At 48.5% G+C, this 71,238-nt stretch overlaps 1 protein-coding gene and 1 long non-coding RNA gene across 2 annotated transcripts in view; both read left to right on the plus strand.

Moving 5' to 3' along the window:
- Positions 1–22,532: 22,532 nt before the first annotated feature.
- On the plus strand, positions 22,533–40,558 carry LOC147359158 (uncharacterized). Its single transcript, XM_086338142.1, has 4 exons — positions 22,533–22,550; positions 25,358–25,519; positions 39,719–40,155; positions 40,340–40,558. Exons 1-4 carry the CDS (start codon positions 22,533–22,535, stop codon positions 40,368–40,370), a joined length of 648 nt encoding a protein of 215 aa, XP_086194268.1. The 3' UTR covers positions 40,371–40,558.
- Positions 40,559–68,179: 27,621 nt separating this feature from the next.
- LOC147359159 (uncharacterized) overlaps positions 68,180–71,238 on the plus strand; it is a 4,057-nt gene continuing 998 nt past the window's right edge. The window contains exons 1-2 of the long non-coding RNA XR_015140175.1: positions 68,180–68,278; positions 71,187–71,238. The exon at positions 71,187–71,238 is cut by the window's right edge and continues 107 nt beyond it. This is a non-coding gene — a long non-coding RNA (uncharacterized LOC147359159). The remainder of the gene's footprint in view (positions 68,279–71,186) is intronic.

Consider the following 71,238-nt stretch of genomic DNA (forward strand, 5'->3'; position numbering starts at 1 on the left):
TAGATGAAGAGGTGCATGGTTGAGGTCTGGAAAGTCCCCAGTTCAGGAGCTTTGGGCCCCATGGAGTTGGAGTGATTACCCTGCAGGCCTGTGGATGTATTCACCAACCTGGAAGCTCTCCAAACCCCATAGTTTGAGATTTTTATGGAAACTTGAGGGCTTCCAGGGTAGCACGGTGGTAAAGAGTCTGCCTGCCAATGCAGAAGACACTGGTTTGTTCCCTGGGTCAGGAAGAAACCCTGGAGTAGGAAATGGCAACCCACTCCAGTATTCTTGCCTGGAGAATCCCATAGACAGAGGAGCCTGGCGGGCTACAGTCCATGGGGTCGCAGAGTCAGACACGACTGAGCGACTGAGCACGCACGCACCCATGAAGACTGCGTCATGTGGGCATGATCTATTATTAACTCACCTCCTGTTCCTCTCCCCTCCCCAAAGGAATGTGGGGGAGAGGGTGCTGGTACCGAAAGCTCCAAGCTTCTGATCTTGGCTTGATCACTCTGGTGACCAGCCCCCATCCTGAGCCATCTAGGAGCCCACCAAGAGCCACCTCGTTAGAACAAACAATGCTCCTGACACCCATGGAATTCCTAGAAGATCTGTGTCAGGAACTGGGGGCAGAGATCAATTACATATTTCTTGTTATGTCAGAGGTCACATCTGGTTCTGGAGCTGGGACTTTCCTCTCAGGCTCGATCCTCTTTCGAAACAGTCAGGAACCAGGGCCCAGATCTTTGCCTCCCTTAGGGACGTAATTCACACACTGAGAGACGTGCCAGATTCCGGGGCACCATGACCTTTCTGGTCTGAGGACTTCAGTGGTGACTGGTCAATCTTGGCTGATCACAGGCCACATCCAGGTTAATAAATATGTGACATAAGGAGCCACAATCCATTCTCCAGTGCCCACAGTCACTAATCTATTATGGCCCTCAAGTCTTCTCAAGACAGCACCCTGAAGAGTTTCTACCAACTGATCAGAGTTGCCATACTAAATGAAGGCCATGTCTCGCCTTGGGCAGCCTCTGAGAGGTGTCTTACTGCCATCTGGGTCATCAGAGACATCCGTACTTTTGTTTGCAGGAAGGCATTTGCCAAAGAATCCCAACAAGTACAAACTGAGTTGTAAATAAATGCGTGTTCAGTCACTAAGTCGTGTCTGACTCTTTGCAACTCTGCACTGGGGCCTGCCAGGATTCTCTGTCCATGGGATTTTCCAGGCAAGGATACTGGAGTGAGTTGCTATTTACTTTTCCAGGGGATCTTCCTGACCCAGGGATCAAACCCAAGTCTCCTGCATTGGCAGGCGGATTCTTTACCCCTGAGCCACCTGGGAAACCCCATAATTAAATGGCCCCAAGTTTATTCAATATAAGTCATCAATAAACCAACTACAAATAGCCATTTTCTTTTCAATCAAATGAAAAAGGCAAAAGGATGGCTTTGTATGGTATGGTGCAACTTTAAAGTGGGGGTTTGAAACTAAAGACAAAGCTACCATATATATGATCCAGTGACCCCATGCCTGGGCATATATCCGGAGAAAACTCTAATTGAAAAAGATACGTCATCCAATCTTCATAGCAGCACTATTTACAATAGACAAGACACGGAAGCAACCTAAATGTCCATCGACAGGGGAATGGATAAAAAGATGTGGTATGTATACACGACGGAATGTTAGCCATAAAAAAAGAATGAAATAATGCCATTTGCAGGGACATGGATGGACCTAGAGATTATCATACTAAGCAAAGTAATTCAGACAGAGGAAGAAAAGTATCATATGATATCCCTTATATATGGAATCTAAAAAAAAAGATACAGATGGACTTATTTACAAAACAGGAATAGATTCACAGATACAGAAAACAAACTTTTGATTATTAAAGAGGAAAGAGGGGGAAGGATAAATTAGGAGTTGGGGATTAAAATATTCACACTACTATATATAAAATTAACAGTAAGGACCTACTGTATAGCACAGGGAGCTCAATATCTTGTAATAACCTATTATGGAAAAGAATCTAAAAATGTACTGAATCTAAAAGTGCCATATACCTGAAATTAACACAACATTGTAAATCAGCTATATTTCAGTTAACATTTTAAAAAATTAAGATGGGGGTTTGCTATGGACACAAATGCCTGCGGATAAGTCTGTCCCCACTGGAGTCTGTTTCACTGCAAAGACTTCTCCCTGTCCCCTGACACGCAGTCTGGTTCTTTTTGAATCCAGCAGGGCCAGTGGGGTCTTTGACTCCTGCCCATCTCCCAGCTCTGCAGTTGCCTCACTTTAGTTGCAGAGCTAGGTGTTTGGTGGGAGTGAATCTGCTGTCAGGCTGGAGGAGGAGGGAGGGGAAGACGGTTGAAGGAGGGGAGGGGAGGGGCAGGAGGGGAGAGGGGGAGCAATGGAAGGAGGATGGGAGCCAGGCAACCACTTGGCTTCTTCCTCCAGTCCCGCCACTTAGTAACCAAGGGACCTGAGACAAATCAACGCAATGGTCTGAGCCTCTGTTTCCTCATCTGTGAATGGGGTAGGGGAAAGAGTAATTATGCGTTGCTTATATTTGATGGCATCGCTGATTCGATGGACATGAGTTTGAGCAAGCTCCAGGGTTGGTGATGGAAGCCTGGCGTGCTGCAGTCCATGGGGTCACAGAGTCGGACACGACTGAGCGACTGAACTGAACTATAGGTATCTCGTTGGGATATTGAGAACGACAGATTACATTGAATGGCTGATATGAAATGCTTCAAGTAAGGGAGAAGATTTTCTTCTGTTCACTCCTTTGTTGCATAGATCCTGGCCCACAGCACAGTGGGGTGTTCAGTAAAATGTTTGTTGAAGGAATAAATGCGAACACCAAAAGCTTTCTCTTGAGTTCCTTCAGCGTGGAGGTTTCGTGCTTCACTGCAGCTCTGTGTACTTGTGTGTTAAATATTCTTTTGTACGCATTTAACATCCCATTAAAGCACTTAAAAGTTAATGCAGAAAGAACAAAGTAGAGAGGAAAACATGTGTAGAGTACCTTGCCAAAAGAAAGTAGTAGTATTGTCATTCTTGATTTTGCTTCCATACAAGCAGTGAAACTGTCCTGAGTGATCTCACTTCATTCATCGAGACCTTACGTTTGCGCCAAGCATTGGTGAAAGTAGAGGAATTCATAGAAAGGACGTTATATCAGAAACCAAGACTTGACGGGATCTACTTTTTGAAGAGACTATGTGTAGGCTGATTTTTGTGTTTGAAGTCCCCACCTCTCACTTTGGCTTGCGTCATACCTGAGCCCAGTCGAGGGAAAGCACAAGTAAGTCATCGGTGTCGTGGCTTGTACTGTGACCCCTGCCTTGCTTCACCTTACGAGTTCCTACTTGTCCTTCAAGACCTCCCCTGGGTGTCATCTTTTCTGGGAAGTTTCTCCGAACTGCTGTACTGCATCCCGCCCCTCTTAGCTCATCTGTGGCCGTGGTTCTTAAAAGGGCTGATTTTACTCCTCCGGGGACATGTGGCCATGTTTAAAGATATTTTATTGTCATGAATATTCCAATGAATATTCAATGAAGGACTGATGCTGAAGCTGAAACTCCAATAATCTGGCCGCCTGATGCGAAGAACTGACTCATTGGAAAACAGCCTGATCCTGGCAAAGATTGAAGGCGGGAGGAGAAGTGGACAACAGAGGATGAGATGGTTGGATAGCATCACTGACTCAATGGACATGAGTTTGAGCAAGCTCTGGGGGTTGGTGATGGACAGGGAAGCCTGGTGTGCTGCAGTCCATGGGGTCACAGAGTCGGACACGACTGACCAACTGAACTGAACTGATTGTCATGGCTGGGTAGGGGTGGTGGGGAGAGGATATCACTGGCATCTCATGGATAGAGGCCAGGGATGCTGACATGCATCCTCCAACACACAGCACAGCCACCCTCAGGACAGAGTTCCCTGATCCAAAGTGTCCATGGCACCACTGTTGAGGAACGCTGTTTGATGGAGTGACATTTTCCTTTTGTCTCACTAAGAACCAAGCCCATCCTAGACAGGGCCCTTGTTGATTCAGCCTTTCGTCCCCAGCACCAGCACACACACTCATTTGCTGTCCTATTCACTGGTTCCCCTGCCCTGTGTAAGGTGCCATACTAGCTGGAGATGCTCTCAAGGAGCTTTGTAATCAAGTGGAGGGCTGCTGCTGCTGCTGCTAAGTCACTTCAGTCGTGTCCGACTCTGTGCGACACAATGGACGGCAGCCCAACAGGCTCCCCTGTCCCTGGGATTCTCCAGGCAAGAACACTGGAGTGGGTTGCCATTTCCTTCTCCAATGCATGAAAGTGAAAAGTGTAAGTGAAGTTGCTCAGTCATATCCGACTCTTAGCGACCCCATGGACTGCAGCCCACCAGGCTCCTCCATCCACGGGATTTTCCAGGCAAGAGTACTGGAGTGGGGTGCCATTGCCTTCTCCGCAAGTGGAGGGCAAGGTCACATAAATACCTAACCATTTGCAAGACAGATCACAAAGAGGGTCATAAGAGAGGAACAGGTAAAGTGCTTGGGGAGAACTGATTATTAGGTTGGACCAAATGAAGTTGCTGACATTCTACTTTTTTGATGGGAAAAGCAGCAGTTTTATACGATTCACTGACAAGTGTGGTTGACCCTAAATACTTTGGACAGAGTTGGGAGCCATGCGCAGACTTCACAGGAAGGAGAGACAAAGGAAGCACGAATTTCAGAGCTTGCCCCCTCCACTGCGTGGAAGCAGGACCCATTTAAAATATATTTATGTATTTATTTATTTGGCTGTGCTGGATCTTCGTTGTGAACTCTTAGTTGCAGCATATGGGCTCTAGTTTCCTGGCCAGGAATTGAACCTGAGTCCCCTGCACTGGGAGCTAGGAGCCTTAGCTGCTGGACGCCAGGGAAGTCCCAGGACCCTATTTATTTTTTTTTTAACTTCCTATTTGTATGCACTTTTACTTCTTTGTATTCCCCCTCCCCCAGGCCCCTACATCACACTTCCTGGAAAAACATCTTGCATTTAGAAGGCCTCAGTAATTTTTTTGTTGACTAGAGTTCAGGTAAACTGTTCGTACTTAAGTTTGCTTTATCCTTAGCCTTGCACTTTAGTCCCAGGGAACTCTGAAGAACAGTGTTATAGATAACTATGTAGTGCCCCCCTGGTGGCAACAGGTACAAGAAAAGACAGCCCCCTACACCATCTGAGCCGTGGGCTGTCAGAGGAGTCATGATGGAAACCGTCAGGAGCTGAAAGCCCAGAGGCACGGCTGGTGGCCATCTGGGCCATCATGTGACCCCCACACAGCCGGCCCCAAGCCTTGGCCACTTACTCACCTCGTGCCCTGGAGCAGGTGGTGGACGATAAACATTTCAAAGCTGGATTCAGAACTTGGCAGAGCTCCGCTTTCAACCACGTGCACGCCAGAGAACTCTGGAAAACTGAACTGTTTATAAGGGTCAAACTTGGGTGAGTCTGATAAAGTCTGGCTCCAGGTATTCATCTAGTCTCTTGAAAGACTTGCCCAGAAGATTAGTACTGAATGGTTGGATGTTACCAGCGGTGAACAGGCTCTGCTTGTGGATGGAACTGGGCGGCTCAGATCACACCCCACAGCTCCTGCTGCAAGTCTGGGCCGGAGCTAGGAGGCTTGCAGCCGAAAAGTTAAACCCAGGACAACCCCGGAGGCTATCCAACCATCTGGCAGGTGGACTTACTCAGGGCCACTGGTGACCCCTGCATGATACCAGACACCGGTAGTAAGACAGCCTGGGATCCTATGCTTCTCCTTCCCTTTCCATGGGGCTCCTGGAGAGAGAAGCGGCCCCTCCCCTTCCAGATGCAACAGTGACCCGGAGCTCATCTGTCAGCATGGATCTCAGCCGATGCTTGAATTCTTGTCCTAACCAGACCTTGTTGTCAGAGCCACTGCTAAATACTGATTCTGGCCTAAATAAAGCAAGCTCTGGGTGTAGAGGATTGTTTTAAGTAAAAGAAGGATTTTGGTGGGGGCAGGGATAAACTGAGAGATTGGAATTAGATAACTAGTAAGAACCTACCATATAGCACAGGGAACTCTACTTAGTACTCTGTAATGATCTATATGGGAAAAGAATCTGAAAAAGAGGATGTATGTATATGTAGAACTGATTCACTTTGCTGTACAGTAGAAATCACACAGCATTGTACATCATCTATACTTCAATAAAAAATTAATTTAAAAAAACAGAAGAATTCAGACCATGGATATAGCATTTCTTTAGGTGGTTTCACATAAGTGTATTTTTTGTTTTAACATTGGTCCATAGGGAAAAGATTTGTGAAAGTCTGACAAGCTGATGTTGACGGACACGGATTCTTTGGGGCTCATCTATGAGACTTAGGGAGGCAATTGGGACTTCTACCGTTTTCCCTCAGGGAAAAGGTTACTCAACTTTTGAAGCCCCACATAATTTGAGCATTTGTTATTGAAATTGCACTGTCCTTAGATTTAAAATGCCATCATTGTGGCAAATGCTCTGTGTGGTCAGCCCTTCCCAAAGGTACCCGCTCTCTAACTCCTCCGGTGGATTCTGCTCTTGGTAGAACCTGACAGCGTTTGCTTGTGATGAGATTCAATTCACTTAAGATTGAATTAAACTACTAATAAGAAAGACTTCAATTGACTTTCTGTTTTGGCGGGGGGAGAGAAATATTCTTCTTTGGTATAACGTCATAAATCTTAATGTCACCAAAATGGGGCTTCATTCCAGACGTTGCATGTATTTAAAAGCCACTGACATTTCAAGAACAGAGGCTATATTTGAATTCTCTTTCCCTGCCCTTCTAGACAGTCAGATAAATGTCTGTTGAATGACTAGGTGTTCCTCACATCACTTCTACCTTTCATCCTTTTAAAATATAATATGGATTATATATTATACTGTTATAATAATATGGATAAAATATATGGAGTCCAACTTAGATAACTTAGACTGCGAGGAGATCAAACCAGTCCATCCGAAAAGAAATCAGCCCTGAATATTCATTGGAAGGACTGATGCTGAAGCTCAAGCTTGAATACTTTGGCTACCTGATGTGAAGAACTGACTCGTTGGAAAAGACACTGATGCTGGGAAAGATTGAAGGCAGGAGGAGAAGGGGACGACAGAGGATGAGATGGGCTGGGATTTAATCCCAATTCCACAGCTAACTAGCTGTGTGAACTTGGGCAATAGACTTCACCTCTGTCCTACAGTTTCTCCAGGTATAACATGGAGATACTAATAGTATCTATATCTCTGGGTTCTTGTGAGAATCAAACATGATCATATAGTCGGTACTTTGATCAGTTCCTGGCACATAGTAAGCACTCACATATGACTGTTGCTGCTGCTGCTGCTAAGTCGCTTCAGTCGTGTCTGACTTTGTGCGACCCCATAGACGGTAGCCCACCAGGCTCCCCCATCCCTGGGATTCTCCAGGCAAGAACACTGGAGTGGGGTGCCATTTTCTTCTCCAATGCATGAAAGTGAGAAGTGAAAGTGAAGTCGCTCAGTCGTGTCCGACTCTTAGCAACCCCATGGACTGCAGCACACCAGGCTCCTCCATCCATGGGATTCTCCAGGCAAGAGTACTGGAGTGGGGTGCCATTGCCTTGCTATGACTCTACTCACTCCATTTAATAACATGGAATGTGTATTTATTTTAAAATAACAGCATTGATTTTATTCGTCTCAACTTTGTGGTCTCCTTGACCCTTTTGCTCATGATAGAGAAGATTGTAAGAGTTCTGGAATTAGAACACCTGCATTTGAACCCCAAATCTATTTGGTTTGATTAGTATTTGAAGGAATCATTTAAACTCTCCAAGCCTGAGTTTTCTAGTTTTTAAAATAGGAGAAATAGTATGAAATAGTATGTACCTCCTGGGGTTGCTGTGAGGATCAAATAAGACTATGTATGTGGAAGTGGGTCATAACTACACACACACACATAGACACACATATAGGTTGCAGTGCTCAGGCTTAGTTGCTCCGAGGCTTGTGGGATCCTAGTTTCTGGACCAGGGATAGAATCTACATCCCTGCCTTGCAAGACAGATTCTTAACCACTGGACATCCAGGGAAGCCCCAGGTCATAACTATTATATGAAATATTGCATAGGTGTCACTGCCCTTCCATATCAGATTTGACAACCATCCAGTTGGGAAGGGTTCAGAGGTCATTTGGTCCATTAGCTGTATGGTCAAGACAGTAGGTGGTCCTCTTGGAGCATCTTCTCAGTTCACCTGCAGAGGCCAGCTGCCAGCATCATTTGCACAGATGCCTCAACAACACCAATTGAACTGGTTCTTTTCTGCGTCCATCCATGACCATCTCCCCAGGTCAGACCAAGGGGTCACCACTGCTCACTGAGACCTCCTCAATGGTCTCTCAAATGGCCTCCCTTCTCCAGATTCTGCCCCACACCCTCACACACAATTAGTCCAATCTGCAGACAACTGTCAGAGTCATCCTTTAAAAACCAAATCAAAAGGCCTGATGTGACTCCCCTGCTTGAGAACATTGAATGGACTTCCATTTTCAAAATATGCTGCGAGAGGCTCTGGAATGACCCTTCATGTACAACACATACTCTAAAGATCTTAAAGACCTGGCAGGGTACTAAACTGTCAGAAAGGCCCAAATTCAAGTAAAACTGGAAATCCAGGGAGATAAATGAGGATGGGAGTCACTTTTTTTTGGAGGAGATGTTTCATAACTGGTAAACTCTATAACACACATTAGTATCTAGAAATGATACTCAAAATAATATCAATAAAATCAAGCCTAGGCCAGATTTGGCCTGCAGACTACAGGGAGGTCGGGGGAAGATGCGGTATGGTTGGTGTTCCCTAAAGGCCCTAAATTTGTGTTTTGGCTGTGACTCTTAGTCACTTTACCCAAACCCCTGGCCTTCTGCCTACTTCTTCTTCTTCTTCTCCCACCCCCACTTTTTTTAGGACTAACATGATTTATTTCATTATCAGTCTTACAAGTTGCTGAGGTTGCACAAAGCCAGGATAATAACTTCAATCCCAGGCACTTTTGTTGAGTGACAATCTGATTAGCAAGGGCCTGTTACTAAGCACGAGGGCAGTGGAGGGCCCCCACCCCAGGAACCACAGCCTCTGCAGCAATGTGAAACACCCCTTCCCAGAGGCACCAGGTGGGGCTTGACCCACAATTGGGGACCACTCAGTTGGCTCTTGGTGCCCACTGACCTCCCTTAGTAGAGCCACAGGAGCCTCCAGAGGCACCAAGGAAGCAGGATGCCAATGTTTACTTCTTCAGGAGGCTTCTACTCAGCAAGTAAGTGAGTTGCAGGGTTACTTGCCTTCTAAGTGTTTTTGGACTTTCAGGTTTTCTTTTCCCTACCATGGTGTCTGAGTCACTTCACTGTGTTTAGGTCAGGTGTCCAACATCTAACAGCCTGTAATTCCTCTTCCCTTTTCAGAAAGTGCAACAAACCAGGTAGAGCACATCCTTTGGCAGCCTGGGCTCACTTATCAAGGGCTGGATGCTAGGGAGATGCAGGACATCCAGTAGGCACGTGTGTGGCCTGAAAGACTCTGGACTCTTATAGTGGAAGTATCAGTGTCCCAGTCTCTGTATCTCAGCTTCGTAGAGGTGTGACATGTTCCTGGACAAAACGGAGGGACAAAGATCCAAGAAGGAAACACGGAAGTTCTTGGAGGCACGTGGTACATTTTAGACATTAAGAGCGTGGGCTTCAGGATAAGAAAGGTCTGAGATGGAATCCTGGCTCTGTCACTCTATAACTGTGTGAAAGTGAACGTGAAAGGAGGTAGTCACTTGGTCATGACCAACTCTTTGTGACCCCATGGACTGTAGCCCACCAGCCCATTCTCCAGGCAAGAATACCGGGGTGGGTAGCCATTCCTTTCTCCAGGGGTCTTCCTGACCCAGGGATCGAGCCTGGGTCTCTCACATTACAGGCAGATTCTTAACCATCTGAGGCACCAGGGAAGCCCGTTATAACTGTATGACCTTCACCAAGTTATTTAAGCTTCAACTCCTACATCTGTAAAATCAGGATAATACCAGGTTAAATAACATGAAATTGCTTTTGTGTGAGTCAGGTGATCAGATATTATTTAGTTTCAACCTAATATGGTACCTACCTCATAGAGTTGCCAGGGATGAAAGGAGATCGTTTGTGAAAAGGGCAGAGCATAATTTTTAAGGAATATTTGAGTAAAGGAGCAAAGGAAGTGGGTAAGCAAGCTAAGAATGATAAGTGGAAAGTCTCTGAAGGAGGAGCATGTTTGGGAGTATTCTTGGAAGAACAGAGCAACCAGTAGGGCTAGAGCCGTGAGGGACAGGGAAGGGCTCAGGGGTGGTCCAGGGAGATGGCCCCGGGTTGGCTCACACAGGGCCCTGAGAGCCGTCATGAGGGGTGTGTGTGTGTGTGTGTGTGAGTGTATGTGTTTGCATGTGTGAATCTTAATGATGGAATCGAGAGCTAATATTTATTGTGAATTAGGTTCTGGACATTTATATGGTACAAATTCAGTGCTCAGTAAACAGAAGTCAAAGAAGCTGAAGGTGTAGATGGCATGTAGGTGAATGAGACAAGGAAACGGAGCAGTAAATTCTAGGCTGGCAGCACAAATGCGGGTTTTCTGGATGAAAGAGCAGCATATTTGCTCCCAGGCACTAAGCGAGGGCCCTCTGGCCCATGGATACAGAGATCTTTGCTCTGTATCCAGGATGAAGAGGTGCATCCTGGTGCCCGGCTCATCATGCACTGAAGACAGGCCAGGAAGCTGACCCTAGATGACATAAAGGCAGTAAGTCAGGAGAGTAATTCAGCATTGCAGAGATGCATGCGTGCATGCTCAGTCGTGTCCGAGTATTTGCAACCCTATGGACTATAGCTTAGCAGACTCCTCTGTCCATGGGATTCTCCAGGCAAGAACAGTGGAGTGGGTTGCCATTTCCTCCTCCAGGGGACCATCCTAACCCAGGGATCAAACCCAAGTCTCCTGCATTGGCAGGCAGATTCTTTACCACTCTGCCACCATAGTTAGCAATTAAGCAGGTCTCTGGATTCAGCTCTACCAGTTCCTAGTTTTGTGACACTGGCAGGTTAAATAACCACTCTGAGCCTTAGTTTCCTCTTCTATAAAATGGGAGTAATGATATTACCCACCTCACAGAGTTGCATGAAGATTAAGTGAAATAATCCAAGCAAAGCACAGAGTAAGCCCTCAGTTAATTATTGTTATTTCCAGGCCAACTGAATGGGATACTGGTAAAGCATTTCCAAAGATGTTTCAAGCTCAGTAGCCACTGCATATTGTCAGGGACCTGTGTGAGGACATTAATTCTGTGTCAGAAGCACATCTAAGGCTCAGGAAATCCCAGATAGGAAATGGAAAGCCTTGAGGACATGTGTCAAATCAGGTTTGGGGATGTGGGGAGAGAAAAGAGATGTGAGATGTGTATAGAGATACAGACTGTTTTGCAAAACAGCATTCATTTTTTTGGACTCTGAGTTAATGAAGCACTGGTATCTCCTGGCTTGAGACAGAACATAAGGGGTGGGGGTGCGTGTATATGGAAACATCCTGTGTGCCATGTCCTGTGCGTGCACTCATCCAAACCCCAAGGCAGATCTGCAGCTGGGTGTTAAGTATCTACCTATCCTCTCAGGAAACTCAGGCTTAAAGAGGCAGAGCTGAGACTTGAAATCAGTCTGACCGAAGCGAAGCTGACATTTCCGCTTTTAAGATGCAACCATGGAAGACGGTATGTGTCTTCAGGACCTCCTCACTGGGAAGAGAATCCGAATAATACTTATGACCTAATATTTATGTGAATAACAAAGAGATCTCAAATGTGATCTCTAGGAGTTAAGATTCTTTTATTTACAAGATGAAATGGTTGGATGGCATCACCGACTCAATGGACATGAGTTTGAGTAAACTCCGGGAATTGGTGATGGACAGGGAGGCCTGGCGTGCTGCAGTCCATGGGGTCGAAAAGAGCTGGACACGACTGAGTGACTGAACTGAACTGAAAAATCATTTAGAGCCAGCTTAGGTAAATAAATAAATAATATTGTTTTTGGTGGGGGAGGATCCCAGGAAAAGTTGACCAGTGAAATTTCAGAAGGAGCAGAAATTAGGAATCCAAGAGCCTGGATCTCTTGGTTCAAACTTCTGAATTTCTAAGAAAGAGAATTTGACTTGCTCAGTTCAGGCCAGGTTCCTGTGCCTACCCCCACCCTGCTCTACTGGATTGAGAGGCAGGATCTACAATATGAACATGGCTACTGAGTGCCCACCTCATGCATCAGGACTGCCTCAAAAGAAAGGGAATCAGCGAAGGGGGGGGAGGTGAGGAGTTGAGCGGGCACCCCCTTACCCAGAGGGGTCCAGCAAGATTGACAAATAGGATCAGGCAATGGAAAAATAGATCTTAAAATTTTTTTATCAAAAATAATTTAGCTATTTTTGAGTTTTAATAAATTGTATTATATGGACTTAGTAAATGCAATTCAGATGTAGCACAGGTCATTCAGGTGGCATCATCTAAAGTCAAGTTGTGGATCTAGGTGGTAATTTAGAGAGTCCAGGTAGTAGCTGTACGGCGTGGGGTTCACTACTCTGGTGATCCTACCTGTGGTGGGGATGATGGAGTAGGGGAACCCATGTCTGGGGATACCACCTGAAATATTACTTTCTAAATTATAAAGGTATTATGGAAGTTAAAGGAAACTTAGAAGGAAAATATAACCCATAATCCTACTACCTTAATTCCAGCATTCTCTTGTCACTTAAATTGCCATCAGAATGTTTATACAACTTTTTAATCTTTTTTCATTGTCATGAGCATTTTTATGAATGCATAGTCTTCACAACCATGATCTTTAATAGCAACGTAACAAGTATGTACTTTGTATAAAATAAACAGACTTGGCCTGAAGGGAAGCAGACATTTTTGTTAAGAAAATACTGATCTGTATGAAAAAATTCCTAAATCTGATGCCAGCAGCCAACCAACCTACTTTCTAAGGATCACCTTTTCTTGAATTCTTTATGTGCAAGATCTTCCTGTCTGTCCTACTGTGGGATTTCAGATCTGTTGCTCCCAGGAAGGAGTTTGCAAGGCAAAGAATGCAAAGTTGGTGAGCAGGTCTGAGATGTTTAGTCCATGCTGATATCTGGACATTTAGAGGGGTGGTTCTCAAATAAGGCAGTTCCCTCCACCCACCTACTCACCCTGCGGACATTTGCCAACATCTGGAGACCTTTTGTTGCCACGACTGGGGCTGGGGGAGGGAAGTTGTTAGCATTTAGTGGTTGGAGATGCTGCTAAACTTCCTATGTTGCATAGAACAGTCCTCACAAGAATTATCCCAGCCAAAATATCAGTATGCCAATGCTGAGAAACTCTGATGTAGACTGCTCTGGAATTTCTTTTAAAATGTTAATGGACTCTGTAAGTTTTATGCTTTCTGCCCTTGTTGGATTTAGGAGGGATTTGGGGATTTTACTAAGGGTGATGGGAATGAATGACAATGGGTGTGCAAGATACTTGAAATATAGCATGGGGCAGGAGATTTCGGGGTCAAGCGTAAAGACTCTGAACAAACCAAGTTGAAATCTTGGCTCACCAAGTAAACCCCCGAGGGCCTGCAAATGGGATGACAATTCTTGCCCCCTGGTGCTGAAATGGGGATGAAATTAATGGGTCCTCTGGTGGCTCAGAGGTTAAAGCATCTGCCCCCTATGCGGGAGACCCGGGTTCGATCCCTGGGTTGGGAAGAGCCCCTGGAGAAGGAAATGGTAACCCACTCCAGTATTCTTGCCTGGAGAATCCCATGGACGGAGAAGTCTGGTAAGTCTGGTAGCCTACAGTCCATGGGGTCCCAAAGAGTTGGACACGACTGAGCAACTTCACTTTCACTTTAAAGTGCTTAGCACAGGGCCTCCCATGCAGTGGGTACCCAAGAAACAGGGGTGGGGCGGTGGTAGTGATCACTGCGCCCAAGCTCACAGTAAGCCAGCCTCGACATTGCAGCTGCATTTTGTACACTCTTACTTTAGGAGAAAGAGATTTCAAACTTACTTTTATGATCTCGGCTGTGAAGACCCAGGCAACGTATACAAGACACGTGATCTACGTGCATTTTTTTCAGGAAGAACTTCTCAGTTGTCTAATTGAAATCTCTTAACATATTTCCCTCGGCAGTCTTTTCTTTTGGAGAGTTTATTCATTTTCTTGTTAACTTGGAAAATATTGTTTTTTGACATTCTTTAAGCTCTTTTAATCTACTGAAAATTCAAGAGTGGGTCGTGCTGAGATACAGTTAAAGGTTGTCTAAACAAAACTACTGTCCACAGAGGCAACTGAAATCCCCTGTGCAGTGTAAGAATCTCTCTTGTCTCCATTCTGAGCTAAGTGCCTGGTTATCAGAAAGCAGCCATAGGAGAACCCAGCGTGCATTGGGAGGGTCTGCAACCACTCCATTATATCTACAGCTTGTTTTTGTGTGTCTGAGGACATCTGAGAAGCATTGAACATCCCTCATGAAAGGCATCCTGGGCTTCCTGGGATGGGCACAGAGTGAGTCCCAGTGCAGGGAAGAGGAGGAAGGGGGAGGAAGGGGAGAAGAGGGAGGGGATGGAGGGACTGGCCAGGGCAGGGGCCGTGCTGGAGACTGAAATGGGCCCAGTAAACAGGCAGAGGCGGAGCCTCAGGAGAAGAAAAAGGAGAAGGGATCCACAGTGTGAGAAATGCTTGAGACAAGGACAAGCCTTGGTTCTGGTCAGCTGGGAAGTTGTGGGGAAGCCAAGTGTGGGCAGGTGGGTCTGGACTAAGATGGTCTCAGATAAACAAATAAGAAGGCTGAGAGAAAGAGCTGGAAAGGTGGGGGATAAAACTGGGTGTTTGGTTGCCACCAAGGGAAATGGGAGTCTCACGAAGAGGAAGAGAACAGATTCGGTCACATAAGCCAGAGCCTACCCGTGTCCTTGGGGTGTTGGAAGACATGAGGTGGTGGTGTCCGCACTGGCGTGGTTGGAAGCCAGGTGGAGCGGGCTGAGGCCAAATGCAGGGAGGCGTCGAGAGGCAAATGCTGACTGCTCTTTCAGAGATTGATTCAGTTCTGAGTGTGGGGCCAAGCCACTTGCAGGGAGTTGGATGCGGACTCCATAGAGCTGTGTCTCCTATGCTGTTGAGTGTGGTGATGGGCTGGTGGGGAAAGAAGCCAAGACAAGACCTGGGATAAAGGTTGGGGAGAGAGAGTAGAGTGAGATGGGGCCAGATCTAGGTGCCGGTTCTTTAGACGGTGAGATAGGGAGCAAAGATGGTGCAGCCTGTTCATCACACAGAAGCTGATGGCCGAGGTCACGCCCTGTGACCTCTGCTTCCCCCAGGAAGTAGCAAGAGTGGTCACCTGCCAAGGGAAGGGGGACCAGGCTTAGGCTGGGTTGTGGAGGGGAAAGGGGCAGTGGGGAGGCCCACACATGTGTAGCAGCACCAGGCACCCCACTTGGGGGTTCTCCTCAGCAGTGAGACTGCCATGGACACGCCAGGAGACTCATCCAGCCAGGTTCCTCCTACCCAGTGTTGCCAGGTCCTGGCCTTTCCTATCCATTGCCCTTTAGGAACTGGCACCAGGCTGACCAAGGGGTATGTGTGTGTGTGTGTGTGTGTGTCTGTGTGTATGTGTGGGTTTGTGTTCATTTTACAAAGCCCTGTCAATAGTGCATGGTCTGAAATGAGTTGTCTCACATGAAAGTTCTCTTTATTTTGATTGAAACCCTGCTTTTCAGATAGTCTGTGTTTTGGGGTCCCAATAACTTCCACAAAACTGTTCTTAGTCTACCTTCCAAAGTCAGACCCATCTAGGTTTGAATCCTGTTTCTGTCCTCACTAACTGTATATCCTTGAGCAGAGTTTTACCTGTTTTCTACCTCAATTTTTTTCAACTGTATAATCAGAATAATAATACTGCCTGAGTGGGTTGTTAAAGGATTGAATGAGAAGGCCTGTAAAGCATTTGGCACAGTGTCTGGCATATGATATGAGATGAATAAACGATTGCCACAATAACAAAATATTGGTGACAGTGCTTAATGTTAATCTTATCAATGTTAATAATAATTACAACCACAGTTCTTCAGACATCTAAAGTCAGCTGTGTTTCCACTAAACTCTTTCCTTCTAGCTTAAAGATCCTCAGATCTCTTTTAACATTTCCTTCCAGGGCAAGGTTCAAACAGCATCTCTGTCTGGTGGTAGTGAGTCCCTTGTCCCTGGAGGAATTCAAGCAGAACATGAAGGGTCACTCTGTGATGACATTGTCAAGGGCCTTGAACTTCTGATTGAGGTTTAAACTGAAAAACCGTAGGGGTCCATGCCAATCCTATGTCCTTCCTACATTCTGACTTAAAAAACAAGGTCAGAAAATAAAGTGTACAGTGAATGCTATTCTGTGTCATAATCATTGTCACATTATATTTGTCATTGTTATCATATTTTAAAATTTATCACTGTTAACGGTTGTCATTGTCATCATTGTCAAGGCCAGGGTTTGTAATAGAAATACCTGACTTCTAAACTCAAATTCTTAGAGAGGGTCTGATTAATTTAGAAAACATCAACAGTATCATGTTAGATTCCTAAGGCTGTGATGGTGTGTAAAGCATTACTTTTCTTGATAAAAATAATAGCAACACTTATATGGTGCTTGTTCTTCAAGTTCTGCCTGCTTCACATGTTTTTATTTCCTTTGTCCTCATAAAACATGTGGAAGCTATTGCTGTGACCCTCCTTTGACAGAGGAGAAACTGAGGCTCAAGAGGTTGAGTGACATGCCCAAGGCCACATGGCTGGTGATGTGGGAGCCACACTTGAGCCAGAGTGACCTGCTTTCAGAGTCCTTTCTTGACCTCTAAGCCAACAGCCTGTCTGCTGAGGATGGAAACCGCAAACATATCACCTTGAATTTTTGCATCGTTTCCCAGAAGAACTCCAGCCACACAAACTCATTTCTTAATTGGAAAGGAGTCTTTGAAATCCCTTTGTCCAGCCCCCATCTTACAGATCAGGACCCTGAAATCCAAGTGAGTTTGGGAACTTCACCTGAGGTCTTTTATTCCCAGCACAGGAGTTTTGCTGCCCAAAAAGTTTTTTGTCCCCATCATTTCTCTTCAAGCGGGTGAGGTCGGGAACCTGAGTGGTACTAAGGTCCCTTCTCTGGCCTTGAGGGATGCTGGTAGAGATCAGGGGCACAGAGACTGGCATTTCCAGGCCACAGTCAACAGGCCTTGTCTGAATCTTTGAAGAGGAATCAGCCCAGTCCCTGTTAGTCCTAGAGGAGCCCCACAAACTGGACACCTTATCTCAAAAACAAGGCCTTTCCAGGCCAGACCGAGGGGCCTTTTTCCTGATCTGCCCCACCTCCATCTGTTTGTGCAGAGATCAAATAAACAGCTTCACCACCAGGGAGGTGTTAGGAGCCAACTGGGAATTCTTTATCAGAGACAGGACTTGATTGGGAACAACTCCGGATGACTAATTATGGCTTCAAGGGGAATTCGCTGAGTGGCTGTAGCAAGGGAAGAAGGGCCCTTCCCATGTAAACTGGGCCATCTCACAGCTCTGAGTCTAGTCGTTTAATTAGCTCCATAGATAGTTAGACGTTATGGAAGCCAGTGCAGCATGTCAAGTAGACAGCTTTACAATGGCCGTGTGGGGAGCCTTCAGGATCTGGGTTCGTGAGTAGCTGACATCTTGTGCTATTGAGAGTCTGGGCCCCCCAGGGCTGCTGCCAGAGTATCCTCTTAGAATCTCACTGGGTACCTGCTTTTCCCTTTGATTGGAACTTGGAAACCTCTTTGTTAAGCTCTCAAGATTTTAAAAATTAAAATTTTATTCATTTGATACTTTTTCCAGAATTTTAAAAACACACACAAATGTAGAAAGAAGGGTAATGAAGCCCCATAGACTCAACACTCAGCTTGAACAACTGTCTCATGCTTGTTTCACTGAGCCTTCCTCGACTAAACAATTTTATATTCGTTTGTTCATTTTGCTGGAGTATTTTAAAGCGAATTCTAGGCGACATATTATTTTACTTGTAAATACTTCAGGATGTATCTCTTAGCAATAAGTACTTTCGTAAAAACATTACCTGATACTGTAACCACACCTAACATAACCAAGAATTACTTAATATCATCTAATATCCTGCTGGTAAGATATAATAACAATATATCTGGATTCAGTTTTTGCCCAATTGGTTCAGTTTTCCCCAACTGTCTTTAAAGATGCCTTTTTACAGTTGGTTTATTTGAAGAGAATCCAAACAAGCTCCCCATTTTGCATTTCTTAAACCAGGATAAATCTCTAACAATTCCCCTCCCCAACCCACTCTCTTTTTCATGCCATTTAGTTGTTCAAAACCCAAGCCACTGTCCTGTACAGAGTCCCGTCCTCTGGGTTTGGCAGCGTCTTTGTGGTGTCATTGAACATTTTCTGTTTCCCCTGAGTTTTCTTGTAAAGTCAATCTAGAGACGTGATTGCAGTCAGGTTCAATTGTTTATTTCCTGGGCAGTTCTGGGCTCCCTCTGTTGTGTCACCTCTGGAGGCATTTAGGGACGGAAAGACTCGACCTTAGTGAAACCCAGATTGATCAGGGGCTTCAGGAGATATTGGCCTGATCCATCCATTATAGAGCTTCCATCAATACCTGAAGAGAAGTCGTTCAGTTGTCTGACTCTTTGCAACCCCATGGACTACAGGCCGCCAGGCTCCTCTGTTCAAGGGATTTTCCAGGCAAGAATACTGGAGTGGGTTGCCATTTCCTTCTCCAATCAATGCCTGAGTCTGTTCTTTTATTAGATGTGACTCAGTCAACCAGACTTAATCAACTTTCAAGGAATAAACTCAGTTTCTGTTCCATTCATTTCTGACTGCCGCACAAGATTTCTTTCCTTTGTAATCCTGTGTGTCGTTCTCAATGTTCTGTGCTCCTGTCCGGGACAGGTTTCCCTTAGGAGAGCAACTCTGACCTCCTGAGCTCTCTGGTTCTGGTGAGCTGGGATCACCGTTTGAGGAGTCTCACTTTACATCCCTGATGGCTCGGATGGTGAAGAATCTGCCTGCAATGCATGAGACCTGAGTTTGATCCCTGGGTTGGGAAGATCTCCTGGAAGAGAGCATGACAACCCACCCCGGTATTCTTGCCTGGAGAATCCCATGGACAGAGGAGCTTGGCGGGCTACAGTCCAAGGGGTTGCAAAGAGTTGGACATGACTGAGTGACTAACACTTTCACTTTACAGCGAAACAAACTCTAGGGCCTCCCCACCAATCCCCAGTTAATTCAACTAGAAAATCAACATTTTTGGTTGGTTGATTTCCATTTCCTTCTTCCCCTACTTGATGATTTTTGATAGATGAAGCAAAGTATTCTCACAGAGTCTGAACACCTGAGTTTCTCATGTCTTGACACCAATTCTCAATCTCCCCGACATCCTAGTGACATTGGGTATTCTCTCTAGCCTCACTTTTCAAGTGGAAGGCTGAGATTCTGAGAGACTCAGACTAACAACCTCTGCTCCTAACCCCCCATGCCATAGTGTCTCCTAAAGATACACTGGGATCTCTCTCAGGTTTTGTTTGCTTGTTTTCCAAGAATATCCACTCTTGGTCATAGGGCCCAATCTGGAGGTCAGCAGGGCCATGGAGCCAGTGAGTCTGGCAGAGAGCCCAGGACTGAGTAGGCACTTAATAATAAAAATGTGTTGAATGAATGAACCAAGTTATTAGTAGGTCTGATTCTTAATCGGTTTGCTTTTAAAAATGGAGATTAAGGACTTCAGTGGATAAGAATCTGCCTGCCAATGCAGGGAACACGAATTTGATCTCTGGTCTGGGAAGATGCCACATGTTGTGGGGCAACTAAGCCCGTGTACGACATCTCCTGAAGCTTGTGTGCTTAGAGCCTGTGCTCCGTAACAAGAGAAGCCACTGCAATGAGAAGCCCTCAACAAAGAGCAGACCCCGCTTGACATAACAAGAGAAAGTCTGAGCACAGCAATGAAGACCCAGTGCAACCAAAATTAGTAAATAAATAAAATAAATTTTTATAAAATGAAGATTAAAAAAGACCTTTGCAGAGTCATTATAAATTTGAATAAGGTGATAGTACAGTAAGTAATTGGTGCAAAGTATATGCTTGGTTACTGAAAATTGTTATTAATACCATATGAATAATAAAAAAAAAAACCAGAGAACCCCAAATATCCTTATATTTAGCTTTGGGAGCACCTTACTGACTTAGGCAAAGTTTTACTTTCCTGATTATATTTTGTCTAGCCTAGTGCCAGAGTCCCTTGGATTGTAAGGAGATCGAACAAGTCAGTCCTAAAGGAAATCAGTCCTGAATATTCATTGGAAGGACCGATGCTGAAGCTGAAGCTCCAATACTTTGGCCACCTGATGTGAAGCACTGACTCATTAGAAAAGACTCCGATGCTCGGAAAGATTGAAGGTGGGAGGAGAAGGGGCCAACAGAGGATGAGATGGTTGGATGGCATCACTGACTCAATGGACATGAGTTTGAGCAAGCTCTGGGAGTTAGTGATGGACAGGGAAGACAGGCGTGCCGCAGTCTATGGGGTCGCAAAAAGTCAGACATCACTGATCAACTGAACTGAACTGAAAGGCCAGTCAGTCCATGGAACATTAGTCCCTTGACATAATTAATCACAGTTCTGGCCAAAGAGCATCACTGTTAAATCTTGGAGCCCCCTTTCCAAGTAATATTCATTGAAGTCCAACAAAATTATTTTCTGGAGACCACCTTTGGGGAATGCTAGCATAGACAAGGATTAAAGATCGTTTGCACTATCTCTTTTCTCAGCTAACAAACATGAAACGCTCAGTCACAAGCGGGGGAGGCCCTAAGAGATAGTCCTGATTAAAGTCTGCCATCTGCAATCTATAAAGCAGGTAAGAGAGACAGGCTGAGTGTTTATAGCAAAGGATGAAAAAAGATGAGTGTGTTTGCAGCACATGGATCAAGGCTAGACCTCCCTAAAAGCTGTCACTTCCTGGTAGCCAGGAGCCTAATGTTCTAGGGCTGTCTGGTTTTAATTATTTCAATGTATCTGTTTGGAATTGACTTTCTCTCTGTGGGGTGCCTGAGTTTCTGGCTTCTATCCATGAGATATGAGCTACAAACATTTGAGAATATCACAAAGGCAAACAATGATTTGCTCCTGAAGAAGACTGCTTCCCTAGAGTTGCTATTTTCCACTTTTCCCCACCCCCTTAAGGATCTTGTTGTTGACGTGAGTCTTCATTATGTGGAAAAAATCAACAAAAATTAGACAAGTAATAATTACTTGATATGAGGGAGCAGCCATTAATCATAAAAAATTATTTTTTGCTATATCAGGGTATCATTTATATTACTATTTACATACCATTTTTCTGTAAATCATCTCACTTTTTAACATAAAGAAATATATTTAGGAACTTCCCTGGTGGTCCAGTGGCTAAGACTCTGAGCTCCCAGTGTTGGGGGCCCAGGTTTGATCCCTGGTCAGGGAACTAGATCCCACATGCCCCAACAAAGAGTTCTCACACTGCAACTAAAGCTTTTGTATATTTCAACAAAGTCTGAGGCTCCCTTGTGCCGCAACTAAGGCCTGGTGTGGCCAAAAAAAAAAGACGAAAGAAATGTGTTTAAATGGAAGTTCATAGTACTTTATAGAAGCAAGTATCACTCATCATAAAGGAGGAAAGAAGCTTCTCTTGCTGCAGAGTACAGGCTCCAGGCACACAGGCTTCAGCAGTTGTGGTTCACAAGCTCTAGACCTCGGGCTCAGTAGCTGGGCATGGACTTAGTTGTTCCGCGGTATGTGGGATCTTCCTGGACCAGGGACTGAAGCCATGGCCCCTGCATTGGGAGATGGATTCTTATCCACCGTACCACCAGCAAAGTCCAGCATTGAATTTCTTAACTAAAATGTGTACGAGAGAATGCACCCATTGAGCAAAGCCATCTCTTGGTCTACTTCTCTGACTCTCGCAAACCACTCCTTCTCGTCTATACAGGAAAGAGGAGCCCCTGGTCTGTGTCCTGTGCTCTGCTTCGCCTCTCACTGCTCAAGGAGTCTGCGGGGCAAACGGGTCAAACCTATGCAGGGTTCATGCCATCCCCCAGATCCCAGAATCCCCTGCCCAAATGGCCTCAAACCAATTCCAGGGCCTGTGCGGGGCCTCTATGGGCTGGTCCTGTGGAAGTTCTTGGGCCATAGGGTGGTTGAGCTGGGCCTCAGGCCCCGGGTGTCTGTCTGCATCCTATGAGCCCCTCTGACTGTGCTGTGGAGCAGGCGGTGGGAGCCAAGGCTTAAGAGGGAGCCCTACGCACACTCCACATTCCAGGGCAGAACTCCAAGGAGTCAGAGAGTTCCGAATTTGATCCTGACTTTCTAGGGCATGATGCAGCTATTCATCAAGGTATGCAGACAAACTCTATTCTATTTAACATTTTGTGGGTTTCATCATTTGTAAATCCTTGATGTGCGAAATTAGGGTCTCAACTTGTACTCTTGTCCCAGATCCTACAAATGTTCGAGGCCCACCCGATGCTATGAGAGGAAGTCACTTTTATGATACCAATGAGTAGACACTTTTGAGAGAAGTGATAAAAAGGAGGTGGTACACACACAGTTTGTGTAACGGAAGTGCTTCTGCAGCCCATCAGAGGCATTGGAGGAATTTTTGCTAGGCGATACCATAAACTAGGGGCTTCCTTGGTGACTCAGATTACCATCTGAGAATCTGCCTGCAAGGCAGAAGACCTGGGTTGGATCCCTGAGTCAGAAAGATTCCCTGGAGAAGGGAATGGCAACCCACTCCAGTATTCTTGTCTGGAGAAGTCCATGGACGGAGGAGCCTGACTGGCTACAGTCCATGAGGTTGCAAAGAGTCGGACACGACTGAGTGACTAACACTTTCAACTTTTCATCTTTCAATGATAAACTGATAAATACTATTTCTGGCACTTTCTCCACTGCAGGCTCTCTCTGTTCTCAGAGGTGCCAGATGTAAAATAGGCGGTTCTCACATCAGATTCTGAGAAGTTCAAGGAAGTACAAGATTTCCTGACTCAAGAAAATAATTTGACAGAACTCTTGTTTAATTAATTAGAAGATATTAAAATGCTTATAAACATATTCTTTGATACGAACACTGTATGTCATTGATATATAGTGTGGGTGTTTGGTTATAACAGTGAGTGAAATCTGTTTCCAAAAATCTGAAAAGCTTTTGGTTTTGTGCTTCTGAGAAAGAGCTTCTGGGGCTGTGTTTCAGGTTCTGTGCTGACAGGGGTTTAAATTGCCATCTGTACACTCAACCGCCTTTCAGAGCTTTATCTCCAGCCCTGGCCTCTCTCCTCAGGGGAACTCATGTATCCATCTGGCCAGCCAACTCCTCCATCTCACTCCCCACACTTAACATGGAGTGTCCTGTGTTCACTTCCTGTGGCTGATGTAAAAAACCACCACACACTTTGTGGCTTAAAACAACAGAATTTTTTTTAATCTTGCTTTTTTTCCTTGTTGTTGAGTTGTGTAAATCCTTTATATATTGTGGATGCATGCTTTGTGCTAAGTTGCTTCAGTCATGTCAGACTCTTTGCTACCCTATGGATTGTAAGGCTCCTCTGTCCATGGGATTCTCCAGGCAAGAACAGTGGAGTGTGTTGCTAAGACCTCTCCAGGGGAAAAACAGAGATTTTGTCTCTCCCAGCTGTGGGGGCCAGAAATCTGAAGTCGAGGTGTCCGCAGGGCCACGCTCCCTCTGACGGCTCTGGGAGAGAGTCCGTCCTCACCTCTTCTAGCTTCTGGTGGAAGCTAGGTTCTAGGTCCTTAAGTGTTCTTTGGCTTGTGGCTACAATGAATCCAATCTCAGCCTCTATCTTCACAAGGCCTTCTCCCCTCCCTCTGTGTTTCAAATCTTTCTGCCTTTCTCCTAGAACCCCTGTCACTGGAATTGGGGATCACCTAAATCCAGGATGGTCTCATCTCAAGAGCCTTGATTTACTCACATCTGCAAAGGCCTTTCTTTCAAATAAGGTCACCTTCACGGTTCCAGGGATTAGAACATGGACATACCATTCATCCAAGTGGACAAACTGCCATTCATCTCACTATGTGATCTGCTGAATTTCATCAAAACCAGTGCCTTCTGCTGTCTCTGTCTGGGGGAGGAGTGGTACCCACATTCCCCAAGTGGATGTGGGAAGTCATCCCAGCCGCAGCCCCTCCTCTTCCCCCCACATCCAGACAGTCACCAAGGGCTGTCAACCAACCCCTCATAGCTCTGCAATCTGTCCTCTCCCCTTTGGGTCCCACTGCCACCCTCACTGGCCTTCTTTCTGTTTTTCAAACTCTCACCTCAGGGACTGTGCTTGAACCCATGCTTCTCTGGAAGGCTATGTCCCTAAGGCTTCACAGGCAGGTTGGCTCTTTTCAGAGAGCTCTGAGCTCAGGCATTAACATCACCACTTTTGAGAGGACTTCCCTTCCTGATCTGCCTCAAATAGCTTCCCAGTGACTCCATCACGTCACACAGCTTTATTCTTCCCAAACTCCTTTGAACCACATTGTTTACTTGTCGATGTTTTTTTACTTTCTGTCTGCCTCAAAACACACACACACACACACTAAACTACATGAGGCTAGAGAGCCTTGTCTCTTTGTTCAGGTCTGTATCCCCTGTCTTGAGATTAGTGACTAACATGGACTATTTAAAGCAAGTCTACTGAATGAACGATTGGTGCTTCAGTGCTGGCCTTTACCTCCTTTGTCTGTTCAGACAACTGCATGACCTTTTAACTGTCTCAGGTCAAATCTGACCACACTTCTCTAAGGCTTAAACATCATTCACCATTTCCCACAGGTTGTTCTGGGCCCTTAGGTTGACACCCAAGGCCGCCAGTGTACTCCAAACCCTTCCTCAAACTTCCCTCCAGTCACACCTAAGGACCGTTCCATGGCTCTGACTCTGTGCCTTTGCACCTGATGTCCCCTCTCTGGTGTCTTCCTCTTCTTTAAGCTCAGAATCTGACTCTGATTCTTTACTCAAAAACCAGGTCCCACGTTACCGACTCCAGGAAGCCATCTTTGACTTCTCTCCTCTGCCATGCTGGTTCCAGGTTTCTACTGTTGCATTTCCACACGATTGCATCACGTGCATTCTTCCCTGCTTCTCTGTTCTGTCTGACTTCCTGAAGCTAACCCCTGCATGCTCGTGTTCAGCACAAACGCCATGATCACTCTGGACGAGCATCTCTTCGACTTCTTCTGAACCTGCAGCCCTTCCACTTGGCCGTTTCACTCTGGGTCCTCAGGCTGCATGCTCCTGGGAACTTCATCAAGCTGCTGTTTGCCTTTGGAGTGCCTCCTAGCATTGCCCTTGGGGTATCTTGTTTTCTAGAATTGCTTGTCTGGCTTCTGGACTCACTGAGACAGCCTTAATCCCCTGCATTTATGTGGGCTCAGGTTCCATGGTTTCCAGGTCTTTGCCAGCTCCCCTTGACATGCTGCCAGTTACTAGTCTTCCCTTAGCTGGGGCAACTGATGCTGAACCAGGGCCATGGGGCGTCTCAAAGCCAGGAAGGTGAGTTTCAAAGACTGCAGAGAAGTGAAGCAAGAAAAGTTCCAAAAAGTGTCAATTTAACAATCAAGACTTCACTCTGGAGGGAAGATATTCAGAGTCATGATGAGAGAGGCCAGGTCACAGGTGGCCAGCGGGAGACTGGATGTGGAGACGTGGGGGCGAAGGCAGTGGGTACTCTTCAGCTGTGTGAGGGTGCTGTCTTAATCTATCCAGGCTGTTATGATAAAGCCCCACAGACTTATGGGTGACTTACGTGCTGTGCTGTTTAGTCGCTCAGTCACGTCCAACTTTTTTCGATCCCTAGACTGTAGTTTGCCAAGTTCCTCTGTTCATGGGGCATTCTCCAGGCATCATACTCTAGTGGGTTGCCATGCCCTCCTCCAGGGAATCTTCCCAATTCAGGGATTGAACATAGGTCTCCCATATTGCAGGCGGATTCTTTACCATCTGAGCTACCAGGGAAGCCTGAGAAGACTGGAGTGGGTAGCCTATACCTTCTCCAGGGGGACTTCCCAACCCAGGAATCAAACCAGGATCTCCCACACTACAGATGGATTCTTTACTAGCTGAGCTACCAGGGAAGCCCATGGGTGCCTTAGAGACAACAGAAATTCATTTCTCAGTGTTCTAGAAGTTGAAAGTCCAGGATCAGGGTGCCAGCATGCCCCGGTTCTGATGAGAGTCCTCTTCTGCATTGTAGACTGCTGACTTCTCATTGTGTCCTCACGTGGAAGAGAAGCAGAAAGAGGAAGCAAGTGCTATAGCTCTTACAAGGGTACTAATCGCATTTAGAAGGGCTCCACCCTCAATGACCTCAGTTCAGTTCAGTCGCTCAGTCATGTCCGACTTTTTGTGACCCCATGAGTCGCAGCACGCCAGGCCTCCCTGTCCATCACCAACTCCCGGAGTTCACTCAGACTCACGTCCATCGAGTCAGTGATGCCATCCAGCCATCTCATCCTCTGTCGTCCCCTTCTCCTCCTGCCCCAAATCCCTCCCATTGAGTCTTTTCCGGTGAGTCAACTCTTCACATGAGGTGGCCAAAGTACTGGAGCTTCAGCTTTAACATCATTCCCTCCAAAGAACACCCAGGGCTGATCTCCTTCAGAATGGACTGGTTGGATCTCCTTGCAGTCCAAGGGACTCTCAGGAATCTTCTCCAACACCACAGTTCAAAAGCATCAATTCTTCGGCACTCAGCTTCCTTCACAGTCCAACTCTTGCATCCATACATGACCACAGGAAAAACCATAGCCTTGACTAGACTACGACCTCATCTAATTCTAATTACCTCTCAAAGACACCCTTCCTAATACCATCACATCTGGGGGCAGTGATCCTGGCAGGGACAACATTCAGTCCACAACAGATGGAATGCCAGGTCAAGGGGCTGCAAGGTTGAGATATTTTGTGGGTGATGTTAGACTAGAGTGACTTGAGCACCTTAGCAGACACCGCTCATATTCTCAGAGATTCTCTTAAAGAATCCTGTTAAAGGTGAGGTTTTTCTCCTGGGTTTAAGGGAGAATGGATATATGTATATGTATGTCTTAGTCCCTTCACTGTATACCTGAAATTGCCACAACATTGTTAATCAGCTATAAACAAAAAACAAAAAGTTAAAAATTTGGAAAGGGAAAAAGAAAGGTGAGAGTTTCTCAACCTCAACTCTATTAACACTTTGGGCCAGAAAGTCTTTGTTAGGCTTGGGGTGGAGGGCTGGAGAGGAGGGTCTCTGTCCTGGGTATTGAGATGTGTAGCAGTATCCCTGGCTTCCGCCCACTGGATGCGGTTAGCACCCCACAACCCTTGAGTGGAGCAACGGAATGCACTGCATGGAAAACATAGGAAAGTGAGGCTCTGAGTTGTACAGGAAGGAAGAGAAAATGTGAAGGAGGGGAAGTTTGTGTCAGGGAGGAAGCTGGGTCAGGGGGCAGACACAGCTTCAAATTCTCCAGTAAAACAAAAGGCCAGATCAGCCACTAATGGGGAGGAAAAGGAGTGTCGCAGTTTCCACTGCTTCCAGATAAGCTACTGTTTTTCACAAGACGAGACGTAGTTAGGCACGGTTAACTAAAGGGTTCCAAGTGCAAGTCCTTTGAGGAAATTCGCATACTGTTTAGTTCTTCATAAATGTTTATCAGTGAATTAAAAGTTCTGATAAACTGTTTTTTGTTTTTTTTTTAATAAACATGAGACCAGTTAACTCTTTTTGGAAATCTCAGCTTTATTGAGGCATTAATAAAGGTACAAAATTATAAGATATTTGAAGTGTACATCATGGCGATTGATATAACTTTTTGTTTACTTCTGGCATTTCCCAAATGTATTGGGGAACCCTTTCCTTTCTTAACTTCCTTCAAAACAAAACCCCAAAATCCCCACAAAACCCCCATTCATATCTCAAAGGACATGTGTAATCTTTGGGACAGATTCCAGGAAGCACTGTGTGAAGGACCCAAGAGGAGACTATGTGTGAGCCAGACTAAAGGGGAGGGTGTCACCTAAGGACTGATGAGTTTGTTAGTGTGCAGAATTAACACAATTTCCTGTTTTTGTTTTGTCTTATCCAGCAACATTAACTGACCTACAGCAAAGAGCCCCTAGAAATGCAGCCAGCTGCCAAGAGGGTGGAAGGTGACAGGGACAAGGGAGTTGGGTGTTAGTGACACAGTGTTGAAACTGTTGGCCTGGGGAGTGGCTGAGACCTGACCCAGGCTCTCTTTTCACTCACATCTTCTCCAGAGGACAGTGCCAAGACCTCTGGGGACATGGGGAAGGGGTGGACGATTCTGTGTGAGGCGTCACAAAGGAAGGGACCACAACTCTGAGTCTTCATGAGTAAACAGGAGTTTGCTAGGTGGATAAGAAGGGAAAGGACATCCCAGGCCAATGGCATAAAGGTGCAAAGGTGTGGAAGGGTGACAGAAGGTGACAGCTTCCAGAGCTGTTGAGAAATTCAGTGCAGGAGCCAAGGAAAAGGAGAGAACAGAGAAAGCGGGACCGGGGTCATGGGTGCAAACTACAGAGGGCGTTACAGAGGGTGGGAAAGAGAGCATGGATGAAGGTCTTGTACCTTCGTTTTTGATGTTTCCGAAGAGTTTATTGTTATTTTCTAGATAATCTTCCTTCTCAGTTTGTATTTCCTCTTTAACTCAAATTGCTTAAGATAAATTTTAGAAGTATATTTCTAGGTGGTTGTAACTTTTTATCTTCTGGTGGTTATTAAATTCTCATTTTATTGTAATATTATAATCAGAAGATTGTTTGTACTCAGCTTTTTGAAATCCATTAAGGTTTTCATTATTTCCTAAAATTTGGTTAATTTTTGGCTCTTGTATTATCTATCTTTAGAGGGGAAAAACTGCATATACATTAGTTGTACCTTATTATTTATGTTATTTAGTTCTTTTACATGCTGTGTGTGTGTGTTTATGTGTCTGTATCCAAATCTTATTCTCTTATGGACTAAGAGTCTTAAATTGAATTATTCTATCTCCAATGACTTTCTTTTTTATGTATCTTTTTAAAGTTGTTTTTTTTTAATGTGGACCATTTTTAAAGTCTTTATTAAATTTGCTACAATATTGATTCTGTTTTGTATTTTGGTTTTTTGGCCAGGAGGCATGTGCGATTTTAGCTCCCCGACCAGGGATCGAACCTGCACCCCAGCACCGAAAGGTGAAGTCTTCACCATTGGGCCACCAGAAAAGTCCCTCCAATGACTTTCTACTATTTCTCTTTGAGGTTCCTGTAAAGAAGGTCTTAATCTTGAGAATAGTGTGATCACACTTGTAATTTAGAAGAGAAAACTTGGGCAGCCACGCGGAGGAGGGTTTTGGGTGGAGATTGGAGGTGGCAGGCTAGGAGTCCAGGCAGAGGTCATGGAGAAAGAAAAGGAGGCGACACACGCCCGGAGAATCACATGGATGTGTGGGCATACAGGAGGCAGAGGAGCTGGGAGGACCCACGATGCTGCTGCTAGAATTCAGGTTTGGAGATGGGATACAGTGAGTAGGGTGTCCTCACACTGTATTGTAACAAGCTGTTGATTATTTATGGATTTTGTTTTGTTTTGCTTTTGGCTGCACTCACATGGCTTGCAGGACCTTAGTTTCCTGACCAGGGATTGAACTTGTGTCCCCTGCAGGGGAAGCACTGAGTCCTAACCTTTGGATCACCAGGGACGTCCCAACTTGTTGTTTATTTGACTTATCTCTATCTCCCCAGTAAGGGCGGGACCATGTCTGCTTGCTGTCTGTTGTCTCCTCTGAGCCCAGCACAAGTAGTTCCTGGCACACAGTACAGGTTGCAAGACAGAATTTAATAAGTGAATGAAACCCTGTCTCTGAGATGGCTGTGGGACCGCCAGGGGAGGTGTCCAGTGGGTGGTTGGGAATGCAGGTTGGAGAGGAGTCAGGGCAGTGAGTCCCTGATGAGAAAGCATGCTTGCTGAAATGGGGGTGGGGGGAGGGGGGCAGGGACAAGCAAAAGGGGTCAGGGCAGAATTTGGTGGGGTCCCAAGGGGCTGCCCTTTCTGCAAGGGACTCGAGTCTGCCTTCAGTCATGGTGCCCATGCACTGGGAATCAGGAGTCCTGGGAATCTCTCATTTTGTCAGAGGATTTTGTCTGTCCATTCAAAGATTCGACCCCACCTCTATCCAGTGTCTATTCCATCCATATCACTTCATTGACTATTTCCCCTCTTCTCCACCAATTCTCCTCCAGGTTATTTTTTTTTTCTCTCTCTCTCCCTATATTCTCCTGTCTCCTCTTGGATTTTCCCTCCAGTTCATAAAACAGAGGGTCTGGGCTGTCCCCTGCTCCCTCACCGATCACTGGTAGGGTTTAGAGGCAGCCCTCACCCCTCTGTGTGTCTGATCCATCATTTGCATGGTATAAGAAGACCTACCTTCCCCTGTTATGCCGTCTTTACACAGGCCTCTGTTTCTAAAATAAACTATTATTTAATAGCAGTGAAGACTTTCACCACCTTAATCCACAATTCTGTGGCGATTCACATGACACTGCTTCTAAATGCTGTCAACTCAGAATTATTTGGGTGGGCTGTTACAGGACAGAGTGGACGTGGTCTCAGAAGCCGCCTCTAGCATGGGGAGCAGGCTCGAACCGACTCTGTGTTCCGAGGGCTCCACCTGGAATGTGAAGAGCTTGCCAAACGTTTGCTAAATAAATGAAAAGTGATCATTCTATATCTCATTAATATTCCTTAAATTATAAAGTGTTTTAAGAGGTGAAGAGAGTTCTTACCCAGACAGTCTTTCCATGGGTTGGGAGTGATGGGAGCATCCTTGATAGGAGGCTCAGTGCCCAGAGGGTCATGTGACCTGAGGTCCAGAGCTGGGAGGGGAGTCCAGACTCCTAGAACCAGCCTGTAGGTTTCCTGGAAGGACCCTCAGGAGGACCCTCTCTAGGAGGAGACTTCTAGTAACCACAGTGATGGGATTAAGGAACCTCTCCCCTTGAGGTATCTGGATGCAGCTGGGTGTGAATTAACTGGTGAAAAGTAACCTGCAAATCTGGGAGTCGTAGCATGTTATGAAAACCTTTTAAAATGAAGAAGGGCCTGCCTTCATGGATGTTAGGGCATTTATGGGTCAGTTGGAGGAGATGGAAAGAACAGACTTTGGTGTGAGGACCCCCAAGCAATGGGAAAGTACTCCAGGGAGCAGAACTTCCTCACTGTGGTCTGGACTCCTCTGTGGGTATCAGCTTGCTGTGAGCCTCCTGACCTGTGTGAAGAAATCACGCATGTGCAGGTATGTGCATTCGGGGGGTGGGGTGGGTAAAGAGTCTACAGCCAAGGGAAGACCCAGGCATCACTGACCATGGTCTGCTGTGGTCAAACAAGTCTGCAAGGTGATGCCAGCCCCTTCATCAGTTCCGTGCCCAGAAACCCACCTCCTTGGGACTTTGCCCACTATTTCTTAAATCTCCCCCTTTATTTCTTCAAGGCTCTTTCCCTTTTATCTGGACCCTCGTACTTTCTGGCTCCCCAGAAACCTCGACCCATAAGCAGTCTCCTTGGCTCCCTGGCAGTCTCTATTGGAGTCGTCCCTATTGGGTCTGCCATGCTCCAACCCGCCCCTGCAGAGAACGGTGGGGAGGGTGTGTCCCCTTCTGTTCCGTGTAGCTGTCCCTCTGTCTCTTTCTTTCCTTCCCAGCCAAGCTTCTGGAAAGACTTGTGCAATTTGTTATCTTTACTTGTTTCTTATCTAGATTCAGCGTGATCCAGTCCATTTTACACCTTTTTTCTCAGAAGCCTTTCTCCAACCAAGGTCATCAGTTTGCCAAATCCAATCCCAATGGAACCCACTTTCTAAACTTAACCTTCTTTGTCTTCTTGGCAGCATTTCACATCTACGTCTCCTTCTCCTTAATGTTTTCTCCTCCTTGGCCTTCTAAGGAGGGTGAATATATATAATCCATCTTCCAAACTGGGCCACTGTTTAAAGTGAAAGGGGGCACGCATTAATTATCATGCCAGGTTGTCCTAAACCAAGACTCCCTCAGGCAAGCTCAGACTTACAGTCCTCCCTGCCTCCAAAACCTCCCTCTCCCATCTCTGGCTGCTCATCCTCAGGCTCCTTTGTGGGGTCCTTCTTCTCCATCCTCTCCTTAAGCGTGCCCCCAGCATTCCCCTGCTCTCCCTCCGCACCATCTCCCTGTATGATGTTATCCACTCGTGGCTCAATCCTTGTCTGTCTACAGTGTTTTGATTCCTATACTCCACATACAAACCCAACTGCTGAATAGAAGTCTCTACCCGGTTGTCCTAGAGGCAGCTCCACATCTATATTTAAAACCAAATTCATTATCTTTAACTCCAAACAGGTTATCTTCCTGTGGGTGAATGGTAGGTGGAGGAACATGAAGGAAGTGGTGATTAAGAACATAGCTTCTGCAACCTAAGTGTCCACTGACAGATAAATGGATAAAGAAGATCAGCATAGATGCAGAATGGAATATTATTCAGCCATAATGAAGAATGAAACACAGTCATTTGCAGTAACACAGATGGACCTAGAGAGTATCACACTAAGTGAAGTAAGTCAAAGAAAGACAAATACCATATGCGATAACTTATTTGTGGAATCTAAAAAGGATACGAAATTTATAAAACAGAAAAGACTCACAGACATAGAAAGTAACCCTATGGTTATCAAAGGGGAAGGGGAGAGAGGGACAAATTAGTTTGGGATTAGCAGATACACACTATTATATATAAACTAGATACAAATGACAAGGACCTTCTGTATAGTATCAGATCAGATCAGTCGCTCAGTCGTGTCCGACTCTTTGCGACCCCATGAATCACAGCACGCCAGGCCTCCCTGTCCATCACCAACTCCCGGAGTTCACCCAGACTCACGTCCATCGAGTCAGTGATGCCATCCAGCCATCTCATCCTCTGTCGTCCCCTTTTCCTCTTGCCCCCAATCCCTCCCAGCATCAGAGTCTTTTCCAATGAGGCAACTCTTCACATGAGGTGGCCAAAGTACTGGAGTTTCAGCTTTAGCATCATTCCTTCCAAAGAAATCCCAGGGCTGATCTCCTTCACAATGGACTGGTTGGATCTCCTTGCAGTCCAAGGGACTCTCAAGAGTCTTCTCCAACACCACAGTTCAAAAGCATCCATTCTTCAGCGCTCAGCCTTCTTCACAGTCCAACTCTCACATCCATACATGACCACAGGAAAAACCATAGCCTTGACTAGACGAACCTTTGTTGGCAAAGTAATGTCTCTGCTTTTGAATATGCTATCTAGGTTGGTCATAACTTTCCTTCCAAGGAGTAAGTGTCTTTTAATTTCATGGCTGCAGTCACCATCTGCAGTGATTTTGGAGCCCAGAAAAATAAAGTCTGACACTGTTTCCACTGTTTCCCCATCTATTTCCCATGAAGTGATGGGACCAGATGCCATGATCTTTGTTTTCTGAATGTTGAGCTATAAGCCAACTTTTTCACTCTCCTCTTTCACTTTCATCAAGAGGCTTTTTAGTTCCTCTTCACTTTCTGCCATAAGGGTGGTGTCATCTGCATATCTGAGGTTATTGATAGTTCTCCCAGCAATCTTGATTCCAGCTTGTGTTTCTTCTAGTCCAGCGTTTCTCATGATGCACTCTGCATATAAGTTAAATAAGCAGGGTGACAATATACAGCCTTGACGGACTCCTTTTCCTATTTGGAACCAGTCTGTTGTTTCATGTCCAGTTCTAACTGTTGCTTCCTGACCTGCATACAAATTTCTCAAGAGGCAGATCAGGTGGTCTGGTATTCCCATCTCTTGAAGAATTTTCCACAGTTTATTGTGATCCACACAATCAAAGGCTTTGGCATAGTCAATAAAGCAGAAATAGATGTTTTTCTGTAACTCTCTTGCTTTTTCTATGATCTAGCGGATGTTGGCAATTTGATCTCTGGTTCCTCTGCCTTTTCTAAAACCAGCTTGAATATCAGGAAGTTCACGGTTCACATATTGCTGAAGCCTGGCTTGGAGAATTTTGAGCATTACTTTACTAGCGTGTGAGATGGGTGCAATTGTGCAGTAGTTTGAGCATTCTTTGGCATTGCCTTTCTTTGGGACTGGAGTGAAAACTGACCTTTTCCAGTCCTGTGGCCACTGCTGAGTTTCCCAAATTTGCTGGCATATTGAGTGCAGCACTTTCACAGCATCATCTTTCAGGATTTGGAATAACTCAATTGGAATTCTATCACCTCCACTAGCTTTGTTCGTAGTGATGCTTTCTAAGGCCCACTTGACTTCTGTATAGCATAGAGAACTATATTCAATAACTTAAAACAAGCTATCATGAAAAAGAATCTGAAAAAGAATGCATATAGTCTCTAGAGCCAAGTCTGGCTCCAGAAACATTTTCTCAAGCACCTTAGTATTTTCTGTGTGCCAATGGGCTAGAAAAGTGTCCAGCAAATAATAAGTGCTCAACAAATTTTTTTCACCCTCCATCTAGCCCAGCAATTTGTCTACCTAAAGTGAAAGTGTTAATCGCTCAGTTGTGTCCAACTCTTTGCGATCCCATGGACTGTAGCCCACCAGGCTTCTCTGTCCATTGGATTTTCCAGGCGAGAATACTGGAGGGGGTTGCCATTCCCTTCTCCAGGGGATCTTCCCAGCCCAGGGATCAAACCCCAGTCTCCTGCATTGCAGGTGGACTCTTTACTGCCTGAAACACCAGGGAAGCACAAAGATTGTCTACCCAGGTGTAGGCCTATTTTCCTCGTCTTTCCTTACTCTACATCTGGCAACTCCTGTCAATTATACCTTAAAATGTTAAGTGCCTTTCCAGAGTTTACTTAATTATTATTCTGTTTTCAAAGTACTTTTAAAATTGAAGTAGAATTGATTTACAATACTGTGTTATCTGCTACACAGCAAAGTGATGCAGTTATACACATACATTCTTTTTCTTGTGTAATTACTTTTCTATATTCCTAGTTCATTGTCCAAGATGTCTTGATATTGAGAAGTCAACTCCCAGAGTGCCAGGTAAGAATGCAGAGTACACAGACCTGGATGTCTGCAGAGTCTGAGGCTTTTCCTTCCAAACCTCCACTCTGCTTGCTTTCTTAGAACCTTGCTGCATCACCATGGAAACAAGTCCAGGCCTGCCTCCTGGAAGATGAGGGACTCTGTGGAGCAGAGATGAGCCATCCTGCTAAAGCCAGGCTACAACCAGTGCCCAGCCAAACCTGCAGCTGACCACAGATCCAAGATCAGAGGAACTGCTACCTGAGCCCAGAGCAAACTGCTGACCTGCAGAAAGATAAGCTAAATGAGTGGTTGTTTTCAACCACCAAATTTTGGAATAGTCTGTTTTGCAGGAAAAACTTACTGGTACACTTAGAAACGGGTATTCCCAGATGGTTAAGAACCCACCTGCCAGTGCAGGAGACATAAGAGACTTGGGTTCGATCCCTGGGTCAGGAAGATCCCCTGGAGGAGGGCACAGCAACCCACTCCAGTATTCTTGCCTGGAGAATCCCATGGACAGAGGAGCCTTGTGGGTTACAGTCCATGGGGTCACAGAGAGTCAGATGAGGTGCCTTAGGATGCCTACATGCTTAGGAATTTGCCATAGACAGGGTAGCTTGAATAACAGAAATTATTTTCTCATACTTCTAGAGGCTAGAGGTCCAGGACCAAGGTACCAGCAGAGTTAACTTCTGGTGAGAACTCTCTTCCTGGCTTACAGATGGCCTTCTTGCTGTGTCCTCGTGTGAGCCCAGAAAGAGAGATCTCTGGTGTCTCTTCCTCTTTGTATAAGGACATTGATCCTATCAGATTGTTGTCATTATTCAGTCACTAAGTAGTGTCTGACTCTTCGTAACCCCACAGACTGCAGCACGCCAGACTTCCCTGTCCTCCGTTATCTCCTGTAGTTTGCTCAAGTTCATGTCCATTACGTCAGTGATGCTATCTAACCTATCAGATTAGGGGCCCGAATTTATAGCCTGATTTAATCTTAATTACTTCCTTACAGTCTCTGTCTCCATATACACTAGCACTGGGGATTAGGGCTTCAATGTATGAATTTGGGGAGGGGGTGGCACACACAATTCAGTCCATAGCAGGTAGCAACCATCAAGTGGAAGTAGAGGCCATAAGAGCTGCTAAGTGAAAGTGAAAGTGTCAGTCACTCAGTCATGTCCGACTTTGTGACCCCGTGGACTGTAGCCCGCCAGTCTCCTCTGTCCATGAAATTCTCCAGGCAAGAACATTGGAATGGGTTGCCATGCCCTTCTCCAGGGGATCTTCCCAATCCAGGGATCGAACCGCATTGCAGGAAGATTCTCTAGCATTTGAGCTATCTGGGAAGCTAAGAGCTGCTAAGATCACCTGAAAGGAGTGTGAAGACAGAGGAGACCCACTGACCAAGGACAGATTCAGGGTCCCCAGTCTGGGGACCAGCAGACCAGTCCCCTGGGGCCCACAGTGGATAAGGAGTCCTGTGAGAACAGAGAGGGAAAGGTCAAAGAAGTACAAGGAGGACCAAGGGGTTGATAAGGAGGCACGGATGCCAAGCCATCCATCATTTCACAGAGGAGGAAATGACTAATACAGTCAGTGCAGCCGGCAGAGGTCAGGGGCAGAGGTCAGGGGCTGAGATGTGCCCACTGGTCTTGGCCTGGTCCTTGGTGACCCCCGACAAACGTCAGAAGTATGGTAGAGCCAGAAGCCATGTCTCCAGTGGACTGAGGAACAGAAAGGAGATAAGGAAAGCAACAGGCAGATTGCTTCTCAGGATGCTGCTGAGAAGTCTGGACGAGAAGGCACAAGAGAAATCAAGAATGCAGAATCAAGAAGAGATTTTTTTATGACAGGAGAGACTGATGTGTCTGTATAGGCTGAGAGGAATGAGCTAGAAACCAGGAGATGTTCATAATGAGGGAACACGGTTTAGAGGAGGCAGAGAGGCAGGCGGCAATAGCTAGCCTTTCTTAGCATTTGCCTGTGCCAAGTTCTCTGTGCAGCCTCTCTCATATAATCCTTCCATCAACTCTGTGAGGTAAAGGCAAGTACCATCCCATTTCACTGATGAGGAAACCGAGGCACTGAGGAGCTTAAGAAATCTGCCCAAGATCACACAGCCAGGAAGGGATATAAATGGGATTGGAACCCCGGCAGCCCGACTCCACCGGCTGGGGGATCTGACCTGGATTTTGGCCTGCTTCTAAAATTAACAGGAAAGCAGTGGGGTGCGGGGGTGGGAGGGGGGTGCGTGGAAGCAGACTCGGTAGGGAGGAAGGATTTGATGGAGATCATGTGATCCCAGTGGCCTCAATTTGTTTTTCCAGTGGTAGGAGACAAGAAGCTAAGCATTAGGCCCGGGGTCGGAAGGGAGCATGTGGAGAGAGTGATGGAGGCCCAGAATAGTAAGTGGTTTAGACCCAAGGCTGCTACATGTGCTGGCAGGTGGTACCCAGTTGGGAGTCTGAGCCTGTAGCGATGCCAGCACTGTGGTGGTGCCCTTCCCAGCAGTGCTCAGGATCCAAGAGAGGGAGGAGGCCTGGCACCGGCTCCAGGCTGGGAGGCTTGCCAAGGGGGTGCCACCAAAGGGTGGGGAGAAGGGCGCTGGGTCATGGCGAGCATCTGTCATTCCTGACTTGGCTGTGTCTAAAGGGAGGCCTGCACCCATCCCACGGCGGTCACCCCTGAATCTCAGAGCCGGGGCTTGGCCTGCTGTGTGCTCAGGGTCCCCAGAGAGGATCTGATTCCAATAGAGCCTGGAGTTCAAGCCGAGTCCAGGAGGGTAGGAAGTAAGAGGGGCTGAGAGACAGGGTGCAAAAAGTAGAGGGAGGGGGTGAGGGGTGACCGGGCAGGGTGCCAAGAAAGGTGAAAACGGAGATGTGAGCACGGGGTAGAAGGACCCCTCAGGGCCTGTGCAGTCCTGCCTGGGCAGGCTTGGGGGCTTGAAAGGACTTGGGCTTCCCTGGTAGCTCAGCTGGTAAAGAATCCGCCTGCAATGCAGGCGAGAGATTTGAGACCCCAGTTTGATTCCTGGGTTGGGAAGATGCCCTGCAGGAGGGCATGGCAACCCACTCCAGGATTCTTGCCTGGAGAATCCCCATGGACAGAGGAGCCTGGTGGGCTACAGTCCATGGAGTCGCAAAGAGTTGGACACGACTGAGCACAGCACAGCACATTTTACACCCTCATCCACACCCATATTCCTATGCCAAAACTGAATGGAAGTGTCTCAGAACTTTCCCTTTGTCCTTAAGAGTAGGGACCTCTGAGGGGAGGCTAAAACAGAGGAGGCCACAGGAGTTGCCTGAATAAACTTTTCTTTTCACGTAACCCCAGCACAGCCCAGAAAACCCACACAGGGGCACCAGCAGGAGTGGGTTTATCTTCCATGGCTGAAGGACTCTTCAGGGAGAGAAATCCTGGGGAATGGGCTGGGACGACCAGCAATGGGGGAAATGTTAATTTTACCCAACCCACATTTACAGAGCTCCTAATATATACCAGGCACTATCTGAACAAGACAGGTGGTGTGATCTCATGTAGCAGCTCCCAGAGCACCTTCTCCAGGATGGTAACCATCTCCCATTTTTTAAAAAGGGGGTGGGGTTCCCAGATGCATATAAGTTTGGGAAACACTAGGTTAAAGAGAGTTAAACAGATTTACTCCCTGCAGGACTTGTCAGAGCCTTTAATCTGTCACTATGCTCCAAGACATTCCATGAAGTGGAACTGAATTTAGGGTACTTCCCTGCCCCCACCCCCACCCCAGGCCTGCTTAACCACAGGTTTCTCTCATTCCTGGCAGACCTAGGACAGGAACACGTGATCCACCAACACGCGTGGAGAAGCGTAACACGGTGGCAGAATTCAGCTGTGAAGTCAGTCACAAGACCTGGCTCCCAACACAGGCTCCGAGGTGGGGCCTCAGGCAGGCTGCTTCAGTCCTGTGCACTGTGTCCATGTTCCCACCTGTCAACTGCAGCTCAAGCAGTGTCTCCCTAGTGCAGGCGTCAGGGTTTTAATGCCTGTGAAGCTGGGAGTGCTGTGCCTGGCATCCAGAAACCACTGACTCAAAGGACACTGGCCTGGCTTGAGAGACCCTTCTGTCTGCTCTAAAACGCTATGACTTGCTGGCCTAAAAACCTCTGATTTGGGGGCCAGGGTCAGAGTTCCTGTCTTCTCCCTGAGCAGTCTCAAATGGCTGTCAAAGCCTGTGACAAGAACAGGGAAAGAGCAGTCTTGAGGGATGAGGGTGGGGAGGAGGGGGGGGGAGAAGGGTGGGAATAGGGGAGAAGGGTGGGAATAGGGGAGGGGCGAGGGGAGGAGGAGGGGGAATGGGGGGGAGGGGGGAGGGGGAATGGGGGAGGGGAGAGCAGGAATGGGGGAAGGGAGGGGAGAGCAGGAATGGGGGAAGGGGGGGGAGAGCAGGAATGGGGGAGGGGAGGGGAGGGGAGGGGGAAGGAGGTACTTCCGTTTCCATTCCCATCAGCGAGCGCAGGCTCTAGGAATCTGCGGTCGGTGGGCTGGATTGACTTCTTGGACAGGGTGGCGACAGGCCGGGAACGGCCGGCCAGCCACCCACGCCCTTAGGGCCCCAGGATTGCTGCGGCCCAAGTGGGCACACCGGAAACCTCCCCAGGCCGGGCAGGCGCTGAGCAGCCGCGGGACTTGGCCTGGGCCCAGCCCTGTCCTTCCTGGAGGTGGCCGCTGGCGGGAGACTTACCAGAAACGCTCCGCGGCCGCCGCTCGGGCTGACGTCAGCGCCTCCGGAGGGCGTCGGGCCTGGGGGATTTCTAGCCCCTGGGGTGTCTGGGGAAAGGATGCCTCCTCTTCCAAGTGCAGCGTACCACTTCTTCAGGGTCTGAGAGAAATGGGAACAGATGGTGGTGCCTTAGGAGAGAGGGAGTTTGAACTGGGAGGCATCGGGTAAGGATCAGGTCTCCACCTTGGGACTGGGGGCGCTGCTCCCCAAGTTCCAGACCCCACCTGTCCCCTCTGGCCCCTAGAAACCAGCCCCCTGGTGTTGCCCACGCAGGAGAGACCCTTCTGTACACTTGACCGTCTGCCTTCACATTCATTTAGTAGGCTTTCTTTTATTCTCTGAACCCAGGGATGGGGAGAGTGGCGGCGAATGGAGATGATGGTCCCAGTGACACCTGTGAAGTACAGTGATCCCCATTTTACAAGACCCAGAGGTCAAGCATCCTGCCCAAGGTCGACCGCTGCCCTGGAATTTGAACCCACGTCATTCATTGTCAATGTTCTCTCTAGGTAGGAGGAAAAGTTCAGAATCCCGAAACGTGCATATAAATCAACAGAACATCTCTGATGGAAGGAATGCTTTCTGTCCTTGTTAAGGGAAAAACATTGTAGAGCCCTGGTGTGCGAAGCTTTGTTGGCTGCCTCTGAGGACTTAACAGTTTTTCCAGGAGCGTGCCCCATTACCACCAGACAATTCAGACAGCCCCCGCCCTCCCCCCGCTTCTGGGTTGCCCCACCCCCGCCCCCCAGCTCTCCCTAGTCTCTTTTTCTAGCCAAGGTGGGGCCTCCAGAGCTCATGGCTTCGGGCCCAGGGCTCGCCTTGCCTCGCCTCCTTTCTTGGCAGCCGCTAGAGCCCGCTGCAGTTTTTGGCCTAGCAAACCCTTTCTTGCCTCCCCAAGGGAGAGTTTTGATTGGCTTCAGCTGGGATGACCTCATCCTCTAGAATTTGGGGATGTTCCCATTTTCCACTGCTCCACCTTCAGCCAAGGAGTTCCCCTCTGGCCATCTTTTCTCTGAAGGCCACCCTACCCCAACCTGCCCGAGTGTTGGAATCCCCCAGACTCACTTGGGCAGGCCAGTGTGTGCCCAAGATTCCTGTTCTCTTTCCACACCAGCATTCCTGGGTGGTCTTGGATGCTCCCAGCTTTGTCCAACCCCTCCCGCATGTTCCCTCCACCCTCAGAGCCCGCCCCTCCCCTCCTCAGGCCTCCGCTCCAAAATTCATAGGAGACTGCATTATTTAAAACGATCACAATCATTCTCCTGTCAGCTCTTCTTTAAGATCATCTCACTTGATCTTCATAATAATCCTATGATACAAAGATTGTCATCCCCAGTTGACAGATGAAGACACAAAGTATTAGAGAGTTGATGTAAACTGCTCAAGATGAACAGCTAGTAGGGATGGAGTCTGGATCCAGACCCAGGCGTGTCTGGCTCCAAAGCCACCGCATGGTGCTTATCGCCTTGAGAAATACTGCTGGCTGCACCCACATGTGTGATCCTGCCAGGCACAGTGCTGGCTCTCCTGGAAGGATCATCAACAAATCCCATTGGCTCTAACCTTCCAAAAATCTCCAGAATCCGACCACTTCTACCACAGCCCCTTTGCTGAGACAGCACCGCCTTCTACCTGAATTTACTGAACCGGTCTAGGAGGTCTCCTGCTTCTGCCTTCTCTCCACATAGCAGCTAGGGTGGCCCTTTAAAACAGTCCCTTTGATCCTGTCTCTTCTGTGCTCAGAGCCCTCAGGTGGGTCCCATCTCACTCATGCTGCTGCTGCTGCTGCTAAGTTGCTTCAGTCGTGTCCGACTCTGTGCGACCCCATAGACGGAAGCCGACCAGGCTCCCCTGTCCCTGGGATTCTCCATGCAAGAGCACTGCAGTGGGTTGCCATTTCCTTCTCCAATGCATGAAAGTGAAAAGTGAAAGTGAAGTCGCTCAGTCATGTCCGACTCTTCTGGACCCCATGGACTGCAGCCTACCAGGCTCCTCCATCCATGGGATTTTCCAGGCAAGAGTACTGGCTGGAGTGGGGTGCCATCGCCTTCTCTGATCTCACTCATAGTCAAAGCCAGAGTCCCTACATTGGCCCAAGAGACCCTCCACACCCACAATCCCACAAACCTCTCTCCCTTCTCCCACTGTGGACTCTGATTTCACTTCTTACTGTTCTTGCGCTCTGACCCACTTACACTGGCCTCCTTGCTAGTCCTTGCAAACGCACAGCAAGTTCCTGCCTCAGGGCCTTTGCACTTGCTGTTTCTACCATCTGAAAGTCTCCTCCCCCAGTAACGTCATGACTCAGTCCCTTATCTCCTTCAGGTTTTGCTCATATCTCACCTTTTCGGGGAGTCTTGCCCTGTTCACTCTATTTCCTCCATCTGGCCCTGCTTTTTCCTCCCCATAGTACTATCACCAAGTGATAGTATTTTACTGATTTATTAGGTGATTGTCTGCTTCCCCTACTGGAATGCAAGATTCATGCAGATAAAGATTTTTCTGTTTCTTTTTTCACTGCTATATTTCCAGAGTCTGGAATAGTACTTTGCACATAGTAGATGCTCAATAAATCTTTGTAGGCGGGAGATGTTGGCCAGCTAATTTCAGATGGTGCCAAACAGAAGGGCCTAAGTATGTGGGCAGGCTTATGAGTCTCCTGGTCGTGCCTTGTGAAAACTGAAGTTTGGGGCTCAGAAAGAAGAGGCCTTTGATCTCTCATGCCTCCTCTGTGGTTTCAGGACCGTGTGTTGTTTGTTTTGGGCAGTGCTAGGTCTTTTTTTCGATGCATCAGCTTAGTTGCCCTGTGGCATGTGGGATCTTAGTTCCCCAACCAGGGATCAAACTTGTGTCCCCTGCATAAGAAGGCAGATTCTTAACCATTGGAACACCAGGCAAGTCCCACGACCAAGTGTTGACTTGAGTCTCTGGAGAAGCCGGTCCAGGAAGGTTCCTGGGAGGCAGATTCTGAGATGAGTTAGAGTGGAGGAGGGTTGAAGAGGACTCTAAGGAGCAACACTGAGGAAGGGAGGGTGGGGGCAGGGGCGGACATCAAGCTGTGGTTTAGGCCCAAGGACAATCCCAGCCGACCCCACAGAGAGCTTTGGAGCTGAGGTGGCCCCTCAGAATTGCCTACGTGAGGCCAAGTTGCAGGCCTTCAGTATCCCAACCTAGGCCTTACTGGCTGGGGGCCAGCCCTTGGGTGGGATGCAGTGAGGTACCCCTCTCAGCTAGGGTAGCAAGTCCTTTCTTGGAGGTTCTCAGCCATTCTATCACAGGACCCCTAGGGGGTCTGCCTTGTCCAGTGACCACCTCATCCACCTGTGGGGTCACCAAGATCCAGGATGACCTGAGTCCTGGGGTTACTCAGGCCAGGTTTAACACACTCGTTCAGAGATGACCAGCTCCCAGTGAAAGAACCAAGACAAAGCCTGACTAAACTTGAGTCGTACGCATGGTGCTCTTTAAATTAAAAAACAGGGGTGGGGGCATGAAGGCGCAGGTACTTGAATCACGATGAAGCATTGAGCATTTCACCCACTTTCCCTCCTCCAGCACCTCCTCCTGTGTCTCTGTGGCACATGGAATGACCCGTGTCAGATGTCACTGTGAGAACCAGAAAGTGAGGGGTCGCACACCCATTAGCATGAAAACAGAGGCGCCCTTTCCCTTCTCTAGAGGAAGGGCCATAGGGGTCAGCAGTGCACTGGCCAGGAGCTTGTGGTTCCTGCAAAAGTGGTCGATGAAGATGGGAACGTTTCTCTATCAAAGCCAACGTCTGTCAACATCTGCATGGAGAAAATCCTTGTGGTATTTATATATCTCTCAGAGGTGAGCATAGAAAATAAGAGATTATACTTAGGAAATCTTCAGACGTGGTAGGTGGGCTCATCCTGTGTGGTTGCCAATCTCTATTCCTAGATATGTTCTACAGAAGGGAGCCAGACAGCCAGGAAGAGCCAGATAGGAGGCAGGATGGGGTCTGGTTAAGAGCTGCTGTCAGATAGTCTAGGTTTTTAATATTGTCTCCATCATTTATCAGAAGTGATGTCTTTATGTTGCAGACTGAATTGTTGAAGTCCCCAGAGTGTTAGTTGTGTCTGACTCTTTGTGACCCCAAAGTTCCCCCCAAAATATTTTGAAGTCCTGACCCCCCAGGACCTCAGAATGTGGCCTTATTTGTAAATAGAGTCTTCGTAGAGATAATCAAGTTAACATGAAGTCATTAGAGTGGACCCTACTATAATATGACTGCTGTCCCTGAAAAGGGGAAAATCTGGGACTTCCCTGGCAGTCCAGTGGTTAGAACCTCGCCTTCCAATGCAGGGGGTGTGAGTTCGATCCCCGGTTGAGGAGCTAAGATCCCACATGCCTTGGGGCCAAAAACATAAAATAGAAACACCCTGGAGAAGGAAATGGCAACCCACTCTAGTATTCTTGTCTGAGAAGTCCCATGGACAGAGGAGCCTGGCAGGCTACAATCCATGGGGTCCCAAAGAGTCAGGAACTAAACCACCTCAAATAAATGGTAACAAGATTTCATGTCCACACACACACAAAAAAGAGTAGAAGCAACACTGTTACACATTCAATAAAGGCTGGCTTTTTTTTTTCTTTTAAGAGAAAATTTGGAGACACAGACACACACATGGAGAATAGCACGTAAAGGGTGAAGGGTGAGACTGGGGTGAGGCATCTACAAGCTGAAGAATGCCAAGGGTTGCTGGTAACCATCAGAAGTGAGGAGAAAGGCATGCATGGAATAGATTCTTTCTCCCAGCCCCCAGAAACCTTTCTGACACTTTGATTATGGACTTCTAGCCTCCAGAACGGTGAGGCAGTACACTTCCTGTTGTTTTAGGCACCCAGTTTGTGGCACTTTGTATGGCAGCCCCAGCAAACTAATACACTGGTAAGTTTCTTAAGCTCATAGAGACTCTGTTTTCTCGTCTATAAAATGGGGTTGCTATTATTTACTCCACAGGGTTGTATGGATTACATGAAATAAAACCATCTCTGTAGTAATTTCAGGCACAGAGTAGGTGCTTTCTCAGGTCAGTGGTGGCGGCTTAGAAGTTGGAGCAGTTCACAGCAGAGGTCTTTTCCATCCTGGGTGTACTTTAATTCTGTGATCCACACTGGGGGTTTGATGAGTTCCCACACCTCAGTACCCAACCCCCATCTGTTTCTTACCACTGTCCCAGATGAGGAAAACCAACCCCAGTTCTGTATTCTGAAGGCTGCCAGTTAAAATCACAGCTGCTCAGTGGTCCGTGTGGAGGGAAAGATGGGGAGGACTGTCTTCAGAGGCTGCAGCAGCCTTCCTGGAGACCATGTTAACCCTGACCCTGAAACCCTGCCTGGTGGCTTTTAATACACGGACGGGGAGGAAGAAGAGGATGCTGCGTCAGCCCTTCTGGATATTTAAAACGATTTTCAGTCAAAGAGACAGCATCGTTATCATCGGTAACAGATACCTAACGCTATCCCTCATCCTCAAGCAGCCTAGCGCAGAGCTCCAAGGAGTGATTTTGAATATTCTGGTTTGGTTCAGAGAAAAGGAAGGCGTGAGATCAAGCATTGTGTACTTCTGAAGTCAAAGGTGAACAAAATGACTGTCAATTAGATGTGTACTTTTTCTGTAGCCAACCTTCTATGCCTTGACATGTTGTAAGAGTTGTGTGTGCATTTTAATATGTGATAGATACACTTGAAAGTTTGTTGCAACCCCTTATATAATAAAAGTGATACATATATTTTTGTAGGGCTTGGAAAATAATTCTACTCCTTTGAGTAACTGTGGAGATTTACAGTTACTATGGTATTGACTTATGGTATATGCTTGGCTGTATCTATGATTCATTTGTTCAGGAACCTCCAATTGTAACATTATTCCTTTTGAAAGCTTTTCTACTTCCCCTTAACACTCTGGAGTTCATCTTTCTTTTTCCACTTTGCTTCTACAGCTTGTGTTGTTAATTTTCTATTTGAACAAAAACATCCACCACAATAAAAGGTTTTACTGTGGTGGGGGTGGGGGTATTGCACGAGGGATGCAGGCTTATTTTTTAAATCTTGGAAAACATAGCAGAATATGAAAAAGAAAATAAAACCTCCCAGAGTCAAAACATCTTGGAGTATTTTTCTTGTCTTTTTTCTATATCTGAGCATGAATAAGAAGCACGTGTGTAAGAAAAACAGGTGGGACTAGAGTGCTGTTCTTGAGGCAAAACTGGGACATGCCTAGGCTTGTGTAGGGGAAACGGTGAGGCAGCTGCCAGAAGCTGATGCTGCTGAGAAGTGCAGAGAGGGGAAGAGGGAGCCTTCTGGGGGAGACAGATCCCAGGGTGGAGACCCTCAGGCAGTGAGAGAGCCTTTGGTGACTGGAAAGGGGGAAAGCCTCTGTGATTCCTCAGAACCTGTGGAATCGAGTCTGAGCTGTGTGTGTGTGTGAAGGTGGTCCTAGACAGCCACATCAGCCACTGCAGAGCCGTTTCACTACAAGACTGTAAGACAGGGGCTCCGCCAGCCGTGGTTTATGATCCCTGATGGGGTGTGACGCTGGCGGGGAGGGGAGTGCCCTGGGACATCACCCCAGGTCCACAACCTGCTTCTCTATCTGCCACGGGTGCCCCGAAGGGGTGCAGTCCATAGGGCACAGACCAGAGCAGGGAAGAGGAGGAAAACAACCGCTGGAATCACGTGTTCGGGGGCCATGCCTGAACTTAGCCCTGAGCCCACGTGAGACACTGCAGGAAACTTCTAGAAACACTTGGGGAGACTTTGCAGAGCAGACAGGAGCCAGAGTGTGACGCTCAGGGGTCTTTCACTATGATGAGTTGGTTCGTGACTCCAGTAAGACAATGAGACCCCTCAAAGCACAGCCCTGTCACATTAGCTTCCATCACCTAGACTTTGGTGTATTCAAAAGTGCTCAGTACACTACATTTTTTGCTGACTAAATACAATCTTTTTTTTTATAATCTGATTTATGACATGGTTTCCTGAGACATATTATGATTAAAAAAAAAAAAATGGGACTCCCTAGACAGGAAAATGAAGTTGGATATGCTGATCACACATTTGGCCTTAAGAAATCTTGGCATTCTCTTCCCCTGAGTTCTGTGGGTCTCTGTGATTCATAATATCCCAAAACACCAAGGATTAGACAGAAGCCAGAGCGGAATCATGGAGAGAAGAGGAGAGCTCAGAACCTCCTGAGCCACCTCCTCAGATGGACGAGAACCTGGGGACCTGGCCTTTGCTTTACTGGTGAACTGGAGGATATCAACTGGGTGTCAAGCACTGTGCTATATCAAAGCTATGGTTTTTCCAGTAGACATGTATGGATGTGAGAGTTGGACCATAAAGAAGGCTAAATGCAGAAGAATTGATGCTTTTGAACTGTGGTGTTGGAGAAGACTCTTGAGAGTCCCTTGGACTGCAAGGAGATCCAACCAGTCCTTCCTAAGGAAATCAGTCCTAAATATCCATTGGAAAGACTGATGCTGAAGCTGAAGCTCCAACGCTTTGGCTAGCCTACTCATTAGAAAAGACCCTAATGCTGGGAAAGATTGAAGGCAGGAGGAGAAGGGGATGACAAGGACAAGATGGTTGGATGGCATTACTGACTCAATGGTCATGAGTTTGAGCAAGCTCTGGGAAATAGGGAAGGACAGGGAAGCCTGGCTGCAGTCCATGGGGTCACAAAGAATCGGACACGACTGAGTGACTGAACAACAAGAACAAACCACTGTGCTGGCTATCCTGGGGGCTCCTAAAGAAACAGCATAATCCTCGACCTCGGGGAGTTTATCATTAGTCAGAGAGATTAACTGGTTAAGTACCTCTGTGCTAAAGAATCTTTCAGGGCAGTGTGGAATCAGGAAACTGCACGCATAGATGATGTGGTAGGAGGATCTGGGAAGGCAGAGACCCTGAGGGGATCAGAGGAAGGAGAGGGATCGTGGAGAGGGTGGGGAACAAGCAGGCATGGAGGACAGTGTCATCTTGGGGTCGAGAAGAAAGACTCCAAGTCAGCAAGTGGATACCAGTCCAGCCCTACCCCTTTCTAGCTGTGTGACCTTAGGGTGGTTCATTTGCCTATCTAAGCCTTCGTGTCTGTAAAGTAGTTCTGACCTCACAAGGCTGTTGAGGAATAAGCAAAGGCAATATGAGTGAGGCACTTAACCCAGTGCCAGGAGCATAACAAGCACTTAACAAGCGTCAGCATTGTTCTTGTTATCAGGAGCGGCCGGTAGGATCTGGAAAGATGGGGAACCTGGTTGAGCTTCTGGAGCACTTCAGTTCAACGGAACGAGTGTTTGTTAAGTACCTACTATGTGCCAGGTGGGCCTCCCAGGTAAAGAATCCATCTGCAAAGCAGGAGCTGCGGGTTTGATCCCTGAGTCGGGACATGGCAGCCCACTCCAGTATTCTTGCCTGGGAAATTCCACGGACGGAGGAGCCAGGTAGATACAGTCCACGGGATCGCAAAAGAGTCAGACACGACTGAGACACTAAACAACAACGTGTCAGCCGCTGTGCTAGGCCCCAGGCAGTGGGCACAAGGGCACTTCTCTCAAAAGGGCCAACAGGCAAATGGGGCTATGAGCAACAGACAGATATAATTCCAACAAAGCAGGGAATGTACACGGTGCCCTAGGCTCACTGAAGAGGCACGGGGCCAAGGCTTCAGGTAGCTGGAGAGCCCTTTCCTGGGAGATACATCTCAGCTGAGATCTGGGTAAGGACAGGAATTAGCCCAATGGGTAGAAGGGGAGGAGCAGAGAGCGCAGAGAGTGTCCCAGCCAGAAGGAAGAACCTTTCACCTCCCGGAGAGCCTACTCCATTCAAGCCAGTGCAAATCAGCTCTCCTGTCTAGATCCAGTGAGATGGGGCCGGGAGTGGTTAACTGGTGGTAAGAGCTCCCCTGAGGGCCACAGGTGCCCCAAAAGAGTGTGCCGTGAACTCATCTGTGCTTTCGAAGGTCACCTCAATGCCTGATGGGAGTGGGCAAGGCCAGAGCAGACAGACTATGACATTTTGTGATCATTCAGGTGTGGGGCCAAGGCGGCCTCAACTAGGGTAGAGGGAATGGTATCAAAGGGACAGGAGTTGGTCCTTGTCCTCAGGGATCTTACATTAGATGCAAGAAAGATACTTGCAGACCCAGCAAGACGGGCAACAATGGAGCAAGGGGTGCTGGAGGGGTACAGAGGAAGAGGTTCAGCAAAGGCTGGGGGTCCACAGGTAGTGGCTGCTGCCGGGGGTATTAGTGGAGGTCTGGGAGCCATGGGGCAGGGCATGGGCATGTTGCAGGAAGGGGGAGCCCCTGCCAGGGCCCGAAAGGGTGCTCCTGTCTAACACTCGGAAATGAATTGTCCGAGGAGACACACTGACAAAGCAAGAGATTTTACTGGGAAGGGGCGCCTGGGGGAGAGCAGGAGGATAAGAGAACCCAGGAGAACTACTCTGCAATGTGGCTCACAGTCTCGGGTTTTATGGTGATGGGATTAGTTTCTGGGTTTTCTTCGGCCAATCACTTTGACTCAGGGCCCTTCCTGGTGGTGCACGCATTGCTCAACTGAGATGAATGCCAGCGAGAAGGATTCTGGGAGGTGGCAGGACACGTGACCTTTCTTAAACTGCTCCGGTTGCTGGTGGCTTGTTAGTTCCGTATTCCTCACCGAGACTTCCTGTTGTAAAATCACTTACAGGTATGCTTACTATGGTACCTGGCCAGGGTGGGCGGTTTCAGTCAGTGTGTTTCCCTTAGCAGGGATCCTTACGCTGTCCTCAGGATCCCAGCAGGGTCCCATTTGATGACACAGGTTGCAGAGATCTTCAGGAAAGGAAGCAGTGGAATGACGTGGAGGAGGAAGCAGTCCTGCAGAGGTGACTGCAGTGGGAAGGTGCTGGAGCCCAGAAGGGCAGATGTGCTGGTCTGGGCCCAGGGGAGGAAGAGGAGGAGGAGTGGGCAGGAGAAACTTGGCAGGAAGCGACTTGGCCGATGGAGGGAAGCAATCCTTCGCAGCTCAGGGGACCAGGCTGCAGCAGTGGCCCTATCAAAACAGGGTGGCTGGAACCAGAGCAATTTGGCACCCTGTGCAATGAGGTCATTTCAACAGCCAACCTTTCCTGAGTGGCTGCTGCAGCCAGACCCAAAGCCAGGCGACAGGCAGACGTCACGATGCCACTTCACCCCCACTGTCACCACCGTTCATGTTGTAGACCCCCATTTTACAGAAGAGGCAAAGAAATTCACTCAGGCGCACAAGTGATAAGAAGCTTTGTCAATGCCTTGAGAGCGGACGCTATGAGTTAGAGGTAATTATGAACCAGGAATGACAGAAAGTCAAGAGGAACTAAAGAGCCTCTTGATGAAAGTGAAAGAGGAGAGTGAAAAAGCTGTCTTAAAACTCAGCATTCCAAAAACTAAGATCATGGCATCTGGTCCCATCACTTCATGGGAAATAGATGGGGAAACAATGAAAACAGTGACATTTTATTTTCTTGGGCTCCAAAATCACTGTGGACAGTGACAGCAGCCATGAAATTAAAAGACACTTGCTCCTTGGAAGAAAAGCTATGACAAATCCAGACAGTGTATTAAAAAGCAGAGACCTCACTTTGCCAACAAAGGTCCATCTAGTCAAAGCTATGGTTTTTCCAGTAGTCACGTATGGATGTAAGAGTTGGACCATAAAGAAGGCTGAGCGCTGAAGAATTGATGCTTTTGAACTGTGGTGTTGGAGAAGACTCTTGAGAGTCCCTTGGACTGCAAGGAGATCCAACCAGTCCATCCTAAAGGCAATCAGTCCTGAATGTTCATTGGAAGGACTGATGTTGAAGCTGAAACTCCAATACTTTGGCCACCTGATGCGAAGAGCTGACTCATTTGAAAAGACCCTGATGCTGGGAAAGATTGAGGGCAGGAGGAGAAGGGGACGACAGAGGATGAGATGGTTGGATGGCATCATTGACTCTATGGGCATGAGTTTGATCAGACTCTGGGAAATAGTGAAGGACAGGGAAGCCTGGCGTGCTGCAGTCCATGGGGTTGCAAAGAGTCAAACACAACTGAACAACAGCAACAACAACCAGTGAACCAGGAAGTGCCTTCCCAGGTGGCACTGGCGGTAAAGAACGCACATGCCAATGCAGGAGACATGAGACCAAGGTGTGATTCCTGCGTCAGGAAGACCCTCTGGAGGAGAGCATGGCCACCCTCTATAGTGTTCTTGCCTGGAGAATCCCATGGACAGAGGAGCCTGGCGGGCTGCAGTCCATAGGGTCGCAAAGAGTCAAACACGACTGAAGTGACTTAGCACACCTGCATGCATGAACCAGGAATGTGTGCAGACAACACTGGACAGTGCCTGAGAGTGAGCATTTTCCAAGTGTCTCCTGTGACTATCACATGCCAGACACAGTGTCAGGCCCTGGAGATCCTGTGTTTAACAAAACATGAGGTTCCTGCCCCCATGGACCTTAGCGTCCTGGGAGGGAGAGTGACAAGAAACAAAGAAGATGCGAGTGAACCTAGAACACAGCTCGCAGGAAGCAGGGCTGGGGAGGGAAGTGGACTCCAAATTACAAAGCTGCCAGTCTGACCCTAAGGCCCAGAATCCTGGACCACAGAGAATCAAGGCATCAGTGGTTGGGGGCTAGGTTCTCTGGCTGGCTCGGAGGCAGTCCTAGCCATGGGCAATCCCAGGCCATGGTTTCCTCACCCAGAAGAAGCAGAGTCAGGTTAGAGTGCTGCTGCTGCTGCTAAGTCGCTTCAGTCGTGTCCAACTCTGTGTGACCCCATGGACTGCAGCCCACCAGGCTCCCCCGTCCCTGGGATGCTCCAGGCAAGAACACTGGAGTGGGTTGCCATTTCCTTCTCCAATGCATGAAAGTGAAAAGTGAAAGTGAAGTCGCTCAGTCGTGTCCGACTCCTAGCGACCCGATGGACTGCAGCCCACCAGGGCCCTCCATCCATGGGATTTTCCAGGCAAGAGTACTGGAGTGGGTTGCCATTGCCTTCTCCGCAGGTTAGAGTAGCAGCTCTCAAATTGCGTCTTAGCTGAGGAAACTGTTATTCAAACACGATCTTAACCAGAAGCCAAGTCCAATGGGCAAAAAATGTAAGTTCAGCTTGAGGGCAGAACTGCCCCCTCTTTCCCTCCGGATCCTCAGCAGCCCCAAAGGAATCTCACAGATTTCCCAGGGCTCCAGGAGCCCACTCGAGAAACCGTGAGATCAAAACGGGCACTTACTAAGTAAGAGCTACATGTACACGGCCTCATTCAGTTCTCATTCTTGCAACAAGCCTACAAAGTCATCATTTTACTCAGTGAGGAATCTGAGGCTTAGAGGGGTTAATAACATTAGCCAAACAGGAGCTGCTTGTTGATCATGGTCTGGCCCCTGCCTAGCTGTCCAGCCTCCTGGCTCCCACCCCTGACCACCCATCCCCATTCACACCCACACATACATATCTTCTCTCTTTAGATCACAGGAACCCATTTCTCATCCCCAGCCTTGGCACACACTTTTCTATTCTTCTCCTATGGTGTTAGTTCCCTCTTGCTGCTGTAACAGACTTTCATACACTAGTGGGTTAAAGTAACACAGATTTATCAGCTTACAGGTCTGGAGTCAGAAGTCCAAGATGGGTAGGCAAAGCTTCCTTCCTTCTAGAGGCTCTAGAGTAGAATTCATTTCCTTTCCTTTTCCAGTTTCCAGAGGCCCCCTTCCATCAACGCCATTACTCTGACCTCTGCTTTTACTGTCGTATCTTCTCTGACCCTCTGCCTCCTCCTTATAAGGACACTTGTGATTACATTGGGTCCACACCGATAATCCAGGGGAATCTCCCATCTTAAGATCCTTAACTGGAGGGAATTCCCCGGTGGTCCAGTGGTTAGGACTTGGGGCTTTCACTGCCATGGCCCAGGTTCAATCCCTGGTCAGGGAACTAAGATCTTGCAAGCTGCACAGTGTGGCCAAAAAAAAAAAAAAAAGCCTTTAAATGAATCACATCTCTCTTGCCATGTAAAGGAACATATTCACAGATTCTAGGGATTAGAACATGAACATCTTTGGGGGCCATTATTCAGCCAGCCACATCTTGTAACTCCACTCATCCCTCAGATCTGAGCTTTAAGGTCCAGATCTGAGCTTTAGGTCATGTCCTCAAGAAAGCCGCCCCTGACCCTTCTGATAAGACCATCCTCAGTTGAGTTCTCAGAGCAGGCTGGATCTCTCCCTCACTTTGCTTGTCACAGTCATAATTTAGCATTTGTTTGGATAGTATTTGAGTCTAACTAAACATTAAGAGTGCTGTATTGTGCTTAGTCACTCAGTCGTGTCCAACTCTTTGTGACCCCATGGGCTGCAGCCTGCCAGGCTCCTCTGTCCATGAGGATTCTCCAGGCAAGATACTGGAGGGGGTTACCATGCCCTCCTCCAGGGGATCTTCCCAACCCAGAGACAGAATCCAGGTCTCCAGCATAGCAGACAGATTCTTTACCATCTGAGCCACCAGGGAAGCCCAAGAATACTGGAGAGGGTAGCCTATTCCTTCTCCAGGGGCTCTTCCCGACCCTGGAATTGAACTGGGGTCTCCTGCATTGCAGGTGGATTCTTTACCAGCTGAGCTACCAGGGAAGCCCAAACATCAAGAGTGTGGGGAGTCCTTTTGTGTTTCTGTTTGTGTTTTAAACAGAATTTGGCACACAGTAGGGGCTCAATTAACATTTGTTAAATAAATTAATGAACAAATAGATGAACTTGCCTGAGGTCACAGCAGCAAGTAGCAGAGGCAGGATCTGAACTTGGGCAGTGGGTTCCCAGAGTCCTATATCCTTAGCCTTGCACAAGCTTGCCTCTCCAGACCTACAGTAGCCCAGGCTCAGGGGTGTGGTTAAGTCTTCTCAGCAACATCCCCCAGGTACTGGTTGCTTGGCCAACCCAAACTCAAACCCCTCCGCCCTCCCGCGGCCCCCACGCCCCTCCAGTCTGACCTTTCTGTGATTTAGGACTTGATTCATAGGAGGTAGGACAAGAAGTTCTGTGAATGCTGGCCGTGTGGGATTGGGGACCGTGGGTAGCCAAGGCCCCAGGGGCCACAGTGGTGGGAGGTGGCATCAGGCTACCGGGAGGAGAGCCCTCTAGAGGGGGCGGTGGGCACAGGTTGGGGTAAGAGCCGAGGGCAGCCCCCTGGACACGCCCACAACGAGAAGCCGGGAGGAGACCACGCAGGCCAGCAAGGAAACAAGCTGTCAGAAATCCGGAGGAGACGTGGGAAAGTGCAGTGTCATGGAAACCACGGAGCGAGCGTGTCCACTGGTTCTGGAAGAGGCGGCTGTCGAAGCATCAGGCGGCTCTGCAGGGCGGGAGTGGGAGGTCCGGGGCCACCTGTCCTCCAGCTCTGACGCCCTTCAGCAGGGTGACTTCAGCAAACTGCATGGGAGCCGAAGCATCAGGCAGAGGCTGAGTGGGCGCTTCAAGGATTCAGGAGGAAACCAGCCGAGACCACACATTTCCGGATCTGGCAGGGAGAGAGTGGGGCGGTTGCTAGGAGCGGCGCTGTGGACCAGGGGAGCCCGCACGTGGGTTTGCAGGCACCTGGGCAGAGCCTGGGAGGAAGCGTGGGGAAGCCGGGGGAAGGGCATGCTGGGGGTGGGACTGGGGGGTGCGCACCGCTGGGCTGGGACCGTCGGGGATGAGTCAGCGCCCACGTGGCTTGTGGCTCCCGGCCGGCCTCGCCCTGGCGTCTCCGCTAGGGCCTGGGAGCTAAGTTTTCTCCCACCAAGGTCACCCTGGGATTGCTTTGGGACCCTGGAGACCCAGGGCTGGTGCCACTGAGTGCAGGACCTCTGCACAGCCTCCTACTTGCAGGCCACTGGCTCCCTTCCTGGGCTCTGGGAGGACCTCAGAGGGCCTCTTGCCCTGAGTGGGGAGTCCAGTGTGAAACCACCAGAGAGGGACTGAATGGAGGCACTTAGTCCCCCCCCACCTCACTTCTCCAAAAGTCTAGAAAACTGCCTTCCCAACCCGAAGGGACCTGACAACCATCTTTTAAAGATGTGAGTCCAAGTTTGTGCTTTGGACCCTTTGGGCAAGCTGATGAAGCCTGTGGATCTTTTCTCAGAGTAAGTGTGTAAAATACCAATGAAACCAATTATATTGAAAATTATATATATATATTTAAAACCGAACCTTTAATATCATACCATACATGCTTCTTTATCAAATGCACTAAAGAACAACATCTGGCAATCGGTCATGATTTTAGAGCTGTTGTTCAGTTGCTAAGTCGTGTCTGACTCTTTGTGACGCCATGGAATGCAGCATGCTAGGCGTCCCCGCCCTTCTCTGTCTCCTGGAGTTTGCTCAAACTCATGTCCATTGAGTTGGTGATGCTATCTAACCACCTCATCCTCTGCCACCCTCTGATTTTAGAGTCGTGATGAGCATAAATGACATTCGGAGCTATCTATGAAAGTCTAATGTGATATGAAATTGTCTGTGATTTCTTCTAGTGACAAAGTCACAGATCCCATTGCTACCGTGGTCTCTGCCTATGGTCCTAGTGGAAGGAAATGCTCAGCATTTGGTAGGGGTTAGTGAAAATCAAGGTGTCATTTTTACCCATCCAAGTCCCTGGATCCCCTGAATTATATCCATGACCTTCAAAAAGTTAAGAGCCTCAGTTCTGTGGCAAGAGTCAGAATCCCCAGTGCCTACAGGGTGCAGACAGGCGGCTGCTGTGCATGGCTGTAGACCTGGTGCCCTGGAGACCACACACCTCTTTAGGGGCAGCAGCCCTGCTGGGATCCTGGAACAGTAAGGTTAATATCACCTAATCTTCACCTTTTAAAGAGATGCCAGAAACACTAATTATTTTGTGAACGCTTCTCATTTTAAATGTTAGCCCCAAATTGACATTTTAAAGGATACTCTGGGGCCAAACATAACATGAGTGCTGGCCTGATGCAGCCTGGAAACCCTGGATTTGGGCTCCCTGCTGAATGGGGTTCTTGGTGGAATGTGGACGTCACCCTCTAGGTCTCCTGTCTTCCCATGAGAGGCCTGTTGGAGCACACGTAACTCATAGCTCCAGGCTAAAAATGTACTAGGCAATAACCCCAATCCACAGTAAATTACCACGTCAAACCTACTAATTGTCAAGTATGCCACCTCACAGGCTCTGCTTCCTTCCTTTGGGCCTGCCCTGGGGGCTGATGGGATCAGGGCTCTGTCCCTCTCTGCACACCCCCTCCACCCCACCCCACCCCACCCCCCACACACACCCCACCCCCCCCACACACCCCACCCCCCACACACACCCCTGCCATGCCTTATTCCATGAAGGGAGCTGGATCTAGAGCCAGACTCCCTAAGTTTCAGCCTTAGCTCCGCCACGTATCAGCCCGGTGACCTTGAGAAGTCATGCCTCTTTCTCACCCACTACAGGGCCGTGTCTACACAAATGGGACAATGGCACTTGTAAGTTGCAGAATGCATCTACACGCAAGGGAGTTCTGATTCTCCCCACCTGGTTTCTTATTGTCTTCTACTCTGATCAGCTGAGTCCCTGTGGGGTGAGGGTTTAAGACACAAAGGAAACCATGTGTGTCTCCAAATGCTACCCTCTAGACAGTACCTGTGAAACACAGGAGTGTGTGCAAGGCAACTGTGACTAACTCGAAGGATGATCCATTTGGAAGGGCCCAGGGCCCGGGACGCTGACCCCGGTATTTTCTCTGGCAGCAGTGAAATCCGGTGTTTTGCAGATCGAAGAGGAGAAGGGAGAAACGCTGCAGGCCTTGGGGAGGGCTTCTTTCATTTTGCACATATTTCAGCGAGCCGCCCTCGGGGGTTTCACTCTCATTTTCACATGGTGCAAACCGTGCTCTCAGCTGCCGGGCAGCAGGTTCTCAGGGGTGGGTTGTGATGGGAGTTGGAAGATGAGACTGGATAAGATTCCTGCCACCACACTGTCACATCAGAGCTTTCTCTTTAAAAAAAAAAATAAAAACTTCCCTGTGGCTCCGTGGGAGTTTTGCCTGCGGTTTTCCGAGTAATTGCCTCGCCCCCGCCCTCTGCAAGCGGGCTGTGGCAGGCGCTGCGCTGTGACTGGGGGCGGTGACCAACGTCTGCCAGCAGCCAGGAGGGCGGGCTGCTGGGGACGCGGGTGGGGGAGCCCCAACCTCCCTCCTCAGGCGGGATGAGAATGAATTAGGGCCCTGGGGAAGTGGGAGACCCCGGGGAACAGTTCATGCTGGGTGCCCAGAGGAAAACCGGGGTCCGTGTGGGCAAACGAAACTTCCAGGAGCCGCATACACAGGCAAATCCAGGGCTGGGGGCTGTATTTGGAAGGGGAGCTGGAGTCTTAGCCGTGCACTTACAGCTGTGAGAACCTGAGCAGATACTCCAATCTCTCTGTACCTCTGAGGATGTGCCACGTGTTTTATGGTGAAGATTAATAAATTAATACAGGGAAAGCTTTTAGAACATCTTAAAGGGAAAAATGTTTCTTCTGCACAGAATCTGTTTCTTCTGTCACAGAATACTTCTGACACCAAACATGTGGGCATTTTCCAACTGTCTGGCAGTTCTCTAACATCCGGACATGACCAGGTGTCCTACAGTTCTGTTCTGACACTAACTGCCCGGCACAGACCCCACAGGTTGTGGCCTCAGTCCTGCAAGACCGCCCCCACTTGAGATGCCAGTCCCAAGTCCCAAGCTGTCGCCTGTACTTCTGACCAGCTGCCTATAAAGTGGGCATTCCTCCAACCCCTCCTCAGGTTCGATAATTTGCTATCCTGGCTCACAGAACTCAGGGAAACTCTTATTGACATTTCCTGGGTTTTTTTTTTAATGTGACAAGGGATACAGATAACAGTCAGATGAAGAGTTTCGAGGATAGCACAGGGCAAGGGAAGGGGGAAAGGGTGTGTTCACCAACCCGGAAGCTCTCCACGGTCAGGGAGTTTTATGGAGCCTTCATCGTGTGCTAGGTGCTGTGCTAAGTCACTTCAGTCATGTCCGACTCTTTGCAACCCCATGGACTATAGCCCTCCAGACTCCTCTGTCCGTAGGAGTCTCCAGGCAAGAATACTGGGGTGGGTTACCATGCCCTCCTCTAGAGAATCTTCCCCACCCAGGAACTGAATCCGAATCTTTTATGTCTCCTGCATGGGCAGGCAGGTTCTTTTACCACTAGCACCACCTGGGAAGCTAGACAGGCTCGATTAATCTCCAGCTCCTTCGTTACATAGACAGGATCGATTGATCTCTGGCCTCTGCCCTATACCCAGAGGATGGGCAGTGGACTGGAAGTGCCAAGCTTTTACTCATGGTTGATCTCTCTGGTAACCAGCCCGCATCCAGGAGCCCACCATGGGGGGCTAAAGTAGTGCTCTCAGCAGTGAAAGTGTGGCGTCCTAGCCGCTGGACCTCCAGGGGATTCCCCAAAACTCTCATCACCCTGGCAACTCCAGAGGATTTAGGAGCTCTGTGTGAGAGACTCCTATCATCCCTCTCACTTGGGAAACCACGAGGGTTTTAGGAATTCTGTGCCGGGAACCAGGGACGAAGACCAAATAGATCTGTCATACCACAGCAGGACATCAAGGGTGCATGCAAAATGGCTGCTCTTATTATTCCAACAGGAGCACTCCCTGAAGTCTCTAATGAGGCCCTTGGAGACAGACCTGCAAAATCTTGGAGATGCTTATGTTCTTAGTATCCTGTTTGGAACCTAGTGAACCTCTACCTCTCCATAAAGACCCAGGTCCAAGGACGCCTCCCCCATGAGGCTTTTTTCACGTTGCTCATTATTAACTGATGGCAGAATCTTTGTGGAGCACTCCACATTTTATCTCATGCAGGGGCAGATTCAGCTTTTGTGGGGTCTCACACTTATACAATTTAGAAGGTCCTCATATACATATATATGACTATCTGATTTTGTAATATTTATAAAACAAAAATGGCCTTCTGAGTTTGAAGACAAAGACAATGAGAAGGACGATGTAAGGGAAAGACTAGAGTAGAAATCACTCCAAGGTCTCTGGTCTAGCTACCTAGCAAGATGGGAAAGCCAAGGGGAGGAGAAGCTTTGGGGGCTGAGTTAGGATTGGGGGGTTGGGCATGTTAAGCTTGAGATGTTTCTTGAAGTCGAGTCAGGGGAGAGTTAGGGGAGAGGTCTAGGCTGAAGATGAGAAATAGAGAGTCGTTCACAGTGGTTGGGTGTCAAGGTTGTAAGGTTAAATGGGCCCACTAAGGGACTGCAGACGGAGAGGATGGCCAAGATCCGACCTCAGGGGGCTTGCCTGTGTTTGGTGGGGGCGGGGGTGGGGGGATAGAGCTGAGTAGGAACAACTAGGGAGGGTAACAGGACCCAGGACAATGTGGTGTCTCCAGGTGGAGGGAGTGATCCTTGGGTCTGAAGCTGCCGGTGGGTTAGGTAGATGGAAGCAGTGATGACTGGGTTACTGACGTGAAGATCTTTGCCAATAGAAGCTTCCATGGAGTGATGGGGTTGGGAAACTGATGGGCTGATCTAAGAGGGCAGCAGAAGAGAGGAGAGGAACTGTGGACAGCAAGCACGGACCACCATCCTGAGGAGTTTGGGGGTGAGGGGTGGGGACAAGAAAGAGACAAAGGCTGGTGAGGGAATTGGGGTCAAGACAAGGGTTCTGATGATGGGAAAGTGGTTCCTTGTTGGTGGGGATGATTCAATAGAGGTGGGGGAATCAATGGTACAGGAGACAAACAATAGAATCGGGGGAGGGGTGGGCTTGGGTCCATGAGAGGGGTTGGGATCTGGGGCACACAGGAGTGTCAGCCTCAGATAGGAGCACTCATAATGTTAGGAAAGAAGGATGAGGTCCTAGACCCTTATACGAAATGAAAGAAGATAGGGGAGTCGAGGATGCAGGAAGAAGCAGATGAGGGCTGGTAAGAGGTGGCGCTGTGAAGCAAGAAAGAGGGACAGTGGAAAGGTGCTGGGTTCTTCCAGGAGGGAAGAAGAGTTGTTGGAGATGGTGACAGATCACTATTTGGCCCTCCAAACTGATCCTTTCCTTCCATAACTATAGAGTCTGGCTGGGTCCGTCCTTGCCCGGGGAACACCCTGTGTCTCAGCTGCCCTGGCAGCCAGGGGCAGCTACGTGACTGAGTTCTGCCAGCGGCAGGTGACAGAAGTGAAGTGTGCAAGTTCCACACCACTGACCCGGAAGGAATTTGTTTGCCTGCACCTGTACCCTTTCCCCTGCCAGAATGTCGATTCAGCTTCAACCAGCACAGGGAGCAACACGTGAGCCGCGGCTTCTTGGCTCGGCCTGTCTTGGGCCTCCTCTGGCCGTCTAGTGAAGCCTGCGGACCCTTCGCTGAATAGTGTTCTTCATGCCATAAAATCAGAAGATTGCCAAGAAAAACAACTGCAATGAAATATCACAAAAATAGTAAAAAGTTACACTCTAAGAGTAGGTACATACTTCTTATTAACACATTAAAGAATAATCTAACAATGGGTCTGATAGCTACTGAGTTTTCAAAGTAATACTCATAAGCATAAACACTGATTCACAACAGAAATCACAGATATTTTCCCGTCACATTTACTTGTTGCAGATACTATACCTGCCAATACTCCTGTTAGGCTTCTTGTCAGAATGGGAAGAAGTGCTACCTTTCAAGTATTCAATGGATCTTGGTATAAATCAGGATGTCATTTTTGCCCACGCAAGCTCAGAGAGCCCCTGAGTTCTGACCAGCCGTTTGCAGATCCCAGGTTTAGAACATCTGTCTTTGGAGGTGGTGGAACCACAAGATGGAAGAAAACTGCATTCCCAAATAAACCACCTGCGGCAAAGCCAGCCTGTCGGCGGGGAGCCCCCAGACTGTCCCAGGAGGAAGTATTACAATCCTGCCTCCTGTATTCTGTTGTCTTTGGGGTGGGGGGATGTCCTTTTGTTACAGCAACTTATCCTGTACCCTAACAGAGAGGCAGTGACTAAACAGTTTTTAATACGCACTTACATGAGTCAGCTCATTGCCTTGCCCCACAGCAACCTGAAACCCAGCTGAGGGCCTGAGACGCCACAGCCTGGAAACTCAGAAGGGAGCCCTTTCCATTTCGCCGCACACCTCCCCGTGGCCCAGACGTGGGCCTCCTCACGTCCCACTGCCCTGTCTGGGCCTCCGCAGAGTCCACCTGTTTCCTGCTCTTGGCCTGGACAGGCTGTGCCCTGGCTCACCCGCCCGGGTGGCTGGCGAACAAAGGAGCAGCTGCTGCTCCCCTCCCCCTCCTCCCTCCCGGCGCAGACACACCCCAGCGGACCTTGGGGCAGATCCTGACTACGGTTCACAGGAATGTCAGCAGAGAAGCCAGGTTGGTTGGGGCCATGATTGCTGGCAGGATCTCAGGACTCCGAGAGGGTCTGAGCTGAGCGGGAGCTGTAGCCGGCTGCTGCACAAATGCCCTTAAAAAGAGAAAGGAGAGGCAAGCCAAGAAGAGAAAGTAGTGCCCGTGCCAGGAGCATGCAACTCTCAAGAGGTAGGCAGAGGCACTGTAGCCAACAGTCAGAACTGTGAGGGCCACCACGGATGAAGCACCTACTGACTGCCAGGACTGTTCGGGGCTTTCCATGCACAGCCGCTTTTAATCCTCATAACGGGCGCCTTGAGCTGTGTTACCATTTTTAAAAACTCTGCAAACAGGATCAGAGAGGTCAAGTCACCTGCCTGGGGTCGCACAGCCCTCAAACTCATAAGGATTCAAACCTCTTCTTAATAACAAGGTCTGGAACTAAGAGTACATACGGGGTCTGTCTTTCATAGGAAAAAAAAGGAGGTGCAGGCCTCAGTTCAGAAATTCCTGCCGTTCTGGGAGCATGTGTGGCCTTCACAAAAAAGGCAAAGCTGGAATCTCTGGGGAGACTGCTCTGTGTCCTAGGATGGTAGCGACGGCACATGGTAGCCACGTCAAGCTATAGGATGGCGCATCTATCCATCCTTGCCCTGCACAGGATAGGCTGGACTGAAGCTCTGTCTTGGCAAAGAGCCATAGTGTGGGGCAAGGCGGGGAGGCGGGAGGGTGGGCTGTGGAATTCCCTGAGGAGGAAACAGGCTGGCTCCAGATTTTGTAGAGGCCCTGGTCTCTGGGGAAGGGCGGAGCTAGAGGAGCAACCCTGGGCTGGAAGACGAGCATGCCTTGTGGGGTCAGACAGACCCAGCCTGCCCCAGACAGGTGGCCTTGGACGAGCACCTACAAAGGACAGTCACAATCCTGGCAGCATCTGTGTTGGCTCGATGACTGAGATCACATGGACTCTGTTACAAACACTCAGACGCCAAGGAGAGTGCTTGGCACACAGCGTCCACTAAGCGGTCACCCTAATTTCTGTCTCAGACCTCTGAGCAAAGCTGACCAGGTCATGGTGTGGCAGCAATGGTCCTGAGAAGCAGGCAAAGGCTGGGGGGCAGGGAGGAAGCTGACCCACAGGATCAGGCAGCCTGGCTCCCAGGTGTGCAACCCCCATTCCTGACACTGAGCTCTTACCTCCAGGGCAGGGCCTGCTCCAGCCAGCCTGCGGACCCGGTCGAGGAGCACAGATGGGCCTGCTCCAGCCTGGTGCCCACTCCCCAGGACTTCTCAGCACCCGAGGCTCTGCCTTGCACTTATGTTCGAGCAGTGAAGTCTCTGGGGGTGTCTGAGCTGGGCTTCCCTTTATCTCTAGTTTCCCTCTACCCGGTCCACCCAAGCCTGCTCTGAACCTGCTGACCCCTCCAACCGCTCTCCCCCACCACTGCCTGGGTCTGCCCCCAGCCCTCCCGGCCAAGGACTCTCCCTAAGTGGGGCCCTGGTGTCCCATAGAACAATTCGTCCTAAGGTGAGTCAGCCCAGAGCCACAAATAAGAGAAATGAAGGAATCGTGTATCTTCTCAACTACCTGGTCCCCCAGGTGGAGGAGACCCCCAAACCTCCCCCCACCCACAGCACCCTCAGGTGGCCCTGCAGTTTGGGAACCCCAGCATCAGGATCATTCATTCATTCAATAAAGCACATGCGGGGAGCATCTTCTCTGAACTGGACTTTGAGCTAGAAGCTGAACACACCACCAGTGAATAATCCAGCCTTTAAGGAGCTCCCTATTTTAAACTAAGAAGAGGTGGACAAGGAAACACACAGTGATCCACTCCCCACAGTTGCAGGGCAGGGAACACAGTGGGGTGTGCGTGAGGGGACCTGCCCACCTCCACGTGCTCAGGGAAGTCTTCCTGAAGGAGGCAGCAAGCGAGCCAAGCCCTAGAGCTTGGCCAGGCAAACATGGGAAGTACCTTGGGGTGAAGCACAGATTATGTTAGAGGGAGCCTAGCAACACTTTGTGGAGAAGGCAATGGCACCCCACTCCAGTACTCTTGCTTGGAAACTCCCATGGACGGAGGATCCTGGCAGGCTGCAGTCCATGAGGTCGAGAAGAGTCAGACACAACTGAGCAACTTCACTTTCACTTTTCACTTTCATGCATTGGAAAAGGAAATGGCAACCCACTCCAGCGTTCTTGCCTGGAGAATCCCAAGGACAGAGGAGCCTGGTAGGCTGCCGTCTACGGGGTCGCACAGAGTGGGACACGACTTAGCGGCAGCAGCAGCACTTAATAAACCAGCAAGGAGAAATGAAGGTGGGCAGGTAAGTAGGAGCCAGGACAGTGAGGAACCACTGAAGGGTTTTATAATACAAAGGAAGAAACTTATTGAAGCCATCTTTCAGAACCAACAGACGTCTGTAGAATGGACAGGAAGGACAAGACTGGGACCCAGCTAGGGTGAGGGGCTGTTGCAGGAATTCAGGTGCTGCTGATGATTGGAGCCAAGGGGATGGCAATACGTACAGACTAGGAATTGTGGGTGGGACCAGGTAGTTGAGAAGGTACAAGATTAAAAGAAAAGGAGGAGAGAAAGTGACCCCCAGGTTTTTGCCTGGGGCTGCTGGGTGGATGGATGCAGAGAGGTGGGGTCAGTGTCAGGGATTCAGGAGGCAAGCTGGTTTGAGCAGGAGGGAAGCCATGAACCCATTTGGGACTTGGGGTTAAGGTGTCTTCACCATAACCTTCACCATAGGGCCTCCAAATGGAGATGACCTGGGGGCAGGTATACACAAGAACCTGGAGTTCAAGAGCCCAGCTGTGGAAGGGGCCTCACCTGGGGAAGGGAGCTTACAGGTGGGCTTGAGCATCCAGGCTGGGGGGCTCCAGAGAAAGGGAAGCAGAGCAGATGGAAGAGACTGCGTGTTCACTCCACACCTGGGAGACTAAGAGTGGCTCTGTGCGGCTGGGATGGAGAGGCTGGGCTCCAGCTTGAGGGCAGTGCATTTCAGCAGGGCACTGCCTTGCTGAGGTTAGCTTCTATGAGGAACGAATTGACAGAGGAGGGAGGGGGGACCCACGCTTAGCATGAGCTGCTGGAACATCAGGAAGTCCCAGAGACTGCAGGGAGGAGAAACATGAGGAGTCCTGCTCTGTGAGTCTGGGACACAGTCTTGGATTTCCTTGGCCTCAGTCTTCTCATCCGTAGTACAGGGATTATAATACCTGTCTTCTTGGGCACATTGTGAAGATTAGGTGGGGTGGGTTTGAAAGGGGCTCTGCATAAGTCTGATTGGTATCCTTCCATGGATGAATAGCTGGGCTGCAGGCCTCCAGCACGAAAGCTTTCTGGAATGCATTTGGAGGGATCCTGGGAGTGAGGATGGGGAGAGAACTCAGATCCCCAAATCCCACCAGCCTATCGACTCCCACACGTCCCTTTTCTTATCAAGGCCTGATGTATAGCCTTGGTGAGGCCAGGAATGACAGGAAGGTTATAAATTACAGAAAACCCAACTCCATCAAAGCACAAAGAAAACAATTGGCCTTCTCATTTCACTCTTCCACTCACTCCTCGCCCTGGATCTAGGGTCTCAAATAATATTGGCAAGGCCTGTCACCTTTTCCAGCTCTTAGCTGCCTTCCTTGAGGTTCCTCACATTTTCAAACAACTCCTCTCTTGGGTTGGCAAGCTGGCCACGAGGGCTCCAGCCTGACACCCTCTCAGGGTGAAACATAGAAGGAAAGCCTCAGCTCTACCCTCCCTGTGTCTCCCTGGCTTGAACTGGGTCGTCTGCTCCTTCCTGAACAAGTCCTGCAGCTGGGAAACCAAACCCAGGGAGGGAGGAGGCAGGGTGAGATCCCCCAAAGGAAAATCACTGCATGTGCCAGAAAGAGAGCCACGAGGCCACTGCTTCTCGTTGAAGCACCTGTTTCTCATTAGCCCCTTCGGTGGTCTTGAACTGTGCTTGCTGTTTGGGAATCCAAGGCCAGAGGCAAGGTGGGGACTATAGTTCATTGTCCCCTTCCCTTCCCTCATGCCAGCTCCTGCTGGCAGTGCCCTCAGCCACAGTCTGTTCTCCGAGCGGCCCTGTATGTGCAGATGGGCAGCCCTTTAGGATAATGTCACATGTGAGCCTGTTTTCATGCCTAGCACTGCCTCTGTGTTCCCAGGGTGTGCTCCAGAGAGTGCTGGGTCTGGCTGTCACTGCCTGGACAGCCTGGGTTCCAAGGGGCCTGAAAGCCAGTCCTTGAGTCCTCAAGAGCTCTGAGGGGGCTCCTGGTCTTCAGCCAACAGGACTGCACAGACCAGTTCTGCCATCTCTAGCCATCTCTAGCCATCTCTAGGCCTCCATTTTCTCATCTGCAAAATGGAGTTAGCAACACCTCCCTTAGAGCTACATGAAGTAACATGTGAAAGTTTAACAGAGTTCCTGGGGCTTAAACCAGTGCCTGTCAAACCATCTGCAGTGGACCTGCAGTATTTGTATAAAATACAATAAAAATAAATTAATAGGAAAGTTAAATTTTGAAAGATATACAAGCTCCACTTTTTAAATATTATATCAACCAATATGAAGTTGTTCTGTCAAATAGCTACAAAAGTTTCCAAAGTCTCAATCTCTGTACTTCTCTCATATGCAGACTGGTGACAAACATGTCCCAGAATAGCATGCTTCCATGGACCACACTTTGAGAAGCCCTGGGCTTCCCAATAATGGTTGTCTTCTTTTCCACAGTCCACTGCTGTTCATGCAATTATTATTTGAAAACTGACTTGTCTCTTTCCCCTTCTTGCAATTTCAGGTTTCACTGGAGCATAAATTAGGCTTATTGATCGAATGGTGGAAACAAGTGTGTGTGAGGCCAGGCGGGGTTCAGCATCACACTTCCCAGGATATCATGAGCAGCTGCAAAAAACACACGGAATTTCTGACCTCACCAGGTTTATAACCTTGCTATGGTAGAGTCTCCTAGATAGTCACTGATATCTATTCTTCCCTTCTTTTAAAATAATAGTTTTAGGTGGGAACATGAATGTTCAGCTAAAGACTACATTTCCCAGCTTCCCTTGCAGCTAGGTATAGTCATGTGACTGAGTTTTGGCCAATGGGATATAAGCAAAAATGATTTCTGTCCTCTTGATTGGGTGAGCATTTCCTTGTCTCCCTTTCCTTCTTACCATCACCTGGGAGATCAAAAGAACTACAGCAGCTTTGGAGCCAGAGGTGGAATCTGTGCAAGAAAAATGGTAGAGTCTCCCTAAGAGTTCTGGATTGCTGACCTGCAGGCAAATACATTTCTATTTTGTCTAAGCCATTGTGTCTGGAGGTTGTTTTATCACAGCAGCCCAGCCTGGATCCTACCATTGAAATGAGCAGTGGCAACAGCTCCAGTGGGTTGACTTCTAAATACAGTAAGTATATATGATTTTCTAACATCCTTTAAGTACTAATACACCAGAAACGGTCACCTGTAATCCTCACACTAGCCCTTTGAGATGGGCTTCTCCCAAGTTCTACCCTTTCTCTGATCAGGAAATAAATCAAAGTGCCTGAAATCAAGGTGGCTGTGGAAGCAGAACATCCACAGAAAACCAGAACTGGGATGCAGAGCTAAGGCCATTCAACTCACTCATTCAGCAGCTAGATGTTTACCAGGCTCTGAGCTCGGCACTGGAGGCACAGCAGTGAGCCAGACGACTAGCTCCAGACCTCGTGAAGCTTGCTGCCTCCATGGGGGACATCCAGGCTAATCAGAAAAGCATTTGGGAGATAGGTAATCACAGTGGGCATGAGGTGAGGAAGGAAAAGATTACAGGACCAAGGTTGCCAAGAAGCTTCAGGCAGGGCACAAGGAGCCAGGTATGGAAGACACAGTAACTAGGATAGGGGCGGGACTTCTGGGAGCTTGGAGAGATGGCCAAGTACTGACCTCCTCCACATGGGCACTTAGGTGGCCCACTGACACAAGAAGGCCATCCGCGTATTTATTATGCCATCCTATGAGTGTGACATCTCAGTGAAGAATAGTCCTAAAAATTCTGTCTCCTGAAAATCTGAGATAGACTCCTTCTTACCTCCTTGGTTTTACTCGAGATGATTATTTTCCAAATGTGTCTTAAAAAGAAAGCACTCCTATTTCAACTACTAACAGCGATAAAAAAAAAAAATTCCACCATCTTCTTACTAGAAAGGTAGCTTTCTGTGGTTGAAGAGCTCAGAGCCCACTTGATGACTCTTAAAAGAGACAGACTGTGAACTGGACCCCTATCTCTTTGTGCCTGTCTGAGGCTGAGAAGTTTCTGGAAGCATGTCTAGTTTATCATTTAGGGATAGATTTGCCTGGGAGTCTCCTAAGATAAACCTAAGTCCCAAGGCCTGACACGTTGTCATTTCCCGAGATTACTATATTTGTTTTTGCAGTCCTCCAGCTTGAACAAGGGAGTCGACAAGGTGGAGTTATATTTTATGGAAGGATTAGCAGTTTAAAGCAGCTTCCCTGGTGGCTCAGTGGTAAAGAATCCACCTGCCAAGCAGAAGACGTGGTTTCCAACCTTGGGTTGGAAGACTCCCTGGAGAAGGAAATGGCAACCCACTCCAGTATTCTTGCCTGGAGAATCCCATGGACAGAGGAGCCTGGTGGGCTACAGTCCATGGGGTCGAAAAAGAGTTGGACACAACTTAGTGACTAGACAACAACAAGCAGTTTAATGAGTAAAGGAGCAAAGATCTGTGTGTCCAGTCAGCAGTTCAGAAGTGAGCTGCAGGCTGTGGGGGACTTTTTACGTGTAATGATTCTCAACCCAGCCCTTGGGTTTGAACCTCTATATAAGCATCAGCTTCCTCCCACAGCAGACTTATCCCAGGGCCTGGGAGTCTGCAGGTGAGGCTCCCTGTATGGCTTCCTGGTGAGTGAGTGCTGCTACGTTTTCTCCTCCACAGGAATCTGGGCCTCTGGCGGGGGGGGGCAGGAGCAGGGGGCAGGGTGTGTGCTGAGCAAGCAAGCCTTTGCCGGCCCGTGTGGGTGATATCAGTGCGGCCGGGAGGGAGCAAAGTCAGGCAGCTGGGAGGGGACAGTGGCTGTGGGGGTGATGTACAGTGAGGCCCACTTGGGAGCACCCCAAGCAACAGTCTATAATCCAGACAGTCACTGGGAAGCAGGCCCCAGCCTTCAGCCCCAAGGGCGAGCTCCCTTGTGATCAGGGAAAATGGGCTGGTGGGGCCTCGGATGGGAGCCAGCGCCAGGCCTGTGTGATGGCCTCACTCCAGGAACAGAGGCAGAGGCCTCGAGGGGAGCTGAGTCAGAGCTCCAAATCCCCACGCCTCTGGCCTTCACCCTGACCAGCCCCTCCGTCCTCCCTTCTCAGGCTGACACCACCACCCCCACCCCCCCAGCAGCCAAGAGGCTCAGCGGCTCCAATTCAGGCTGCCCAGCAGCTGCTCTGGCCCCAGGAAAGAAAACCACCCTGTCTCTCTGATCAGGCAGCCACATTGGGCAAGGATGCACACGCACAAGCAGGCATGCACACTCACAAAGCAGTTCAGGGTACTAAATTCTAGCCGTGTGCTTTAAAAATAGAAAGCAGAGATATAATAGCTAGTCAATGAAGGTTTGCCAACTGCACTATGCAAGTGTTCACAGAAGAGAGGCGGTGGTCATGCCCTATGTTGTTCAAGGAAAGGGAAGAGAGGATTCAAGGAGAGAAAAGGCAAAGGAGAGGGAGTGGCAGTGAGATGAGATGAAATGAGGACACGGAGGAAGCCCACTGGGCTTTGCGGGCATCCGGGGCACCCCACACCAGCCTCTCTTCTTGTCATAACTGGGCACCTACTGTGCGCAGGCTCTCTACATCCCTCATTTATTTTGATTTTCACAACAAACCTGGGAAGGAGGGGAAGAGTAGCCCCATTTTGTAGATTAAAGGCTCACGGAGAGGCTAAGTGATGTGAACAGGGCCATTCTGTGGATCCAGACTGGAGCCAGCTCTGCTTGACTCCTGGATCCCTGCGCTCCCCCAGTCTCCACCCATCTCCCTCACTGGCTCCGTCTCATGGCCGGTATCCCAGTACCTTATCTGGGTCTGAAACTCTTAACGCTTCCCACAGTGTCTGACATGCAGCAAGTCCTCAAGAAATGTGCAATGAATGAGAGAAGAGAGGATGTGGGGGCAGGTGGAGAGGAGAGAGTGATTGCACTGTTGCTGAGATTGGGAGGGAAGAAAGAACAGCAGAGCAGCCCGGGTCAGGAGCCTATTTCTACAGGATCTGTGCATCCGCCATCAGCTGGCTGGGCCGGGGGCAGGGGTGGTGCAAAACTGCGGCCTCCGCTGCAGGTTTCCTCTTGCCCTGCTCAACTATCCGGCAGAGCTGAGCTTCGGAGGGACTGGGTGGAAGGGAGGGAGGCACGGCTGAGTAGGGGCCAGCTGGCGTCAGACCTAGCACTGGCAGTGGATACATTCCACCGTGCAGCCCACAGACCCTCCGTACTGATTGCCCTCAGGAATCACCTGGGGAGCTGCAAAAACAACAGCAGCTGGGCCCCCGCCCCAAGGTCTGCATTCACTGGCCTGGGTTGGGTCCCAGGCAGCAGAATTTATTACGAGTCCCACAGGTGGCTCCAGTGTGTAGCCTGCATTGAGAACCTCTACAAGCCCAACCTACCATATACACCTGCCCCTACTACAGGTGACAAGCAGAGTTTATACGAGAGTAAGGGCTTCGGAGTTGTCACTGCTAAGGGGCAGAGGTGTGACGGGAACTCAGATCTGACCTCAGAACTCCAGCTTCCCCATCCAGCACACAAAAGCCCATCCACTGGGACACCCTGACTGGGATCGCCGGGGGTTCTGTTTCAGAAGGCTAGAGTCCCCCAGCTCACTCTCACATCTCAGGGGCACCCCATTCCTTAGCCAGGGAGACCAGCAGGAGTTCATGACAAAGCTGCCATGTGTAAGCTCTTCCCATTCACAGAGCTTCTCCCACATATTATTCCTGTTTGGGCCTCACACTTGCACCACGAGCTGAACCCAGCAGGAATGATTAAGTCCACTCGACAGTGAAAGGAACTAAAGTTCTGAGCAGCTAAATAATTTGGCCAAGGTCACAGAGCTAATTACTTGGCCCAGGGGAGACTAGAATCCAGGTCCTCAGTCTCTAACAGCAAAACTTATTTTCCTAGCTTGTTCCTGAGCTGAGGTTTTGACATTTGGCGGCTCAGATGGTAAAGAATCCACCTGCAATGCGGGAGACCTGGGTTCGATTCCTGGGTTAGGAAGATTCCCTAGAGACGGGAACAGCTACCCACTCCAGTATTCTTGCCTGGAGAATTCCATGGACTGTATAGTCCTTGGGGTCGCAAAGAGTTGGACACGACTGAGTCACTTTCACTTTCCGTAGAAGAAGGCACAGTTGGTGACAGAGCAGGCAGCCCAGCTCAGCATGGTCGAGGGCAGGGCTGCCCTTGAGCAGCCTAGAGAGTTGTTGTTCAGTCGTTCAATTGCATCCGACTCTTTGTGACCCCATGGACCTCAGCACGCCAGGCTTCCCTGCCCTTCACTATCTCCCAGCGTTGGCTCACACTAATGTCCACTTAGTCAGTGGTGCCATCCAACCATCTCATCCTCTGTCATCCCCTTCTCCTCACTAGAGAACAGCACTTGGGAAAGTGCTGCACCTCTGTGCTTATGGAAGTGTTGGTTACTCGGATTGTTATTACGGCGCACTTAAGTGTTCTGGGCCCTGCTGAATCAAAAACCAGGAAACACTGCATGGCAAGTTCAAGTTTTAGTGGGATTTCTTTCTTTCTTTTAAAATCAGGATTGAAGACCTGTTCGTATGTATCTTTGTTTTGAAGCAAACTCCTGAAAGG

The sequence above is a fragment of the Bos grunniens genome, chromosome 14 (genome assembly GCF_055505025.1).
Source record: "Bos grunniens cultivar Pamir isolate PY7600 chromosome 14, Bosgru_T2T1.0, whole genome shotgun sequence".
Classification (NCBI taxonomy): Eukaryota; Metazoa; Chordata; class Mammalia; order Artiodactyla; family Bovidae; genus Bos; species Bos grunniens.

Bases quoted from the DNA above. Each gene is read 5' to 3' on its own strand.
- LOC147359158 (XM_086338142.1), top strand. The intron at 25,520-39,718 runs GTATCTTGTTTT...CATTCCCATCAG, and splicing joins CTCCTAGCATTGCCCTTGGG to CGAGCGCAGGCTCTAGGAAT. The intron at 40,156-40,339 runs GTAAGGATCAGG...CTCTGAACCCAG, and splicing joins TTTGAACTGGGAGGCATCGG to GGATGGGGAGAGTGGCGGCG.